General features: G+C 42.9%; 1 protein-coding gene across 1 annotated transcript; it reads left to right on the top strand.

The window, feature by feature from the left end:
* Positions 1–11,110: 11,110 nt before the first annotated feature.
* On the top strand, positions 11,111–58,291 carry NUAK1 (NUAK family kinase 1). Its single transcript, XM_032106198.1, has 7 exons — positions 11,111–11,425; positions 34,326–34,446; positions 44,704–44,855; positions 46,136–46,201; positions 52,544–52,663; positions 52,972–53,104; positions 54,215–58,291. The coding sequence occupies exons 1-7, from the start codon at positions 11,126–11,128 to the stop codon at positions 55,366–55,368; spliced, it is 2,046 nt and encodes a 681-aa protein (XP_031962089.1). The 5' UTR covers positions 11,111–11,125; the 3' UTR covers positions 55,369–58,291.
* Positions 58,292–70,379: the final 12,088 nt, after the last annotated feature.

Here is a 70,379-nt window from a genome sequence, read left to right as displayed (position 1 = left end):
GTCCTTCTGCTGCTTTTCCAAACAGCGGCACCTCAGACATCGCTGGCTGTGTTGCAAGTTTGCAGGCAGGCAAACAGAACGGCCACTAAGCACCTGCTTTTTTAATTACAGAAGCATTAGCTGGTACAGAAGAAGGTGGCCTTTTATTCCTACTGGGGCTCTTTTCACTTGGGCAGCCCCCATGAAGGGCAGAGATACCTTTGGTCCCTGCCATTCCTCGAGGTAGAAAGGAGCTAATGCTGCTGTGGCACTGCAAAAGGTCAGTGGTGAACACAAGCCTCAGTGTCCTGCTTTTTGGCCAGAAAATGAGTAGGGATCATTGGCTGAGACTTAATGATACCTACAACTGATGAACGCAGCAATTAAAGGAGGACATGATAGCTGAGAGGAGAATTACACATGTGCCTTTCTAAGGGCTAATCACAACAGACACAAAGGTTTTGCTCCTGCATTCAAACCTGCTTAAATCCATTTTACATGGATGTAGCCTGATGGTCTGGTTCCAGGAGCAGTACTTTTAGTCTTTCCACAAGTCGGATTTGTGGGTTCAAAAATAACCTGTGACCAGGACAATGCCAGTGGCTTGGGCTCCTAAGGCAGATGCTTCTTTGCTCCTGACAACCGTGTTGGGAACCAGGTTTTACAAGGGACATCCCAGGCAATCCCTTTGCCTGGAAGTCTCTTTGTAGTGAGGGTGAGCTTGAGCAACCAAGCTGTTACAGGCCTCTCTCCATCATAAGAAGACTCAAGGCAAAGGAACCCTCCTTGAGTAGCAGCCCTGAAGGTAGAGCAGCAACAACTTATGTCGTATGAAAGAGTTTTCACTGATCACTTATCACTGGCAAAGGGCAATTTTACACCAGGAGTCTTTCATGGCACCAGGAATCAGCCTCCATCTTTATTTGTGATCATACACCTTTCATAGCTGTTCGAATCCAATTTATAAATTCACACAATTTTTTTTTTTTTCAGAAGAAAAGTAAATTCTGCTAAAAAAGACATTACATGATCTTGCTTACCACTGATTCTTAATACCATTTCCCAGTGAAAAAAACTGTTGAAGAGAGACCTGTCTCTCACTCTGTTCCTGTAGCACTCCTAATACATCCCAGTCCTGGTTTTCACAGCTCAAGACATCTGCTCACCCACACAAACACCAGATAAGCATTAAGGTTTTGTCAGTCTTCTCCTGACAGCTTTGAGTGCAAGATATCTGATACTGTCTTCACCCACACTCTGGTCAGCTTCAGTGAGGACAATCTCAATTTACATCCAGGTTTACAGACCAAAAATCATATTTACCACTTACAAGACTGTAAAGGAGCTGGAAAATGTTGCTGTGAGGCACTGCTGAGGCTGGTTTTGCAGACAGGTTTTTCCCAGTGATGCTCAACCACTTGGTGGTGCTACAGAAAGGGTCTGATTCTCTTTCTAAAGCAAAGCAGGTTTCTTCTCTTTCATCAGCAGTAACCAGAGATCACATTAGATAAAGCTGTGGCAAGAAGCACCTTTCTTCCTTTCTCTTTTCTCATTTGAGTATCGTCATTGCAGTGGTCAGGTTGAAATCTTCGAAATCTAGCTATTGTATTTCTCTACAGAATGTGTGTGTAAAGTTACAACCTCAGCCAATTCATTTCCCTCCGTTGGACATTTGATCTACATATTTCCAATGGAGCTGAAAACTGGAGGAGAGGTGGTGCCCTGGGAGAATTCACCCATTTAAAAATGAATGTGCCCCACACTACGCTTGCTTTTCTTGATGATCCAGCTCTAATTTTTCTTTTTCTCTGTCACTACCACTGGCAGGAATCAAGCAGATTCAAGAACTCACACCTCAGTGACACAGAGCAGAGGATGTGTGCCACTTGGTGCAAAACCAATGAGATCTGGGCAATGACACCCCTTCGCTGGCATACTTTTAGGTGCCAGCTTGTACACAGGGATGAAAGGTGAAACCCTTCTATTTTATGAAGCCAGGGCAGAAAGGTGATGAAAACCCTAAGGGAGCAAAGTTATTGAGCTTCATGTCTAGGTCCTAAGGGAGGAGATGTCTTCAACAAGCCTGCTGCATCTGTCCCAACAAGTGAAAGTAGGCTGGGGACTGAGGGAAGGGAACAGAAGGATGAGACAGAAGACTTCAGACAGTATCATGATGAGGGGGCATGCATATGAAGGGAGAAAATTAGTAATTTCCAGCTGTTTTGCAGCAGCATCTGGTTTATTCTAGGCAGCGTAACTGGGGTCATCTTCATAAGCTTCGGTGCTGGCAAAGGCTCCTGTGTGTGGAGCCCTCATGGAGATTAGTACAAGCTAAGGTAAAGTGAGAAGGATTTGGTCTTTCTAAAGCAATGGTAAGTATGCAGAGGTCATGTTGCTCCTCTTATTAAATTTGAGTACTTTTTTCATCTCAGTAACAGACCTTCAAACATGGGCTTTGAAAATAACTGTCCTGTTCCATTAAAAATAAATCTCTTTCTTCCTTATAACACAATTAGTGTCAGCAAAGCATTCTGCAGATCCAGGAAGATTTATTTCTGCATAATTCTTGGGAGGCAAGAAAGAGTATTCTAGTTCTTTAGGAGAGATAAGGAGACACTAGTTTAAAAGTGTTTTTAGGCCCTGGGCCAGATTTTCTGATTGGCCACAGATCATGAACAAGATGGAGGCATCTCCTCAAACCTCTGTGGACTTGCTGGGGAGGGTGGCTTTTTCCTACAGCTAACATTGCCCAAAATGTTGTGTGCTCTGCATTGACACAGGCAAGCTGGTGGCATCAATGTGTTGTCTTGCTTCTCCCTGGGGGGTTGGGACTGTATCTTAAAGTCTGCGTTCTCTTTTTGGGGTTGTTGGACTGTGACTGTCTGTGGTTTCAGTGCAGGCTGGAGAAACCTGGGGGTGGCTGTCACGTGGCACTCAGCTCCAAAGAAAATGACCTGGCAACATAGCAAAAACACATTCTCCCACCCTTAAAGCCCTCCACCCCGGGCCTGACACTCACCCTGCTGTGGGCCCAGCAATGAGGACAGTGCTGGAGTCAGAGGGGCTGTCACTGTCCTCTTGGATGACAGTGCACGAGGAGATGGCATCCTCTGCTCCCCTATGCCCACTATGGGGATTTTAGAAATTTGCAATTCCCTTTATGCTGCGTGAGAAGCACAAAGGAAACACAGAGAGTCACAAAACCTTCCCTCTCATGATTCCCTAGCCAGCAAAATGAAATCTGCACGCATAATGAGGCTTTGATCAAATTTGTCACTTAGCCAATTTGCTATTGATTTAAAGAGTCCTCTCTGCTAGCAAACAGGCATAACGAATGGGATTTTAAAAAGATCTAATAGAAAATTATATTTGGTTCTTGGGCATCTATACACAAACAGATTCATTTTCCATTTAACTGCTCTTTGTAGTTTGCTGCCTGAGAATTCTGGGTATGTCTTTTTCCTGTGAAAGTCATGCTGGATTGTTGCTACACATCCTAAAGCCATAATACTCTGTTTACATCTTTCTAATCACTTGCCATAAAATTATTATATTGCCATTAACATTTTTTTTTTATTTGACCTAATTTTTTCACAAGTCATAGAAAACACTATTTTTTAAAGCCAGGAAATGGCTGCAGACAAATGAAAAGTAAGCAAAATAAAGCTAAAGGAAACTGGCAGTCTCTGTGCTGAATCTGTTTTCTAATTTTGTATTGTTTTGACTTTGACAAATTAATGATCAGTGAAGGAAAAATACAGCCAGTCTTACAGCTATGAATTCCAGTATTTCAGTGGGAATTTAAAGGGAGGCGGGGAGGAGGAGATGATTTCTCCATGTAAGGTTGTATCCCTACCATGGAGCCTGTGACAAGGGTGTGGAGTTGTCCACTATTCCCTAAAACACCTCCAAAAGGGGAAAGCACTGCCTTTTGCCTTTTTAATTCAGTCCTTGCTCCCCTTTGTCTGTGGAGGGCAAGGAGGTTACCACCCAGCCTGCAGCATCTGTGGGCAAAGAGGGAATAGAGAGCCATGTTGTCATCTATTCCCTACAGATTTGTCTCCCAACAGGAGTCAGGTGGCACACAGTCCCCATTTGTCCACTCGATTTGAACTGCATACACACACTGCCAAGGGAAGTGATGCATGTTATCAGTCAAATATAACAAATGCTGCTCTGTCTGATGGGGTACATTGTATATCTATCATAACATGGTAATGTCTTGGGGTCCATTTCTGGTAACTGGGCAGGATTTGCTGTCATTATCCCTGATATCTGCCAGTCAGTGACAGTCTCGGGGAAAGGCTTGTTCAGGTGTATTCAAAGGTATGAACATCTGGTAACTCACTGGTGTCACCTGCAACGTGACTTTTAGCAAAGCATCTTGCACTTAATCTTCTTCACTCTAAAAATTATCTATATTTAAGAAAAACAGAGATACTTATATCTATGTCTTTTTTACTTCCTATATTATTAGAACAGCTTTAACCTTATATTTCCAAGAAGACGGGTTACACATCAAATAGCGTCATGAAAAGAGCGATACAATCTAGACACAGATCCACAGACCTCCACATGAAAACAAAAATCTTGTGCAAAACATACTTTTGGTTTTCTTCATCACAGGCTTCAGTGCAATGAACGCCATACAAAAGCCACAACTAAGGCTAATACCTCTCTCCTTGTAGGATCTACCCAGTGGCTGTGATATCTCCATTCGATCGGACTGGGCAGGAAATCCCAGCGTCCTGGAGGGATGTATCTGCCCCATCTCATCCGTGAGTCATGCAGGATGAAGGGGTCACAATGGCAAAAGTTCATGCTTCCCCATTATGTTCCCACACGAACATCTCCGAGCGAAGGCCCTGAGGCGCGCAGCTCCCCGGCACAGCCCCCAGCAGGATGACGCCTGTTCCATCACCACCTCGGCTGCATTTCACTCCCCCCTCTCTGCCCCAGCTGCCTTCCAGTCCCAAACCAACCCATGGCTGCACAGCTCCACCCTTTTCCGCCACAACCCACAAGCACCACTGAACACCAGCTGTGTTTACAGGATAAGGGCCTGTGGTTTCACCCCAAAACCCAGCAAGAAGACACCTCGCTTGCCTGCACTGTTGCACTGGCGAGTTGGGGCTGGAGGAATTGAGAGATGGTGGCTGGGGCTGACCACTCGTGGTGATGGTTTGGAAGAGCTGGTGTGTATAAGCTATGCCGAGAGCAGTCATTCCTGGTGTGGGAGCTGGCAGTGGGCAAAACGGGCTGGGTGCAGATCTGGCTGCCTGCACACAGCCTAACAGGCTGATGGCGGAAAGCGATGCCCTCAGTCAGTCTCTCAAAATAAGGGCAAAAAACCAGAAATGACGGAAGGGACGGAACTGAAGGCAAAGAAGGGAAGCGATGACACGACGAGAGCACGCTGCTGAGTGACTCAGCTACATTTTAAATGTCTTTTTTTGCAGTTTGCATTGTTGGAATGCGCAACCCACTGACCGTGACCCAACACAATTCTCTCCTCACAGTGTTGCAACTTGTATGAGAGTTTTAATCCTGAAAGGATTAATGTGCAGGGATAGGGAGGGAGCTGGTAATTTGGATTGCATTGCTAATACATTTAATGAAATTAATATAAAGTAACACAGTAAACACACCATCACAGAGTTCTACTGAAAGAACGTCTAAACTGAAGGAGAAATAGGAAAGCAACAGAAGAAGGCATTATGTGTGCTCAATCCTTCTCGAAGCTGTGCAACAGAAAAGACGCTGAGCCTCAACTGCTACATTTCAGTTTTGTCTCCTCTGCAGTTCAGGTTGTTTCATCTCACTTCTCTGGTTTTGAGGGTCCCAGTGTAGCAATAACAGTGGGGAATTTTGAGGAAATGTTGACTGTAGAAAAGCAGATTTTCTATGGATAAAATCATGTGATATAAGCATACAGGTACACAAGTGCGCATGTAAATGAATTTTCAGATCTGGAGATGTAAATTGAGCAGGTGACTGCTATCCTCTGCGCTATGAATATCCCCATAAAACATATCAAGCAGAAGAAGAAATTAACAGTATTACAGGTAAAAATTATAACACATTAATTATCTAAATTCTTAGTGAAAGCCACAGAAGTAAAAGCTTCAGGCTTGGAAATGGAATTTTAAAGACATTTTACAGACATACAGTTCCTCTCCTATTCAAAGTCTTATAGTCTTATGAAGAACCCCAATTTCAATTCCAGAGTATTCTCCAAAAAGGTATTACAAGTATTCCTCAGTTTCTTCACTGCTCATAAAGCTCTATAATGGGTCTGGGATCCAGACCGAGAGGGCTTAATTTCACTTAAGTCTTTATTTTTCCTATTGCATGGACATCTCAAGATTCCTAGAAGCAATCAAAGAACAAGAGGAGACACGTGAATTTAGATGGAATTTTATAACCTCTGAATCTGGGCCTTGTCAGTGATCATTACTTGACTAAAGTATTGTTTTAATAGTGAACTGACATCTCTGGATGCAGACAAGAAACACCTCAAAAGACCACTACTTGTCAAGGCAAGGTTTTTTTATATGGCTCACTACAGAGAAAATCAGCATTACAGTCTTAATCCTGAACTTTCTTGACTCCTGCAATTTTCATAAAGCATGCAATTACAAGGATTGGATGTGATCTGCCAGGGCAGATAATATACAGATACCTGCCCCAGCAACCAGATGGATGCCAGCTGTCTCTGCCAGTACTGCTTTCTAAAGGATAATCTCTATCCTCGAGTGGAACACATTAACATGCTTTCACTTTATCAGACCAAAAAGCTGTCTCTCAGCAGGTACTTAACACAGAAGAGACAGTTCCATTGAGAGAATGTCCTCCAGTTTCGCCTGCCAGCATCTTTCAATGATTTGAAAGTCATGTCATCTTTAGATTTGCAGTCTGGACAGTGCTGAACATTTAAGCTTGGTCCAGCAAATGCATACACCTACACTTAGCTTGATCATCAATCATGAGCAGTCAAAGCAACTCAAATGACTTAAAGAACTATGGTTATGTTTTTCTCCACCTACAGACTATGGAACTCAGCAGAGAGGACTGCAACCTAAGGCAGCAGCATATTAGTATCCAATGGACACATGTCCATTGCATCCAGGAATCCCTTTAGTACTCATTTCTCCCCTTTCCTCTATCTTACACTGTAGGGAACAGTCAAGGAACATATTCCACCTCTTCAACAGCCCCCTGGAAGCCAATCTCTGTAAGGGTGGTAACAACACTGCTAAACAATTCACAAACACCGGAGAATGCTGAAGAGCAAAAAGTCTCAGTACAGATGACACCGTCTCACCAAGTCAAGTTGCAATATGCATAATCCTTGCACAGAGAGTACCTGGCCTCAGTTGGTAAATTAAGTATTTTAGCACGTATTTTTGAGATCTGGTTTTGTTTTGTTTTTATTTAGCTCAATACATGGAATGAATTAACATCAGCTCTATGAAACTCATGTCTCATTACAGAAGCCGTCAATTTTTTGAAGAGCCCTAAATATTTGACTGAGTTCTATTAAGTGAGTGGGCTTTTTTATCCTGGGTGTCTCAATGCCAGATAACAAATAAGTTAATAACTGTTTTGAAAGTTCATGGCAAAATTAATCCTAAAAATGCACTGCATTTTATAATAATTTTTTACTGCTCACATGTTACAATCTTTTAAGATTATTTTCCAACCCACACTGGCTTTAGGAAGGTAAGCCTACTGAAATCAATGGTTTTTTGTTGTTACAGTGATTATCTGTATAGTTTAGATTTGGTACAACATATCCTCCAATACTGTTTTGCAAATTAGAGCCTAATCCTATTTCCTTTGAAGCTGGCTAGCAGAAGTCTGATGGTTTCAATGGGAGGATAATTCCTTTTTGTGAATAAAGAAAAGCAGTTACGTAAAATAATACTGTCAGAAATGAAGAATTCCCGAGTGGTGCCTATAAACTCAAAGAACTGAAATTCTCACCAAATGTTTATCTCAGAAACAATGAAAACACTACATGTTTTACACGGACTTGCTAAAAATTGAAAGGAAATATCTATGTATGTTGGTGACACATTCAAACATATGTATACTTCTATACTTTTTTCAATTATCATTGCTATTCCATATGAGCACAGAAAGTTTCTTTTGTCCAGTTTTAAATTACATACTTGATTTGCTTAATGGCCACTGGCTTCACATTTAAGAGCATGGAAATTTAAAAGGAAAAGTGGTATTTCTAATGCTACATACTACCTGTGCTTATTCCATTACAAAATTGGCAGTTTTAATTTTGGAGTTTCTGGTATTTTCTTATGCTATCTCTCCAATCACAGTATATAGCAATGATTTATTACATATTTCCTTGGAACTGATGATTTCCATGAAAATGATGATGTATGCTTCCAAGCAGCTAAAAGGGAACACTCTTGGGGATATTAACAATACTCATGAGTACGACATAATGAAACCTGTTTTCATCACGGGCATTCATGCTTTTCTGCTATTCAAGGGGCATAAAGGACCTGAATACAGGCTATACTGAGTTTCAGCCTGAAGGGAGCTTCCAGACTGTCTGACAACCGTAGCTGGACACTTCCCTGCTGGCCTCTGGGGGGCCCGAGCCAGTCCTGAGCTGCTCCTGCAGCACGGTCAACTGGCACAGGTCAGAACAGGACCCGGGCTACTCTCCTTTTTGGTGGGACTACGGCTTGCACTGGACATGCAAAACCACCAGGCAGTTGTCACTGTCATCTTGACAGACTGCTGCACCCCTGGCACGCTGCAAGACTGAGACTCTGATTTAATCTATTTTAAGTGAAGCTGTGCAGAGGTGAACACATGCCAGGAAAATTTTTCACTTCTCCCGGCAGTCAAGGGCACCCTTCATGTTCCCTGTGTCACCAGCCCCTCTCCTAGGTCCCTCCTGCCTCTTGGTGCTGCTGCATTTCCATCCCTGTGCCAGTCCTCACTTGCAGCAGGTCTGTCCCGCATTCCTTCACATGGATGTCTCTTGAGGCATCCCCTCAAGTGTGAGAAGAGCTACATAAGTGGGTTTCAAACCAGGGGCATGGAAGGCAGCCAGGGCAGTAGCAGATGTCCCTCTGTCCCTCTCCTGCACGTTCAGGTAGCCCAGGCATTGCTTTATTCTGTGCCAGCTGGGGGGAATGCAGTAGCACTTCAGAGCATTAAAATAAAACAACAAAAACATCCAAGCTACAAATGTCATTTTACTTCTTACAAAGAGAAGGCCACAGAATTTTTGTCCTTTCCACATTTAAGATAAAGGAAGGGGCTACAGAGGGAAAAAGTGTGCTTTTTTTTTTTTTTTATAGTAACAGAGTGAAGCTTCCCTTACCTTTTCTGCTTTGGAATAGCCACTTTGTGGTGCACTTTGTGAAAGAGATGTTAAGTTTCAGGCTCCCAGGCTTACACCCAATATCAGGCTTCCAAAGATCAAGAAGCCAGCACAGGAGATGTTTCTTCTGACTGCTGCAGGATTCTTGCTGTCTTCTTCGACCCTTGTGGCATGGTGCTGGCTCCTGCTGGGAACAGGGTACTGCACTAGGCAGACTTGCCTTGGGCCAGCTGGACACTTTTGCTGATCCTAAAACTAAGGCATAGTAATGTAACTACAGAAAAGCTTCCGTTTTCAAGTTCAAGTCAGAGAAGCTAAGGCTGCAACCTCAGGACAGAGTGTTCACAGTCTCAGGAAAAAACCTTGCAGAAGTCCAGCTTTACACACAGGCCCAGTGAGTTAGAGGAACCAAACAAGAATCCTCACCGAAGCTGGTGCCTGGCTATCACCCCATCACCTTGACACTCCAGAGTTAGTTACCTTTGGCAGACCTGAGCCTTTGTAGGAGCCAGCCAGAGAAACTGTCTGACCACATGGATCAGCTATGCTAACACTCCCCCAGCGAACCGGAGGGATGGGGCTCTCGACTCCTGAAATTCTGTGCCTTGATATTGCTGTGACCACAAAGTGGAACCCAAGATTTCAAAAAGTCTGTGTGTTATCCTTGCAGAGCAGGCAATCCCAGCTGTAACCTGCCCCTTAAGGTCAGCAGGGAAGAGACGCTGAACCAGGGCTCTCACTTGAAAGTTGTTCTGTTGGTCCAAAAAACTGGCCATAGTGGAGCATGACAGAATGATTCCACCCCATGCACATTTCCCATTTCTGCTACAAGAGACCATCTGCCTTCTCTGGTCATGCATTTGGGGATGGCTTCTTTTCTAAAGAGAACATCCGATTCGTCTTAACCTTGGCAACAATTTGTATGTCTGTATTGGTTTAAGTTTTCAAGCTGTCTTTGTGAAAGAAATAACCCTCACTTTAAAATGAAGAAATCGTAAAACTGATGCATTCTTTGTATTTCAAAGATCCCGAAAGCAGACACGAGGTGTTCCTCAACTCTTGGCGCAGATTTGCAAGTCAACCACAACAGGCTGGGCCCAGGAAGGTTTCTCACCGGCAAAAACCTTCTGGAGCAGGCAAACAGCGCCTGCCCATGCCAAGGACAGGCGGCACCTGGGTGTGCCTGAGTTTTTTCTGCCAGTTCCACCAACATGGAAACCCTACAGGAAACCCTCGCCCGCTTGGTGAATGGGGAAAATTACATGTTTTCTGGAAAAAACTTTCCAGACCTAAATTTGGTGCAGGCTCACTCAAGCCCCTGCCCGCTCTCTCTGCAGGTGCACACTCCAGATCCAGGGGGCCGGGGCCGGTGCCGGTGCTCCGCCTCGCCTCAGCCCGGCCCCGCGGGGCGCAGGGGCTCAGTCCGGGGCCGCGGCGGCACGGGGCTCGGCCCCGCTGAGGCGCCTTCCCGCGGGCCGGGAGAGCCGCCGCGAAACCCCCACCTACCCGGCGCACAAAGCGGGGCCCGTACCAGCGCGCCCTGCAGCTGCCACCCCCGCCCGACCCGCGGCTTTCGGGGCGGGCCGGGCCGGGCGGAGGGGCCGCCCCACGCCGGTGCCGCCGCCGGGGCGGGCGGCGGGGAAGGGGCGGAGAGCGGGGGCGCCGCCGCCACCGCCCCCCGGCCCGCCCCGCCCGCCGCGCCCCGTGGTGCCGGCGCGGGCGCGGGGCCGAGGCAGAGGCGGCGAGGCCGGCGGGGCGCTCACACCGCGCCCGCCGCCGCCGGGTATGGAGGGCGCCGAGGCGGCCGCCCACGGCAGCAGCAGCAGCCCCAGCCCCGCGCAGCCCCGCTGCTCCTCCTGCGGCCCCGGCCCGCCCGGCGGCGAGGCGGCAGCGGCAGCGGCGGCCATGGAGGAGCCGGTCGGGGCGGCTCCGTCCCCGGAGGTAACGGCGGCGAGGAAGCAGCAGGGGGTGAAACGGCATCACCACAAGCACAACCTGAAGCATCGCTACGAGCTGCAGGAGACCTTGGGCAAAGGCACCTATGGCAAAGTCAAGCGGGCCATCGAGAGGTTCTCTGGCAGAGTGGTAAGGTTGGCGGAGCGGCTTCTCTCTGCCTCTTTATTTTATATATACAGGTATATATAAGGTCAGATTCCAACGCCGATTTCGTATCGGAGGCGGCCGGGTGCATCCCCTCAGGAGCCCCGTCCTGTGCGAGGCTGGCGGGTTGTGGAGAGGCGGGTGGCTGGCGTGGCTGGCAGCCCCCGGGGACCCGCTCAGCATCCCACCCGTGCCTGCGGTCCGGGGCTTTGTTCAGAGTGCCAGCCCTGCAGAGAGACTTTCATCTGGGAGGAGTGGTGGAGGTACTCTAGTAGCACATTGCTACATTTTGAAGGGTTGTGCTATTATTGGAAAAATAGGGTGGCTTATTGTTTTTGTTCTTTTTTTTTACATGCGGGTCTACTGTGAATAGTTTTTTTTTCCCCAGTGGAAATACACGTTTTGGAGAAACCTGTCACATCCCCTGGCTAACCAACGCTGCTTACAAAGTACTGTCAGAAGGGAAAACATTTGCTTCTCTGGTTAAAAATGCCGTGGTTCGGTCATACTTTTGTGACCTGAACTTTGCTGACACCTAAAAAAATTGCAGGGACTGCAACCCACCCCATTGGTTTTTACGATCCGTTTCACTGCTCAGTGGTGCCGGCTAGCTCGAGACTTGAAGCAGCCCGGGGGTTGTCCAGCAATAACTCAGCTTCAGCATTTCCTCACTGGTGCAGCGCTCCAGCCGGGCGCAGAAATGCAATTGAAGCAGTGTACACGTTAGTCAGAATTATTGTCATTTTTCCTTCCCAGAAATATGTAACTATCCACAGAGGGCAGGCAAATGAGAGGCAGGCGTTGTTGTGTTAGAGATTGCTCAGAGAAATAGGTGGTTTTCAACAGAGGTCTTTGCCCTGAAGTAGACTAATTGAGTTTTCACTAGACTTCATCTAAAAGCAAAGCATTTCCCTAGTGGTGTACATTTATCTTTCCCTTTCGGTTGCTGAGGAGCTCAACACACACCCAGAGGCTGAAGGATCTGTAAAACAGAAAATGAAATTTCAGATGCTATGACTTTAATAAGGAACACTTAACTTTGCAACTGAATATTTTTGTGTCGACAGTGAAAATGAGAGTTTCAGCCAAGTTGTAGAGTCATATCATATATGCTTTCAGTTTATTAGCTCATTTGGAGGCTGGCTAAAGAGAAACCAGAGATGGACATCTCTGCATATGCTCACTCTAAGTCCGTGATTTTTAAAGTTTGCTGTCTTGGCTGTTTTACAACTTCAGGCTAACAAAAGCTTCAGGGCTGTATTATATGCTAACTATTATTTTTTAAGTAGATTAGTTTTGAGTTGCATTATAAAATGTAGTAAATAAGCAAATAAATTGAAAACATCTTTTTTCAAGGAGTTGAGAAATTAAAAAAAAAAAGGTGACAGTAATGTACCATGAGATTTGGCTTTGGAAGGAGTCCTCACAGAGGAAAGGATGCACAGTAGATGTGTGTCTCGTCTAACTTAACAACACACTAGGTCTTTCCATATTTTGCTAAGTGTCAAGCTATTCAGCTGCACAGCTAAAGGATACTTTGATGATATGGTCTGAACTGAATTTATATGGCTAATGCCATCTAGAAATGGAGAGAGCGAAAATCAGAATACCTATGCAATTTTAAATGCAGTAAAAATGTAACATTCGCTGTATCAGCTGGTATGTAGAAGCTGAACAAGTCCTTACCAGGGTGTGAGTTTTTTACTGGAGTAATGCAAGCCTTGGCATGTGGCACTTCATAATTATTAACTAGTCTGCAGGCAAGTTCTGGTGTAACGTGTCTATTTGAACTGTAACATCTGTGAGTGTATGTAAAATATCCACAGTTTGTCTGCTTGCAGAATAAAAGCTAGTTGTCAGGAATCCAGCCAGATCTCGGTGAATGGCGAACACTTTTTGTTTTCTGACAGTTCCCTCGTCTGGCTGTTACAGTGAACACTGATTGCTTTCTGTGGGCGAGATAAGAGAACCGACAGGATGACTGATCAGAGAGGGGCAGTTTTCCTTTGTTTTTTCCACCTCTCTTTCTCTTCCCTTTCCTCTTCTCAGTTCTTATTAGTGGGCAGTGTTTGCATCATCCGTGAGCAGGTTGGACCAGATGCTGCCGTGTCCAGCAGGGGATGCACAGAGCAGGGAATGTGGCCGGCACTGTCTGTTGCACCACGTCCAGTGCCAATCCTATTGCAGCCAGCAGCGAGAGTCCCAAGGTTGCTCTAGTCCAGGCTGTTTTCTTCCTATTCTGCTACTGGTTTAGCTGATCATCTCTTTCTTTACTCAGTGGTAAGCAGGTATTTGAAGCTGTATGGTAACAGATTGCAAAGCTGGACTATGTGTTCAAGCAATTCTCCTGTTTGGCCTTTTCACTTATCTTGTCTGTCAAGAATTTCTTTAGCTGTATGGCATTTAATAAAGAGATTTGCGTGATTAGCCAGGCTTTTAATGTGAAGCACAAACTTTGGATTTGTCATCATCTGTATAAATAGAGCTCAGAAATGAAATAAACTGGCAGGTTTGGGTAAATAAAGTAAAACCAAGGTGAGAGGACAGTTCAACGCAAAGTACAGATATGCTTTAATCCTGTGCCATTGGAAATCAATAGCAGGATTTCTGTTGACTTGAATGAAAGCAGTATTTGGCACATGTTAGCAGGTTACAGGTTTATTCAAATTGTTATTCCTCTTAACTTTAAATTTATTGTCTTTCCTTATAATGCAGTGGAACGTGATCATAAAGTTTCCTGCCATAAAGCTCCAGGGTAGATTGTATGATACATTTGGTTTGTTACTGGAAACAACTTATGTGAATTTGTGCAGTAGTTACCACAGTGACTACGGACAGTATTGCATGCTGCATGGAGCAGTTAAAATGTTGCCCAGTATATGATGTGTGAGGTGCCTAATTTTGCCAGCAAGGTTTCTTCATTAGTACTGTCTCAGTATACACAGTTGTAACTTACGACATTTTAAATTAAAACACCTGTTAGCAAGTGTAAGGATGAAGAGATGATATCTCAAGCGTGTGAAGTAACACTCATGTTGATGTTTCTGTGGGTGTTTTTTCCACTTGTCATCTTGCACATGTTAAAGCAAAGAACAGAACTTTTGTTCGTGTTATGTATTCAGTGTTTGTTAGCCAAGAAATCCACAGTTACACTTATTTCAGCCGTATTTAAGGTGTGTATTGACCACCTCTGGCTGATTCTGTGCATGGTGAATGAAGATGGTAAATGCTGCTGGATTCTTCTTTGAGTAAATGATTCCACTGGAGTAAATATTCACTAGAATGCAAATTTAAATTACAGATAGGCGTTTTCTGTTTGTCGTTTGCAAAAGCCAGGAAGTTTGTCTTCCTTTCTCTCCTTAGGCTGCACTTGGGAGGTGATGGGGAGTAGTTGCAGGAGCCTGCCTCTCTTCCACCTTCATCTCCCTCTTTCTGCCTGAGCCACGACATCGTTTCTTCCTCCTCACCAGCAGGTGGAGGAAGCACTATTCTCCTCCAGCCGTTCCTTCAGAAAGTTAATTATTTTGGGAATTGATGACAAGCAGCAGCCCGACATGAAGAACAGGCACGTGGTGCATATTTGGACAGGCATGTTATGTGTGGTGGCTGCTGTGTGTTATTCATCTCTCGCATAATAAGTGCACGTAGAAGGTTGTTGCCAAATGAAATTGGTTTCTGAATCAAAATCTAGTGAAAAACCCTCAAATTTTAAAGCAATCAATCTTTTTATTTACAACTGCAGTGCACATCTTTGCTTTGAAACAGGTCTGCTTCTTGATGAGTTTGAAGGGCTGCACAGGGTCTTTGAAACCTGGACCAGCAACAGATTACACGAAAGGAGGACCTTTACTTCGCTGATTGTATTTCTCCATATCATGACAAAACCAAAACATGAATACCAACAATGACAGCTCTGTCATGTCAGTAATTAAGGCCTTGTTGGCCACACAACCATTTGTTTGCGGTGTGGTTTTTAAGGGTTCCTTTTAACAGAATAAAAGTGTGCTCCTGGGTCACTGAGGGCAGTGAAAACCAGGTGGAATTTTTGTTCCGGTTCTCTCACCTGTGCTGCTGATATCACAGAATATGCCAGTATCCCTCTGATGCATGTGAATTCTTTTATCTTTATTGCTATATTTCCATTTTTTCCCCTGAGAACTTCTTCAGTTAGCACTTGGGTCACTGCTTCATATTGATTTTTATCTTGATTGCTCAGTGTGCATCTTCTGCAGGGTAATGTCCAAATCTGACACAGAACTGTTTATTTCTTTTGAGGTTCTTTGTTACTGTTACTAAGATATCTTCCTTTGTTGCAGACACAGGTATAAGTATCTACACAGCGCTGCTGTGATGTGAAGTGTCTGTACAGTACTTTGCACAGCAAGTTCCTGATTCGTGAATGTGGCTTCCACAGTTCTGATAATACAGTTGAATTATAGTAACAATAGCTTGTATTGCTACCCCTTTTTTTTACATGGGAAAGGGAAAACTTGCCAATTAAATCCAAAATCATCAGAAGTTTCAGCTGGTTTTGAGTGCACAACCTAATGCCTGATTCGTCCACGTAGAGTACGTAACATCAGGGTCCTATGGATGACACCCTCTTCCTGCAGAGCTCAGTCTGTCCTGCCTCCTGGCCTCTCTCTTTACCCAGGGCTTTTGTCCCTGTGTGACATCCAGCTTTGGTCTCCATTCCTGGCCCTTTTGTACTCTGCTGCCTCCCGCTTTGTTGTGTGTGCCAGCGCGGTGACCCGCGCAGGGCGGGCAGCTTTGCTCCCTGCTTCCAGGCTGGCAGCTGCCAGCAGGATCTGTGCAGCCTGTGGTGGCTGCTGCGGGCACCTCTCCTGCCATGCTACGCTTACCTGGGGCCAGAGGCTCCTCAGGGCAAAAGGGATTCTTGCAAAATGTATCACCTAAATCTTATGCATGTATGTATGTGTGTATGTATTTATTTATTTATTTAAGGTGTTCAAACTGAGTTCCTTTAGGGACTCGTAGTGTGACTAAATCTGGACAGTGTTTTCATGGTGCTGAAGGCATGTCAGTGAAACTTGGGTCATCCTCTGCATGCATGGAAATTCTAGGTCTGGAATGAATAGAAGTTGGAAAGAGTATATGGACTTGAAAATAGTTTTGCTGTTAATTTGTTGTGTTCCACCTTTAACTATTAGATGTGTTCTGAGATTGTGGTTTTAAGAAAAGAAAAAAAAAGTAACAAATGGAGAAAAACCCACTGGAATTATTCTAATGTAATTCACAGTGAATATTGGGGGCTTATTACCATAGGAGTTACTACCTGGTTGTATCAAATTGCTACAGTCTTCATATAAACACTTGGATAATTGAAATGCCAAAGAAGACCTTAACATTAAGGGATGCAGACTGAAATAACTGATTACAGCATGAAGGTCATCAAGAGAAAGGCACTAGAACAGTTTTCTGCACTGAGAATTTTTGTTGGAGAAGCGGATTTGCTCAGGGGAGTATGGGTCAGTGGTATGAAAGTCTGGATTAATGACTAGCCAGTAAGGGGTTATCTGAATACGTTAGTTTGTCAAATCTTTTACCAAATTGAACAACAGCATGTTCTTTGAGCTTTGAGTGAACATCGTGATATTCTTTCAATGATGTTGCACTTTTTTATAGGTGAAGAAATAAAAAATTTCCAAGAGACTGTTGCCTTTCCCGCCCCCCCCCCGCATTGGATTGAAGAATTTTGGGCAGATAATTAACTTCCCTGTGTCTCAATGTATTCCTTTCTGAAGGGTTAATATAGGAAAGTTACTAATGAACCCGGCACATTTTGGCTTGATACATACCTAGTGTGATTCCCTCTACATGTGAAATTTCACAACAGAATTCGAGCCAATGCTTTTAATGCTTCTTTCAGCTAAAAGCACTATAAAATGCCTAAGTGTTTTTACAAATGGTTTCACAGCACCATGTGCTAGAGAACACAAGAGAATGGAAATTGCTTGTACAAAATCTTTCATTAGATATTGCTAAAATGTACTGCATTTTTTAGTGGCATGTGTTCTAAAAATTATTATTATTTTTTTAGGAACCACAATGTGGATTTGCCATGTGGAGACAATTATTGTATATATTGTGGTTCGGGGTCATACATGTTGAATAAAACCGTGTGGAATGTGCAGTTCTTTTGAACAATTGTTTATTCTTTACAGAACTGTGACTGTAGTTAGTCTGTGTTTTGTCTGGTAAATAAGTAACTAGAGAGTCTTTGCTGGAGTGAGGAATTGGGAGGAGGCACACGGTGGCCACAACAGTGCCAAGGAAGGATTATGAATGCTCTACATATATCAGCCTTGAACACCAGCAGGTGAAGGAGTGTACAGCCATGGTTATCCAAATGTAGAGCATGTGGGACACGTTTCCAAAACCTGCATACCAGGCGTTTGGAAATTAGTTGATGACCTTTGATTTGACATGGGCATCTTCCTGGTTCTAGTCTCTGCCTCCTGTACCATGCTTAGGTGCTCTCTATCTACATGAGCTGGGATGCTGACACCAAAGCACCTCCTCTTGCTGTGCAGCCATACTCCTCTCAATAGGACACTGTTCCCCTTACTGTTGTCTTGTATGTTTTCCTGTAGAAAGCGGGACGAAACAATGTTTTCTGCCACAGCTCTGAATGATCTGCTGAAGCCAGAGGTGCAGGTCTGCCTCCAGGCTTGGGGTGGGATAGGAGCTCACAGCATGGATAACTAAACCCAGTGGTGGCTCCTCTGTGTGCTGGCCAGAGCCTCAGCAACTCCTGACCTGGGTAAGGCTGGAGGCTTCAGCCAGGGCCCAGCTCGGGTGTTCTGTGTTGATGGTTTGCATGCCACCAGTGATGGGCACATTGGCATGGGCATCTCTGACCTACAGAGAATGTTCATTTTGCCTCCTCCATAAGTCAGGATTTGTCCCTAAATTGCTCAGGTGTGCACCAGACACTTTATAGAAAAACCTCTTGTCATTAGCACTGATGGGTCGATGTACTTAGGATAGTTGATATGTCAGAGGAAATGTCTCAGATGAAAAGGTCTCCAACTAAATATGTAAATGATATTTGTCAGCGTTTCCCTCAAATATCTTCCAGCAGATGTGAGTACCATGTGTGTCCATTTAATAAACTAAACTCAAAATAATTTCCACTTTGCTAGATATATGGGGAATAGCTGGGGAGGGCGGGGAGCGAACTACAAAGCAAGGTAAAAACTGCATATGTGTGTTGTTATATTTGATGACCAATTCATTAAAGCCATAAGTGTATCCAGGCTTTCAATAGTGTTCTCCTGCTGTTGCTTCCTGTACTCCCTGGCTACAAAATCAGTCTCTGTGGCTCTCATTTGTCTTACCCACATGAAAGACTTCAAGCATCTGCAAGTTATGATTTGAGAAGTATCTGCTTTTAAACAGAATATATTTATCACCGTGTCTTCACAGGCAGCATAGTATGTTGTATAAATTAGGGGATCCTAGACCTTTGAACACTCGGAGGCTGGGTGAGGTACTCTGTGTGCATACTGTGTCTGGCCATACCCATCAAACATCCTGGACCCACACCAAAAATGCCAGATGTTCAGTTGACGTGGAGGCCCTCCTGTAACCTTTGCTGTGTGCTGCAAAGCATGGAGGGGGCAAGCTTGTAGCCATCCCTTGCTCTTCCATTGTTCTTTACTCTTATTCGAGCTCAGTAATTTCTATATTTTGAACTATAGACCATGGGCCAATCCTCAATTCAGTCTGTTAAACTATTGCATGGTATAAGCTCATTATGTCCCTCAGCTCTCCGAAGATGGATGGGACTTGCTTAGCTCTGATGGTTTGTGAGCCATTCGTCCTTAAAGCTGCCACTGATTCATGACGTGATGGAAGTCCTGGGTCTTGCTCAAGTATGGATTTTTCCAGGCTCTGTGGTTCCTTTCACTTGAAAAAAAACCCAGTCAGAGAGCAGCTGTGGGACAAGGGATTGGCATGGCTGGCATGTGTGAAACCATCCCAACCAGTTGTAGATGAATGCAAAAATCACAAAATAAATGCAGATCTTGTTTTTATGTGTTAAGAAGACAGCTGAGGTTGCTGAGTTTAACATGCACCTAATGTAACTTAATTTCTGGATTCCTTCTCAGCCTTCCCTTCTCACTGTCAGCATGTTCCACTTCACCTCACCATGCCTTCAGCATGGTGCCCAAGAGCCCTTGCTGTTGGGTCCCTGGGATGCCAGCCTGGTGAATGGGAAGGTCTGCTGCACCTTGTATGGGGCTGGCTGCCTCTGTGACAAAGCATCAGTGCCTGGCAGCCTATGCTTCTCCTGTTGCCTTGCCTTCCTGGGGAACGTTGTCCTGTGGTGATCCCAGAGCCCCTCGGCTACTCTGATGCAGCAGCCGCATGTGGGACAACTTAAGGCTGGAGCAGTGTCTTTGTTCTGAGGTCTGGCGGCTTGAGGGACTTGCAATTATCCTAATGTCTGGCTGGGCCATGGAGCTGAGTCAGCGTGTTTGGCCTTGTGCAGCACTGCCTCAGAATAATGGCACTAGTTAAGGGACATTAGGCTTAAGAAAAAAAAATATTGTTCCTGTGAAAAAATACCGAGTTCAGGGACTAAATTTAGCTATTCCTGGGTAGATCAGAAGAATTGGGGTCCTGCTGTTGATGGAGATCTCAAAGCCTTCATATCATGTTTCCTGTACACAATAAGGCATTTGATCTCTGCTGATATTTCTAATCTCTATTAAATGCCTGATGGTAAAAGATATCTCCCTTTATTTGAGGTACAAGTGTTATTTTAAAAATGAGTGTGAATATTTTTTTAATCACAAAAGATAGCAATGAGGGTTGGGTAGAAATACCTTTTTGAGCTGTGTGGTAACTAAATAAATGTTCCTTTTTGTTAAACGGTGCTTTGCTGTTGACACAGAAAGGTTAAATCCTTTGCACACAAGTCTGACAGGGGAAGACAGCAAAGCATTTGTTAAAGAAACAGTTCCAAGGCACGTGTTCAGAGCTGTCACTTATTTGCATATTTTTGCCACTCTGCACAAATCAAGCATTATGGCTTCCCCAGCAGAGTGCAGCTCAGGCAGGAGGAGCGAAGGCGCCTGGAGATACCTGGGGACACCTGGCGTAGAGGATTCAGCAGGGCAGAGCTGCAGGCTGTTGTTTTGCTGTGAGGAAATAAAATAGCCTTTGGGAGGAGAAGAGGGGAGAGTGCAGCCTTCCCTTCTGGTGCACGCTCTAATGCCATGTGGCCTGGAACCTGGAAAATTCCTGTAAATACCTGCTGGAGGCAATGCAGGCTTAGCTGACCTATGTAGGGATGTAACTGAGAGACATTCACAGTGCCCTCTTGGGAAGATACATTTTTAATCAGGACTATGCATGAGGAATAGCATCCTTCATGCTACTTCCTTTGTCATGTTTTTATTCTCTTCAGGGTGCCAAAATGAGGTGAAATAATTAAATGGTGATCTGTGGGTTTAAGCTCCAACTCCTATAGGAGCCAGTTGTTACAGCTATGCTTTGGACATCCAGGAGGTGAGTGGTTTCCCTGAGGTTCGTCCAGAAAGTCTGTGGTGGAGCCACGGGGAGAACCAAGGTCGACCACAGCTCTAGCACTGTGCTGAGCTATTCCTTGTGTGGGTATAACCATCTTAGGAAAATTGCTCTTAAAATGAATGTCCTCTTCCATGGCTATAGTCATACTTTGCAGGGATGGTGCCAATTTTTCAAAAGCCCACCATCTTTTGTGCCTTGGAGACAGCTCACCACTATTGAGGACCACTTGATACAACTTGGTCACTGTTGTGTCAGCACAGCCTGGGAGGAATGAGGGCCTTTACCTGGACTGTGCAGTGCATTTGCATCCAGGCCAGAGACTAGCCATCCTTTTCAATTACAGGTTTTTTTTCTGTGTACAGTTGGAGAGTTTTCTACTGGGCTCTCTGTTTCAGTAAAACAAAGTATTCTCGCATTCTGTCTGGCATTTTATTATGTAAACGCAGTCTAAGGGAACCTGGGATAGGCCTTGTTGTGGGTTTTGCATTGCTCACAAGGAATTCATCAGGGAGAAGGATTTCATGCTGTACTTCAACCTCCTTCAAGCCTTTCTTGGATGAAAGGAAAACTCTGCAACCGTGAATGTAACTGGTTATCATTATTGGATGTCATTACTCACTCACTCTGAGCATAAAGCAAAAAAATTGCATCCCCTGTTATACATGTGGGTAAAATGCTGCTCTCAGTTGCATTAACACTTGTAAGCTGAAGAGTCGAGTTCGGCCCTTTGTTTCCATTGAAATATTTGTTTAACACAGGCAAGGACTAAACAATACACTTGAAAGCGATTCGTGTTATTGTCTGTAGAGCAGAGCTTGTATTTTATGAACTGGCTGATCATAAAGACAGCATAAATCATGTAAAGCATTCTCATTTGCTTTTTCTTTCTTTTTTTTTTTCTTTTTGCAGATGGGGCTTGTAGAGTAGAGTTGCAGTCAAATGTCTGCTCCAGGATATTTTAGTTGAACTGTGCAAGTCCATTAAACAAATGTAATGGATTTTTGGAAAGAAGTGCTGCGTGTTTCAAACCAAATGTTTTACATAGAGAACATCTGGTTAGTTCTGGGTGTTTGTATGTAGAGCACATCAGACAGCAGCCGTAGTGAGTTCAGCTGGGAGGTTGCCTGGGATGTAGTTGTAGGATATGACAGTTCAGTTGTTATGGGGAATAATTCCTATGAAGTATTGCCATAAACTGAATGTTTGGCACAAACAGCTATATCTTTGTTTTACTGCACACCCAAGTTATTCTTCTTATCTGCCCAGCAAAACTCTAAATGCTGTTTAAATAACCCAGTAAAAGCTGGCATCTCAGAGCTGTATTAAAGCATGCCTGAGGAAGGGAAATGAAGCTTGCTCTGTTTTCAAGGAAGCGCTATGGATTTCTGCCATGGGCAATGCAGTGCGAGTGAGTGATGAATGCAACATGCGCGAATGGTTTGTGGGGTTGAGTTGGAAATGATCAATGTTCCACTGGTGTTGTGTGGTGTTGCTTTGAGCAATGTGAAAATGCAAAACCGGTGAAATGCATGTAATTACCCTGACATTAGAGTTTATTGGGGCTACTGGAAGAACTTCAACCTGGGTTAATTAGTAAGTCTGCTTTGGCTTCACAGCATTGGAAATAATATACTTCCAAGAAATGTGGGAAATACAGAAAAATGTCTTATTTGGGAGTTGGTTCTTAAATTATTTCTGCAGTTAACCTGAGGAATGCGTGGTTCAAATAAGATTAAAGTTGTAATTTCCAGAGTAGCAATGCAGCTTCCCCTTTCAGGATTGTTTAACTAAATGTTAAACAAAGTGGGTTAGGCAGTCTCTTGGTCTGGTCCCTTGTGGACAGCAATGCACATTATGCAGCACTGCTTTAATAGTCCTGCTCGGTCTGACATGATTTGTGGTATTTGCTGAGATGAGTTTCTGGACTGAGCAGCATGAGAGGGAATTGCTCCTCGCTCTGAGGAAGGGGGTATGTCCAAGTCTGTGCGAAGGTCATTGGCAGGGTGAAGTGGGAAGCCTGGGCTGCTGTTGTTACACTACCCAACAGCTTAGCTTCTGGCAAGGGGATCCCAGAAACATGAGTTCTAACTCTCGCTTGTTCAACTGACTCCAGCCAAAACACGTGCCAAAAAAGGTGTTTGTGCGTGTTGAAGAAGGGGGCAACAGTCCTGGAGCTTGCAGGGTCTGGGGGAGTTCTTAGGCAAAAGCTTTCCATCCTGAAAAATAATTGCTTTGCGCTTTCTCCCCTCCAAAGCTAAGTCTCCTAACTACTTAGAACAACTGCCTGCAGTTGTGAACTCCTCTTCTAGCAGGGGAAGCTGAAATTATGCATTTAAGGCTGCAGAATTGCTGGATCACCAGCCACTTAATTGTAGGAAAGCGTAATTTATTCCTCACCCTCTCACATCCATTCTAAGCCCAACTGGCTGCAGGGAGCAAGAGTGTTCCTGTTCCTGTGTTACTCTCTCCACTGAGCCATTAGGGTGGCCCTGGTGATTTACTTTCAATAAACAGAAGGGAACAACAGGAGGTTCCTCTACCTTCAGGGGTATAAATATGTCTCAGAAATCAGAGACGGATGGGGAAGAAATCTTAGCAAACTCCTTTCCTCCCGCTGTAGTAATTCCACCACACTTGGTCATAAATTGTAAGACGGTCCCTTCCCAGAAGGGACCATTAAATAGGTAATGTCCAGGCAGAACAATGTAATACTGAAGCAGTGCATTAACAAAAACAAATTTAATATTGCAAAGCGATCTGTAAGCCCTGGAGCAAAATAATCTGGGTGAGGCTTTGATACATGATTGCCAATCTTTTTGTTTTCCGAGAGTATTTTTCCAGATAGGATGTGGGTTTATGGTTTGCTAGATTCCCACCAGGATGTGATGTTTATATTTTGATCCACCTTAGATCAGTTTAGAAAAGTATACTAGATACAGGTGCTTCTGATAGTTCTGCATCATTAACCCTTCCATCTGTGCTGTTTAAACACATCTGTGCACCTTCATATAATTCCTGTGGCCCACCATCTTTGCACAATGAATCCTTGCTCATCAATGTTATCCAAAAGACTAAAGTCTGTAAGTTCAGCTTTAAAAGTCTCTCCAGACTTCAAAATTCCGTTCTGTTAATTAGGAATTTGAGGTAGTCAAACAGTATGGTGTTGGGTTTTAATGAGCATTGTGGTGCATGAAAGTACAGACATTTCTTTTTAAAAAGACTCTTCCCAAGTTTTCCTTGTGCTATTGTAATTCTCATGGTGAAATAGCACTTCGTTTTTTTCTCTGAAGGACTGCAGAACCAGAGAGCAAAATCAAAAGATCCACACAATACCAGCTGACTTCACATTTGTGGTGGAAGAGGCATTGTAAAGATGTGCAAAGGTCTCAGTGGTTCTGAGGTTTCTCTGAACTCACAGAAGCTTCAGTGAAAAAAAGAGAATAAGCCGAGTTACATTTATTTATCCACAGCTTTCTCAGGCAGAACGTACCAATGAATGAAAATGTGCTGCGAGGTGGCTTCTTGGGAAAATACTGGTTCTAAGAGTTCAAACAGTGTCTAACCCTCTTCCTTGTTTAATGTGAATTACAGCCTTGCACTGATGTAGTACCTTTCGCCTAAACCTGTAAAATCACTTTAGAGACTCTGGTAACTGCTGAGGTTACCATTATTTAGCAGCACATTGTAACAGTTTGCAGCAGTTGCTTAGAGGGTGTGAATAACCCCATTTCCAATTTAAATTATTGGAGGAATTACAGGAGGCTGTTTAGTTTTCAAGTTGGAGCTAGATCCAGGTAACAGGGCTTTATACCTGTCTTCTTGAGAAAGTCATAAAGGGTTTTTTATAACAACATAGCCAAGATCTTGGTTTTGTGTTCCATCCCCAAATTGATGCCTTGAACAGTGTGTGCTCCTACTTTGGAGGATTACTTCAGTGTGGTTCACTGCTTATTCACAATGAAAAAACAACATTGAATTAAAGTCCCTCTCTGCTGCCTCAGGTTAGCATTTTGCATTACATCAGCAGCTGTGGTAGCTGTGAGATCAAGCCTCAAAATTACTGTGAAATCTATCTTCCAGTTTTTGGAGAGTGGATCTGTAATACCCATGTAACATTGAGAACGGTAAGCTTGGGGCTTGTGAATTCTTTCACTCCTCTTTATCCTGACTTGCCAGTAATTTAGTTAGTGCTAAACAGTCTGCACACAGACTTGCAGAAGTTAAAAGACTGACTGACACAGGATTTGCTTTCAGTGACTTTTCCTCTTTTGCACATGTGCTGGATGGAGCTATGCTGTGTTTGGAAGTTGATCAATAATGATTGCACAATTCTAACCTCATTTAAACTATGATATAAACAGACATGATAGAAACGGATGCTACCAGTTTTTTTCCTACTTTAAAGTGAAGTCAGCGCTTTTTTCCCTGCTTTTTTCCCCCCTCCTTTTTTTTCCCCTTTTTGGTTCCAACAAAATTGTAACCTGGAAGAAAAGCAATTAGACTTTGTGAAATCCCAACTCAGTGTAGCATTTGGCTTTAGTAAATGTGGAAGCCAAAAATAAACATCTGCTTGGCAACTTCACTAGAAGTTAACTGTAAATGCAGTTTTCATCTTTTCAGTGAATGTGGCATTCAGTGCTGGTTAACATCTATTAAGGAGAATGATCCATAGTTGAGGCTGTAAAGCATTTTTTTCTTCTTAATTACAGTTATGAACATCCATTGCCTCGGGGAAATCCCTTACCCCGGTTTCTTTCCAGATACAATTTCTTATGTGCCAAAGCATGAACTTTTCTTGAAAGTTTGAAGGTAGTTGGATGGGATATTTGTGAGTTATTAGACGTTGGAAAGCAGATGGTCTTCCATCGATCTGTGCATGATATGGAGGATATGGAGTTACATTTAGAAGTGTATTAGAAAAAATTTAAACAGAACTCTTTTCTCCAGGAAGGTGAAGTCTGCAGATGATAGGGTCTCTTCCAGGATGCCAGACTAGCCTTGGGCTTCAGTACTGACAGGCCACAGCTGCAAACATCTTTAATAACCTGGTCACGTCAGATCTCTGCTTTTCGACAAATCCTCTGCAACCTCTGCTCCTACCACAGCAAATTTGTTTTACTGTGGATCAGGGAGAGTTGAAGTGGATGCAGATTTGTGGTAGCATGCTATTGGAACAGTGGCGAGGGGTAAGAAGGGGCAACTTGAAGCAGCACTATGGGAAACACATCATTATTGCTAGGGATGGTGGTTATTTGTAGGATCTTTCTTCTAGAATTGAACAGTGCTATAACTTGGGACTTCAGTAATGTGGTGTAAAAAACTTTCGGGAAGGGAGAAGTTTTTTAGTATATTTTTGACATACATGGCTTGAGGCAAGGATTCTCAGTATTGAATGAAGAAAGGTCTGCCAGGGAAATTTGTCAGAGAATGCATGGTGTAAATATGCCAGGCTTTTTATACATAGATGAGGGTAGCAGGTACCAGACAATGAAGGGATGCAAGTTTCCCAGTGAGGCAGTAGTTACTCAGGAAATGTGCTCACAGATCTTGATAACAAACACCGTATCCGGGGGTGAGGAAAGAAGTGGAGGAAGGGTGTTGATGTTCCTCCTGGCACCCACTTTATATATGTACAGTATAAATGTGTTCATCTGGTAGCTTCTACTGCTCATTAAAACTTGATTCCACAGACATCTTTCTCTGTGAATAAAAGGGAACTAGAGAGGATATATAATTCTCTTGCTGAGTGTTCGTGAATAGTTAATTCCTCTTCCCCACTTGGTGAATCATCATTTATGATATGATAGCAGCAACTATGTCCAGCAGAACTAGAAAAGGAAAATTAAACCTGAGGTAATCGTACCTTCATTCTCCCAGAGACAGTGGCACATTGTGCCTCAGCTTATGCATATAGAATTTTGATTTAACATTTATCACACCGACTTGGGACTTCTAGTGCCTTGGCACAAGAGTGAGTTTCTCTACAAGTAGTGATATCAGCTTTGGTTTTTATAAATATAATCTGTCTGGTACATTGTGAAGAGGGGAATGAAACAGGGAGATGCAGATGTTTGCTATATGCTGTTGCCATGCAGAGTGGAGCAGCTATAAAAAATACCTTTACCTCATACAAGCACATGAACCTGAGAGGTGCATCAAAGCACGTGTATCCTTGCCCTTTAAGTGTGCAGCTGCTGGCTTTGCAACAACAATAACAGTGTTTTGTCCTTGGTAACATCCATGACATGAACAAACATGTGATGAAACAAAGTAATGAGCAGAAGCTGAGATTTAAATCAGCAAAGGCTCACTTGGGTGCAGATGGCACTGGTTATTGCTTTGAGCAACTCCCTCGATTACTGCATAGTTTGCCCACGTATCAAACAACAGAGCTGGGCTCCTGATAAATAATTAATAAGGATTTTGTTGAATGCTTGTCTCCCAGGCAGTATCACCATGGAGATGATCTGGCTTTTAGGATGTGAAAACGAACAATCTCCGAAACAATGGCACTGTGTCAACCTTACTCTTTCCCTGAAAGGGAGAGCTCTCAGAGATGTGTTAGCAGATTGCACGACGCCAGGCACTAATTTTGCTTACACTCACAGTGGCCTTTTGTCCCAACTTTTCAGTGACTGCATGAAATGTTTTCTGTGACTGTGCAGAAGCTTGTTCCTAGAATTACACATCCTGCATGATGCTCTTTAGTACTGCATCTGGCCCAGGGTTGGAGTCTCAAGGTAGCTTTTTTTCAGCAAATGGACACAGCAAAGATATAATCATGTGGGAGGAGGCTTACAAAAAGAAGTCTTCATAAGAATACTCTTGGAGAGCGCTTTGGATGCTTTACTTCCCTGTAGGAATATCTGTCCATGGCTCCTTCTTCCCACCTGGAAGGTCCAGAGGCCAGATAGACAGTTATTCAGCCCATCCCCTGCCTTTCCTTTTTCTCCTTTGTGCAACTTCTGGAAGTGCCATTTCAATGCAACTGCATTATCAGCATCCCCCTCCTTATCATTTGATTGCAGCCACCTCAGGGACCACACAATTTCATAGCTTTGTTTCTTTTCCTCTTGGGTTGGTGATGTCTGGGCCAAGAGCCATATGCAGAGACTCCCCTGGAAAAAACATTATATGGTGCCAGACTTTATTCTTTCTTGCTTGGCTCTGTGGAGCTGGAGAAAGAACAATGTACCTTTTCCCTCCCCACCCCCAAACATCCTCCGCTTTCTCTTTCTCTTCCTCCCCTGGTTGATCAACCTATTCTTTACCTCCACACCCCATTGGCCCTTGGCACGTTGCACTTCCCACCTTCGAGTCTCAAAGAAAGGAAGCAGAGCTGTGAAACCGGCTGGGCTCACCCACTTCCCATTGCTGGGTGGGGATGAATTTAGTTCACAGCTTTCAGAAAGGAGAGGTTTATGTGTATTTAACCTTCCCCTCCCTCTTCACCCCCCAAAAAAAATTTAATAATTTTCTTTAAACTTCTTTTCTGACACATTGCTCAGTGGCAACAAGCTGGTTTCCCTTTCTCAGGGAACTTCACTCTCTGTCCTGATGCTGGTTTTTTGACTCTCGACAATACTATTGCAAGAGCCCATTGGAATTTGTTCGAGCATGGGTGGTATGTACCAGTGCTGGAATCAGCTTAAAAGTCACAGCCTCTCTTGGTGGAAAAAAGCAGTTCATATCTCACTATGGTCCTAAAAATAGCCTTGGTAGATAATAGAGAGTGGAAGATTGTTTTCAATGGGTCTGAATGTACTGCATGCAGGAGTTGCTGGGGAAGGGTCAGTGGTTTGTGGCATTTAAGTAGTCAGGCTCAGCTACAGCACTCACCAACTTAAAAATCTGTGACTGCACTGTGGCTAGTTCTACCTTTGTTTATATTCACACAACTCAGCTGGAAATGAGGCAAACTTAGGTTCATTAGATTAAAACAAATACATGAACCAACTTCCTGAAATCAAGTGAAACAGATTTTCCCTTTGATGAAAATACAGCTTTTTTTTGGCTCATGCCATAAATGATGATGCCAGCAGTGACTCAGCAGACATGGAGATTTAATATGGAAATGGGCACCTACTGCCTACCATGCCCTTTGCAAGATGTTTAGACTTGGAGATGCTTTTCTGCACGCAGTGGTCTTGATCAGGCTCTGCAAAAATAGATTCCACCCATTTAACTCTGCTAAGAGGCCAAGAGCTTGAGAAGGAAGAAAGACATTCTCTCACAGATAGGACTGAATGTACAGAAACCTTTGCAACTGTCATACTTTTGAAGTATTTATAGTTGAATTCCAGTTATTTGTATGAAACAAAAGCAAAGAAGCACGAAGTGTGTTGGAAAATACTTTATAATCTCCCTACACCAGTTCAGAGAGTGAGTATAAATCCTCTTTCCAGCAAATGGAAACCAGTAATTTATTGCAGCCTTGAAGAAAGCAATTTATTTCTCTACGCTTCCTGCCCAGCACACTCTGCAAGCTGACTCACGAAGGGATGGGAAGCCAAAAGCTGTGCTCCCTCTTTCCTATCTGCTTCTGGAAGGCAGAGCAGCTATGAAGCTGGGGCTGTGCTTGTGCAGAGCAGTTTGGAAGCGCCTTGCAATATTACAGGCTCACAACCCCTGCTTTCTCTCCCTTGTGCCATAGATTTTGGAGAGGGTGTTCTCTTTACCTGCTTCTGAGCAGAAACTGGTACCAGAACTGGCAGTTCAGGTGGAGGTGGTTTCATCCCTCTGACCCCACATGTGGGACCATGCAGCCATCAGAGCTGCAGAAGATACTGGGGATGGTTTTGGTGCACACAGCCAGTAATGAGCCTCAGAGGGAAACATCACATGGCCGAGTTTTGAGCTGTGACCTTGGTGCTTATGCATGTACTTAACTTTGCATGTGTGAGCTGTCCCACAAAAGTCAAAGGCCTGCTCACATGTGTGAAGTTAGGCATGTGCTAAAGTGTTTTGCCAGATTGGATACTGTGTCTATAGGGGCTTTGGGTGAACTTGAACCTGTTTTGTTGGGGTGAGAGGCTTTAGATTTCATTATTAGGAATCTGATATGTTACTCTCTCTGAGTGCAAGGTCTTGGAGTTATCTGACATTCTCATTAAGACAAGAAGCTAGGAAAAATACAAATTCCTCCACTAGTAATGTTACTAAAAATACTATAATTAAATTATCTAAGTCTTAAACCCAGTAAAATATATTGAGAAAGCATGGTGGAGGTAAAAGTACAGTGTTTTGAGAGTACCACAGGGACTAACAGCGCTTTCTCTGCAGATATTGAGATGGAATATTTGGAGTAGTTAATGTAGCTGATGTAAAAAAGCATGTTGCTTTTTTTGTACTCTTGATTCATAGGCTGTGACCCTTAATAAATTTTGATGTTGCACACAGTGAAGCCACTGCTTTCAGAGAAAGCAAGAAAGCAGGCTAGAAAAAAAAGAAAGAAAAGGACCTTAAGAATGAACAAACAAGTTCTTTCATAATGTATTTCTCCACTGACATTATTTCCTATTATGCTGAAGTTATTCAGGTTCATCATGCAGCAGTCCTGTAAGCGGGGTTTAGAAAAATTGAGCCAGCTCTGTCTGGTGTTAAAAGCATAAGTGCACTTTGAAAATGTATTTTCTGGAATATATTTCTGAAAGAAATACATTTCATGGAAGAAGTTACATTATTGATACTTTAGAATACCGGGAAGAGAGGCTTGTTTTACAGTCCGACACCGTAACATACAGCTAGGGGTCTTATTTTGCTCAGAGATATGAAAACAATGGAACATGTAATAAATGCCTAGAATGCAATTGTGATTTGTAATGTTTCTGTGAAATACTGAATAAAGCCCAACTGGGCTGCTTTCTTGTTTGTGTTGGTTTTTTCACGTCTGTAGACTTGAGCCCAAGTATTCTTGCTGACATGGTCTGAGCAGACTGGCGCAGGTAAAAGACACCTGACTGGCAGAAATCCCCTTCTTAGAAGGGAAGAGCTAGAATGAATGCTGTCCTGCTCCACTAATCCTGCTTTGGGATGCCACCTCTGACTGTGACAATCTGCTGACACCGATCACTCTCTGTTTGGCCTTTCGGACCAGGTCACCAGCAAGACTGTGCAATCCTGGTAGCCTTTGAAATGTGGAATTTATCCACTTGGGGATTGTACAGGCCATCAGGCAGATGGCATGGGGTGAAAAGTGTTTGTTGAGATGCCTTTGAACCTTTCACTTTCCTGATGCCCTTTTTGAGGAGAAAAATAGCAATTGAACATGAGGAAAGGTATCAGAAATTATCCTTTAGTAGCCAGATGGTTTGTTGAACAAGGCACTTCTGTGGTGTATTGCACAGTTTGGGAGGGAGAGGCAGGCAGCAATTTCTGAGATGCTATTGTCCTTGTTTCCTTTAGGAGTCATGTTGGCTTTCTGTTTCGATTTCCTCATCTTCTGAAGGCAGATAAATTGTGCTGTTCCACCACTTGCCTGTCAAGCCTTAACTAATAAATGGCTACAGCTTATGTGCTGTGCAAATAGACAGTGATAATACTTTGTTAGTGCATGTGAGTAAACCTTACTTACGTATGAGTGCTTGTACTGGTGACGTACCAGGGGCACTGCCTCCTGCACAGCGCTCTTACTGTTTGTCAGGATTGCAGGGGATAGTCTGACCGTGGGCAGGTGGGTGCTTGGAGCTGCCCTGGCTTCACTGACACCACTGGAGTAAAGATATTTCACACCTGCCAATTGTCTTTCCTTGTTTCCAAGTGCTGGTCACCATGATCTGAAGGAACTGAGTGAGGGAAGAGAAAGTCTTGAATGTTAAAACCCAAGAGATGTGTTCAGCATGTATACTTTCCTTACATTGGGATGAGATGTTGCAGCCTGGATGTCACTGACAAAATCCCAAGTACTTTGGCTGGGTTCTTGAATTCTACCCCTGCAACTGGCAAGTGATGCTTTCAGGAGAGCTTAAGTACCATCTTTGAAATTTGGGTAAATTTCTAGGAACAGCCTCTATAAATTAAAGTGCCTTAACCACTTTCCAGCATGGGCTGTGAGACTGTAAACTCTCTGGTCCTGTTACAAAATATGTTCCCAGGCAACACATCTGTTTGCATTAGAATATTAATACAAACATATATTCATAAAGTGCCACGACACTTTTCAATCACATTTGCATTTTTATACCTAAAAATATGTTTTCTTATATACAATTATTCCACAGAGGCAAGTTGCAGTAGTTATGGGTAGATGTGCAAAAGTCCTGTATGTGGAGCACGCAGTCAAGTTAGCAGGAGATTGGCATGTCCTCTGGGCTGCCGTTATTACTTTACCAGTCGTGAATGGCAAAGAATTTGCTCCCCGTTGTATATTTGACAATGAAACCCTTCTTAAATTCTTCCTCAGAGCCAAGTACAAGGCTGTCTTTTAATAAAAAATGTGTTTTTACCCATGTCTATATTTATTTCTTGCAGGAATGCACGTACTGCTCCAAGAGCCACCCACATCCTTCTGTATACAGAGTGTATTTGCATTTGCAGTCAGTCCCAGTGCAAATGTGGGAAGGGGAAAAATCCAGTGTCATCTTTAGAGCTGGTTGCCTTTTCCATCTCTAGAATTACTTGGAGACTATCTTGGTCACTCATTCAATTAAGATCTGTTGTATTACCTTTTCTAGAAATATGTGCCATGTAAATAAGACTGTAGCTATGCTGTTACTTTTAAAATCTCTATTCCAAATATTTGGGTCAAGAGGAAAAAAAGAATGGTTTTGGTTAACATGCAAATCGTTTTGTCCCTTGTCTTCTTTTTGTTCTGCTGTACCAAGGTAGGGAAGCACTTGACAAGAGCTTAATTTTAAGCATGTGCAGCAATCTTTGGGAATTCAAGGGTATGGGGCATGTGCTTAATGCTTTTTTGAACAATGTTGCTTTTCAGAGTTGAAGGCTTTGTAGGAAACCTGATCCTTTAAACTGGCTCCTGTTTATGTACATTTCAATTTTATAATGTTGTAAGTTTTTCTCTTCTTTCTTCAATATCCTCAATGTTACATCATATAATGAAAACAGTACTGGTCATGCCACTTGCAATTACTGAAGTAGGCAGTGAATTGTTTTTTTTCTAGAGTAACTAGGGAAATAACATAAATCATAGATTTACAAAGGTTTTCCCAGCAGAAGTCCACAGTAGTTGGCTGCAAAGAATGACACAAGTTTGGTTTACCCATAAAAGGATGGTCATCTCAGCAGGTCAGTGAAGTTCTTCAAAGAGGTATTGTTGATTTTAAGCTAGCTGATAATTTATTCCCTGAACTCTAGCTTAAAAAAACAATGCAGGGTAAATATTGAGTATAATAAAGGCCATGCTGCCATTCAGTATGCACAATGCCCTCACCTTCCCTCTCCCACCAGCTTCTCTACATTGTTGCCTTCTGCGTTTCTCATAGGGCATGAGATGACCTCCACGATTATTTATGGGGGTGTTCAGATAAGCCCTTTTTTCACAGGCAACATACATACACACAGTCACAAGGACTGTTATAATTTGAATTTATATTGCAAGTTCAGCTATCACTTCCTCTGTTCCCACCCTGCCTTTTGGAAAGCTATCCAGTTACATGATATGCTTGTAAAAAAGCTTGCTGATTGAGGAAGGATGCAGGAAGGATATGGTTTTGCAGTGATTGCGTAAGCGTTGTGTAGGACCTGAAGCCTTGGGTTTATATGAGGACGAGTTTAGATGTGAATTTCAAAGATTTATTTCTTCTGATTTTTGAATAAGTCATAACTCCTGAAGAGTTTGCCTTCTTTAGAGAACCATGGACTAACCTGTGTTAATGGGATCCTTTATGTATTAACATGGATATCACTACGTAATCGGCACCCTGGATTCCCTGCCCCTGTTCTGTCAGAGATCTCAAAGTTTTTTCAGAGAAATTGTCGCCAGAGTTTCTGTTCAAAATTGTCAGATGCAATCATGTCTTAGCAAATGTACTTCCCATCAAAATCTCTTGGGGAGTTTTACCATTTGCATAAGGAGACTGCTTAGGCTAGCCCAGAGATCATTCCAAAAGATGCTGTGTTCCCCCTCAGTGAAGTCCTAAGACCTGAAGAGCCCAAAACTTCATGTCACTCATTACTGTAATGAGAGTGTATTTATTGCTATATGGTGAGGGAGCTGGAGCATGGAGGTTTGTATTTTAAAGGTTTGTTTTGGTCATTCCATGTTCTGCCAGCATCTAACATCTGTATTTATTTTTTGAACTCTTCTTAGTGGATTAGATGCATCTGTTCAGTTCCAAAAATAATGCTTCATTTCCTGAATTTATAGGTTGCAATAAAATCCATCCGTAAGGACAAAATTAAGGATGAACAAGATATGGTTCACATCAGACGGGAGATTGAGATCATGTCATCCCTCAGCCACCCTCATATCATCACCATATATGAAGGTTAGTGAATGTGATTTTCCTCTCTGACTGCTGTGTTACGTTCTTGCAGACCTGATGTTCATGTTTCTTGAGATCGTGCACCAAACCAACCCCTACTCCTTGTGTAACTCATCCCTTACCAACGAGACTGCCTTGAGCCCTGCCTTCCCTCTGAGCTACCAGTGTTTCACAGATGCATAACCCTTTGCTTGGAAGAGCTTCTTCTTGTGTGAGTTCGCTGTGTTGATGGCAGGTGGGAGATGGTTGCGTGTATCACCTCACGTCCTTGCTCCCTCTGGACAGCTCAGTTTCATTTCACCCTCACCCATGAACCAGCCTGATGTCTGTTTCTGTTCCCAACCCCTGAACCAGTCCTCGTTTGCTTTATTTTCCCTGGACTGCACAGGACTACTCTTATCTGCTCTTTGGAACAGTGGCGAGGGGTAAGAATTGGTAGGGTCCCTTCCCTACCAATTAGAGTTGCTAGTTCTGTCATTGCAGCTTTTCCCCCTGAATCCCAGCATGCGCTTCCTGTCCACCTCTGCACAGTTTCCTGTCAGTCTGCTGGCTGGCTTATCATTCCTGTTTCCTTATCCTGTCTTCTCCCTCTACCTCCTTTCTTCCTGGGACACAGCTAGGAAGATTTGCCAGTTTGTTTATGTCCCAGCACTAGCTGGGCGGGTCAGGCCATGTATGTGCTAAAAGATGCCAGCCAAAAGGTCTGTGCTGCAAGGAGGGAGGCTGCGTGGTGGACCTGGAACATGGATTCCAGAGGTTCAGAGGGACCTGGGTCAGGCAGCCTTGTCCCTGGGGATCACCCCTTTTCCTCCATGCAGAATGGGAAGCCTGAATGTAGCCCTACACATTTCCATAGCCGTGAGGTAAATGCAGAAGATGTTTATGGCAGCTCTGCTCTGAGAGTTGATATGACTGATTAAAACAAGGGCTGTCTTGGCGTACTGTTACACTATCGCATATTGAGTTATTCAAAAGCGTGTTCTTGTACTTGAAGAGAGATGAGTATCTGTCTTTTTATTGAATAAACTCATAAAAGGATCTGGAAACAGAAAAGGGGAGGGATGCTGTGTCAGCATGTGGGTTGCAAATGGAACAAAAGTTACTTCAAATGTGGACGGGAACTCAGGAAGAAAGAATATTAAGCATGCTGTGGTCCTTTGACCAATTGCCCTTCTCATCCTTACTTTAAATGGTTTTTACTGAGTTAAAACATTTTGTAAAAGTGAAAAAGGTTACAGCATTTTTAGGAAGCAGAGACTAAAGTCCTGTGGGAGCAAAACTTCCCTCTCTGGCCCTGTGGAGGGAGGAGCAGTGCTTCTGCAGCAGAGCCAGTTGAGCTCCATGATGGAGAGTTCATCTTGTCAGAGGAGAATGAGCACCTCTGTCAGGTGCTGGTGTGTTTTCCAAGCAGTCAAGAGTCAGTATTTGGCCTGTAGCAGCCAATGCTGTAACTTAGGTATGGTAGCACTGGGAAGATGTGTGGTTGTGCAGCTGAACCTACAGGAGCTGCCCAGTGGTGAGGGTGTGAGCTCAGGGACCCTTGAGCATGTGCTTCACTTGAAGCTGAAGAGTACTTGTAGTGAAGTTAAGGGACTACATGAAAGACTGAAGTATTTGTATCCTCTTGAAGTTGGATTTTAAACACATAGCTGTTCCTCTTGAGTGATGCATAAAGAGTGATAATATTGCTATCCCCTGACACAAAATGTTGAAGTCAGTAAATCCTAAGAGATGGGCCAAATCTCACCAAAATTAAGCAATCCAACATTTCTGCAGTTGGTGTATGCTACAAGTCTAGTGTCCCTTTCTAGTCAAGAGGGATCAGCATCTTCACAGGGTGGTTGGCTCCCTCCTGGGAGACGTTTTTTTCAGATAAGTGGGATAAATGACATATTGGAGGCTCCTGTTGGAATCTAGCTGACTAACTTAGATCAGATCCTTAACTTTTAAACTGAAGACACTCTAGAGATATTTTACTGCTCTCTCACAAATTTTTACTGTAGGTTTTCAGACTGCCACTGCACGTCTGACAGCTCTCTCAGTAGGTGCCAGGTTGCACAGATACCTAGCATGGACAATGCTGGCTCCCTGTAATATCTTCGAAAGCTCTTTGTATTGCATTTACAAACATGTGTTTTCCTTAAGTAGGATCCTTGTTTAGGTATCCTTTTGACCTTCCTGCTAATAGCAATTAACCTCTGAATTTGTCTACTTGATGTAAACACAAGCTTATCTTTTTTATTGATACCAAGCAAATTCGGATGTGTGGAAACAAAGCTTTCCAGTTTAGAGGTACTTTTTTGTAACCTAATCAAAAGGCATGTACCTTGCCCATTACTGCCAGGGCAGATGTACAGTTGTGACTAAAGAAATTCCATCCTCTCAGCAGGGCTGTAATTGGCAATCTGTCGAGTGTGGCTGTGAGGGAAGTGCTCTTTAAGTGACTTTAAACTCCTTGAAGGGGACTGGATAAACAAAGTTGGCTTTGCTGGCAGTGTTCTGATTTCAGCACATAAATTTTAGTTTATAGAATAATGCCTCTGTCCATTCATCTATCTGTCTCTCCCCTGCCCCTCGCCCTTCCTCTGCCCTATTGCTTTTTTCCCTTGAAAACTCCAGGATTTTATAATAAAGCCTTTAAGAGCTAACATATTTTTCCAGGGGTAGCTTGAGTGCAAAATCTACCTCATCTGGCAATACTTTATAAAAGTTAAACCAGGGAAAGAACATTCTGCAAACATTTGAACACATGTTGGGCCAATCATGAGGGTGAAGTTACACTTGGTACATTTAGGAGTGAGCTCTTGAGTCTTTGTAGTGTGAAGTACAGTTGTCTATGTGACTGTTTCTGTGCTGAAAGAGTTGTCTTTGGTCAGCATAACCATACAGAAAAGTCTGCCCGCTTGCAAAATGCACTTAAAAATGAATACACTGTTAGCTAACAGATATAGTTTACTGAAGATCTTCCCTGAAGAATGAATAAATATTAGGATCAAAATTTGGTGCCAGTGGAACATGATGGCATTAACGTAAACTAATAACTTCAGGAAAGTGAGGGCTCGAGTGCTCTGCTGAATTGGGGCCAGGATGCTTATAAGAGTGCTGGACCCTTTGCATTAACAAGGCACAAAATATGGATCTCCAAAGTCAGATGCACTTCTTACTTTTGTTTTCTACGTTGCCATTTTGGTACTCTTAAGAAAAAGCAGAGAGATTCTCCATCATGTGTCTCCCAGTCCACAATGGCTTGAGCTAGGTTGCATGCTTAATCAGGAGACTGGTTCAGCTCTGCTTTCAGACCCCAAAGACAATGGGAGATAATCTGACAGTGTGTAACAGCAGTGGCATAATATTCCAGGATACTCACCGCACTTGCCAAATATGTGTTCAATCTCGCATTTTGTGCCAGACTTCGTGCAACACAACATAAACACACTTGGTGTTTCACACACACACAGGCCTGTCTCCAGTGTGGGGAGCTGTGTCAGTCAAGTCACCACATCATCAGCAAAACCAGCTGCACTGTCAGAAATCTGCCTGTGTGGCAGCTGTTAAGGTGTGTGGCCATGAGCCATTGCTAGGGAACTGCATCCCTGCAGCAACACCAGCTCAGACAAGTGCCCCCCGCCGTCAGCTGCGTGTGCACCTCGGGGTGGGGCAGGCAGCCAGGGGCCAGGGTGGCAAAACAGTCACCTATCTCAGGCTGTGACAGTTCAGAGCAGTCCCAGCCTCTGTCCCAGCCTCTGCTATCTCCTGGTTTTCAGACATAATCAAAACAAACTTTGGTGCCTAATGACCCCACCCCTTCTGTGTGCAAAGTACCTGAAAAAGCCACAAGTCCATTAAAACATCACGTGGGTGACTGGGCTTTAATCAAGAATGTTGGAAGTTGGAAAGCTGGAATGATTCTTTTTTTTTTTTGCCAAGAGAAAGTACTTCAGCAGTGATACTGTTTAACCACATTTCTAATTGATTTCCTCTAATTATGTAGGCTTTTGACCTTCGAGTGCTTTATTCTCATTGTTTTCAGTTGATAACATCCAAGAACATCAAGTAATATTTCAAGTGTCTGGAGATACTAATGAAACAAGAATAAACAAACTTAACTCTTCAGTTACCATACCCCAGCTTTATGAATTTCCTGTCTTTCAGGGTGATCACCTAAACAGCACTTCATTGGACATGACATAAACTCAAACATGTGAGATCACTGGCAGGTCCAGTTTAAATGTCAAACTGATTGCCAGCAGCGATGAAATTTACTTCCATCTTCCCATTTACACAGTCCTACTGTAGCAATGTAAATATTTGCTTATCTGAAGTTCCTTGACAGTTTTAATCATAATTTAAATAAAGGGGAGTTAGCTCTTGTATTCTTTGCTGAAACAAAGACAATTAGTGTAACGTTATTGTGGCCAAATTAGCAGCTGTCATTTTTCCTTCCTTTTAAAGAGCAAACCATCACAATCTGCATATCCTCAGTCTTGCTCTTTGAGAAACAACCTCACCAAGGATAATGGTTCTCATTCTGATTTAATCTCCTCTCTGGGGAGTAAATTATAGCATGCTGTCTGATTTAAAAAGATTATTGCAGGATCTTAACTACGTTCCTTTAATTTAAAAGGAGATACAATTTGGCTGAATAAGGCCATAATTTAGGAAAACAATTTAACACAAGCATAGCATTAAAACACATACTTTATATCTTGGTATCTTCAATTATAATTAAGCATATGCATAAATTCATGTGTATGCATATAAGTGGTTTTCTCATTGGACCTGGGATATTTTCATGTCTGCTGTATGCTCTCTTAAAAAGAGTAAAAAAATACTACCACTACTAAAAAAACCAACTAAACAAAAATTATGCCAAGGGGCTGTAAAGCAGTCAAGAACACAAAAGCTGAATCAGGCTGAATTTCTAAGGTAAAAGACATTTTTCAGTACTTGCATGTCTTTTTGAAGAATAATTGAAGCCTTATTACAAAAGTGAGGTAATTGGGTCATACATGAATTTTCTGAATGAAAAGGTTATTCTAGTCTGCATCTCCAAAATTAAAAACAAACTAGCTTGTTCTTTTGATTTGGCTGACCTTTAATAAAAGAGCATTTTGTAGCAGTGGAAAGGTACTTCTGTCTGCGGCTGTTAGGAGAGTAATAAAAATACCGCTGAATGGAAAGACACCAGATGGAAGGAATGTCAACATACTGGAACTAATTTAGGAGATTGCTCTGATAGAGAGCAAAGGCATGAGGAGAATTCAAATGGTTCCAGTGCGAAGAGATTGGCCGCCCCTCTTAAACTAACAAACTAAAATCCTTACCCCAGGGTTACATGTAAACCAAACGGAATCAGCCCACAAGGAGGTAGACCTTTAGGGGGGGAAAAAATCCACCCCCCTCAGCACTCACTCTGACTTTAGTATTCTACAAGCTTGAAGGAAGGGCAAAACTGCCTGCTTTTTTTTTTATTTTGGTAGTAATTAAGTCCAAAGTGAACTAATAGAGAGGCGTACAATGTACCATTAAATCTTTCTGACTGATGTTTGCAAACCATGCCCATCTGGGCTTCCAACAATTTTAGGGTGAAGCACATCTTAGCAATGAAGAAATGTGAGTATGCTCATTTGGTGTCAGACTTGTCCCATGAGTTTCAGAGGAGGTGACTTTGGTGTAGCTAAAGGGAAGAATTTGGCAGTAGGGTTAAAAAAAAAGAGTGCTGATGAGCAAGAGGTCAACCAGCACTATTTGGAAAATGGAAGGCTGTAGATATGATTTCACAGCCTCTAAATGGAAATAAGTGGAGAGATTATATGCAAGAACTATTACTGTAGTAGAAAAACCTGTAAAAGAGGGACAGATTATTCATGTTACAAAACGTACTTTGTCTCAGATGTGTCTTTGATAGTGAGGAGTGAAATTCTTTCCCAGTTCCACATTTATGTTCTTTAAGGAACTTTGAAGTCAGCAGATTTGGGTTCAATTACCAGTCTGGAAGTATAGAATTTTTTTCTGTCACTTTTAAAAAAGAAACAAACACATTAGAGTTAAGGGTGGAGTTTAAAGAAAAGTTGTAAGAAATCTTTGACCACTGTATCTTAAGCACCCCTTGCTGCTTGGGTTCCCAAGGCTTTTGGAGTGACCAGACCAAGCCCAGGCAAGCTTGTAGCCCCTTGGAAAATGCTGTTTCTCCACGTTGCTGTGGCCAATGTCCTAGTACTTTGCTCATCTCCTGGGGTTACAATCACGTTGTTCCTCACACCTTGAGGTTCATGCTGTTCCTGCTCTTGGTTCCTGATGTGCTCTCACACCGCTGTCCCTGCTTCCTCCCCTGTGGCCACATAAAGTGTAGTCATCTCCGAAGTCAGTCCCTCAAACAGCAGGCTCTGTCTGCTAAGGAGTAGTAGTGATTTGCAAGCACTACTCTGCAGCAGCACTTGACCACTATGACTGAGGCAGTGCAGCAGCCCTCCTGCCACATCAAGGTCTTGCTGCAGCTCTCCATGTAACTCAGGTTGCAGAGTGGTGAAGATAAACACAGTGGCTCAGAGATAAATGGTACACAGCGCATAGCAAGCATTTCTCCTGCTGCCATCCCCTCTAACACGTGAAGCTCATGGCTTGTATCTAAGCAACCCCCCATCTTGATTTTTGATTGATAGGCCATCTCCCCTGCTATCTATATCTGGATGTTGATACTGACAGTTCTCCACTTACCTAATTTGGCCAGCCAATTACAGAGTATTGATGGTTTGAAAGAAGCTAAAGCAGCCCCACCTCACTTGTACATGGCCTCCTTCCCTTTACCTTGCTCAGGGTTGAGGAGCAGGCTTGTATGACATGGCCATCCCAGAAGCAGCAAGCTTTGGGAGGCTCCTGGGGTTCAGCATCCTGCCAAAGCCATGCTTCTCTATTGGCAGTAGGTGCAGCCAGGGTTCAAGCACACTTCTAGGTGGGAGTGAGCTTCAGAATGAATATGCAGTAGGATGGAAGGTAATAAATCATCTGCAGCAAAAACAAGGAGTGAACCAAGCAGTCCCAGAAGCTATATGGAGGCAACCCGTCCATCATCAGCCCACAGGTTACAGCCCAGGTGCTAACAGGGCAGTATATTTATTACCTCATTATTCTTTGCAGTAAGTCAATCCAGCCTTTAATTAATGCCCTCCTCTCTTCCCCCAGCCATTGGCCACAAGGCTTTCTTGAGCATATGTTTATAAAACTACACGCTGTGCTCAGAAGGGAAATTCAGAAGTGCCTGTGTGAAACCTGCCTGACATCCTAAATACTACTGTGAAAATTCATGGTGCACTTGGCTGATAGTTTGAGATTTGCCAGAATACCACCTTGTCATTTGCCTGATAGTCTTGACCACTGAATTCCTCTTCAAGGTTGTGTGTGTGTATAGACATAAATCCCACTGCCTTTCAACCTCCTCTTCTTTCAGCAGCACCTCTCATTTTAGATTTTTTGTCTGCTGTTCAGTTCCCTCTTTGCAGGAAGTAGCTGTGTGCCCACTCATGAGGTTCAGCTGATACGGTGGAGGTGCTCTGAAGTGAAATGATGCAGTTATAAAAAAATACCTCCCTACTCACCTCTGCTCCTGGGTGGAGAAACAAATTGCTGTTTAATTCTGTAATCGTTCAGCTGTGGTGATGGTGAGGAGGCCTCTGCAATGTCATCTAAGTTCAAGGATAGTTTCCCTCTCAAAATTCTCCCTTATGAAGAAGAATGTGCTGGTAAACTGAAAGCCAGATATGAGCTACTGGAACGATTATGTTCTCACTGATTTGAGTGTGGCTTTATGACAAAAATTTGAAATTTGGAACAGGGATTTATACTTTCCTAAATTCAGCTTGATGGTGTTATCTCAGTTTCCTAGTGGGTATAAGAGAAAATTTGAAATGGAAAGTGCCTTTGAATGCACATTTCTCCAAACCAAATGCTTTCTGCCTCATTTCTATAGAAATGTTGTAAAATACATCTGGATCAGGACTTCTTTTACTATGGCAAATTTGAGTAAAAAAAAATTAGATTTTAGAATTTAAAACTTTGGAACATCAAGGATGATTTGAGAAAACTCTTAGGACTGAGTAATGAAGGCAAAACTTTAATAAAAACACAGCCTGGAAGAATACTCTTATCATGTCAGGGCTGTTATTGCTGTTACTGTCATCAGCAGAACTGAACACCTGGTAGGGCATCAGCTTTTGGGGGAGTGGGGCAAGAAGAGCCAAGGGCACATGTGCCTCTGAGCTGAAGGTGGTCCTCAGCTGGAACTGCTTGGGATGTGCATTCCCATGAAAGTGCACTGAGATCGTTTGTGCCATGTGGCATCTTCACTATATGTGCATGATACATGCATGTATTTCATGATAACTCATGGAATCAGCTGGGGTTTTGGGGGGATGTTGTTGTTGTTGTGTGGTTTATCTGTTTGTTTTGAGTCAGATCTCTTATATAAGAGCATTTTCAGTGATTTGTTTCAGCTTACTAAAACTATTTCTTTTTGCCTTCTTAAACAAGCCTGTACCTAACAAGCCTTTCTGAGCTTAGAGAAAAGAATATGTGCATTACTGTTTTATTGGTAACACATCACAGCACTTCCCTCTATGACATGGGGCATGTTCAGTTTTTCCCAGACAGTATCAGTCTGTCATTCTTGGAGAGGATACTGTATGTATAATCCATCCAGAGACGGCTTTTCCAGTTTCCGAAGTTTATTGCTAATGAGGATGCACATAGGATGTAATCGCTGGCAGGAGCCTCTGCTTTGGGGTACAGTGAGGCCAGCAGACAAGTAAGCAGCCAGTTTTATCTGGCTGTTTGCTCTCCCTTTTATGAGAGTTGTTTGGCTGGGGTTCAGGGGTGTTAGAGTGAACTGCAGAGGCTTTGGCTTGTAGATTTGAGTGACAAGGTGTGAGAGGACATGAGACAAAGCCTAAGAGAAGCAAATATCTGTGTGTTGAGAAAGGCAGCTTCACATTTCACTGCAAAAACTGAAGCTTAATTCTGTTTTTTTAAATCACCAAAGACCACTGGCTGAGCTTTGATGAAGAGATATAGGAAGGCATCATTACAGTAGGGCTGATCAAAACTATGTGTAATAAATCCTTTTACCTCATTAATTTGCATATGCCTTGCTGCCAGTGTGACCAGTGCTGCCACAGACAAAAAGAAAAGGAAAATCACCATGTTTTCATATAGCAGAGGTTATTTATGGCAGGTGCAGGAAGTTTCCAGTGAGTTGCAGTGGATTTTCAGTGACAAAAGAGAACTATCCAGGACATTTCAGCAATTCCAGACTATTAACAGCCTGCTTTACTAGATTAAATATTAGTTATCTGCCATTCATAGTGAAGTCCTTGACAGCATGTGACACAGCATACTCTGGGCCCCAGAGAAGAGTCGGGCTGTGATGTGTATTAGATGCATTTTCCTTGCTCTGCTTACGCTGGAGTTGTGCATTGCTGCCGGCTCTGCGCAAGCGACAGAGGATTACAGCACGCAGTCTGTGCATGTGGTGGGACATATGGTAGGGGCAGGAGATAAGGAAGCTTGAGGATGAGCTGGGTGCATGAGATGGGGTATAGAGCAACACTGACAGGAGCTGTACAGTTCTGGAGACGTTGCAGCCAGGTGCTCATGCCCGCCATGCTGTCGCACGGAGTTGGGATGGAGGAGGACACATCTATCAGTTCACTTGTTGGATTTTGGTGGTAGGTGAAAGCCAACCAACAGTCATTGTAAGCCAAACGGCAATCCTGTATCAGTCACTGAAGACAAGAATTCATTTTGCCTTCTATTAACCCTTTCCAAATGATACGAGGGCTCCAGTTTGCTTCTGTTCTCTGGCCTCAAGCGGGCTACTGGTACAAGGAAGTCCCTGCTGGAGCAGGAGCTAGTATTCATGTGTTACTGACACAAGTGTCCACCTCACCTCACCTCACCTCACTAAGATAAGTTGACTTTGCCACTCTGTGACCCCATACTATTTGAGACAAAGAGTTTCATGTAGCCATGTGAAAGAGAGGATAACCTCAGCTTCCTTCTCTTGGTCTGAGATGTTGTAATCTTCCTCTGGTAAAAAGTAGCTTTGAAACTTGATTTTTGCAGTGGGATTGTGAGTACATCTTCCAGGCTGCAGTGGTGATCAAGCATGCGTTCAGACATCCTGAGTCTTCTTCACTCTTCAAAGTGTCAGTTTTCAAATGTGTTGAATCAGCTGTGACGTTTTTTCTTTTCTTTTATTCTGTGCAGTGTTTGAAAATAAAGATAAGATTGTGATCATCATGGAGTATGCAAGTAAAGGAGAGTTGTATGATTACATCAGTGAGAGGCGGCGATTAAGCGAAAGAGAGACAAGACACTTCTTCCGACAAATAGTCTCTGCTGTGCATTACTGCCACAAGGTGAGCAAAGGATTTCATAGTAAAAAATGCTGTTTCAAGGCTGATTTCTGGCATATATTTCAAAGCATGTCTGAGGCAACAGCCTTCATTATTAAGTATCAGAGCACGTGATTTTATCAGTACAAAAGGAGATCTTCATTAAAAGTACTACACTGAACTAGGGCCTTTTTTTAATCATGTTTTCCTGTGTTATGGCAGATACCAGACACACCCTTACTTTAGCCCTATGTTGCATTTTTGCCTTTGAAATAATTCTCCTGACATTACAAACTCAAAAATTACAGCATCAACTAGAGAAAGCATCCCATATAACCTCTACAACATTAATATTAATGCATTCAAACAAATGCCAGTTTGCAATTTGAATATGCTGGTAAACAACTTTAGAACAGGAGATATATGAGAGAAAAATCCAAGAGAAAGCTATGAGGTTCACGTATGAGCTTTAGTGCATACTCATTCTGGATAGGTAAAAGTAACTTTACCAGATGTAGTGGGAAAGATACCATTTGCTAATGACCTTATCCATCATGGTACCCACTTGGAATGACAAGCAATTAAACCCAAGGTAGCTGACTGGCTGTCATTACGGACATTTTATCCTGTTTATGAAACAGCTGCATAGACCCAAAACTTTTATGAGGCTAAAAGCAATGAGCAGCTAACACAGTTTTTATTGGAATTCTTAAAACACTTAAATCTCTACTTGAATTCTGATAAACAAGGGTGTTTCTCAAAGTCCTCACTGCGGAGTGCTGAAAAGCTGCAGTGCCATTCCTGATGCAGTTAATTTTCCCAAGTTTCTGTAAAGAAGGCTCTGACCTAGACCCAGTCTGTTTGCTTCCATCCCTAATATTTACAATCCTTTGGGATTATAACTCCCCCGATCCACGTGGCTGCTCATTGGAGGAACGGGGGCTTTTGTAGGGGCTAACGTCATTGACAGATACTGGTTTCTGGTGCCTGGGAAGAATATACTGCTTTCACGCAGTGGGGGCAGGATCCAGGATGGAATTAAGCTCCGAAAAGACACCCTCCAGCCCTCCACCCCCCACCCCCTGCTGTTTTAGAGTCTTTGTGGGAGGATGGATTCCAGTCATTCTTCCCTTAACCACACACCAAGTGACTAATACAGTGCCTGTCACTAGTCACTGGGCCATGAGTGTTATGACAGTGAAACCAGCCCTGAAATGTAGAAGCAAAGACCACCCTGCCAGCTCACCTTTAATTTTCCCAATATTTTCTCATGTTCTTCCTCATTTTTTTCTTCCTTGTTTCAGAACGGTGTTGTCCACAGGGACCTAAAATTGGAAAACATTCTTCTCGATGACAATTTTAATATTAAGGTAGGATTCTTTTTCTCAGCTTCTCAGAATGGATTTGCATGTTTTATAACATTTTTACCCAAGGTATTAGAAGAGCCATTGTTATGGTAACAGCTACTAAGCAACAGCATCTGGCAAGAGGCTCAGAGGTTGGGGGAAGAGACCACCGATTCCCAGTAATACACACTAAATGAAGCTTTGCAGACTGTGGGGGAGAAAGCCCTGTCCTGCCACGCAAAGGCCGTGATTCCCAATGCAGTATCTATCCACTAGCAGGAAACAGCAGAGCATTTCGTGCCGTTGGGCTTATTGTACAAATGATATTATTGCTGGCTGCTTCTGGGGCTAGGAAAAAACTGTTCTGGTCTACAGGGTTCAAGTGCCTCCTACAGAACACTCTGAATGTTCTTTTGATCATGGCTGGAAAATAAGCAAATAGAGTTTCAAAATAAACCTAGTAAAGCACATGTGCTTCATTAGGAAATGGCCTTGGAACTTCAGACTCAAACGTATACTTTGGATGGTGATGTCAGTGATGTCATTTCCATGCCATTTCTCCCCAGTGAAAGCATGGGAATGACCTTTTTTCCTCTCTTTTTCTTCTATTGTTTATAGCTGTAGCACAAAGTTAAATAATGCAGAGATTTAATTTCCAGTGTAATTTCCTATATATATCCTATATATATTCCCTGTAAAATAAGTGTAATTTCCAGGTGGCTGAACCTGTTTCACTTTCAACTTTGTTCCTCCTTGGGTAGCTGGATGTAAGCGTGGCTGGATGTACTCATCCATGGGCAAACAAGCAGAGCGAGGAACACCAAAGAATTTCTGCTGACGCTTTAGCATCCTTATTTAATTAAAAAAGTAATCAAGGAGCTACTTGCGTAGCCCAGTATCTAAATAGCCTGGGTCTTCCTTTTGTCTCCTCTGAAAGCCCTGGGGCTGCAGGCACTGCCTTCTGTGCTTCACACTGGAGAGATTGTCTTCATTTCAAGCTGATGTGCAATGGAAATGGAAAGTAACATGTGGTAGCTGCCATCTGTGTAACGCTGATGACAGAAGCTAACTTGGATCAACTAGTGGATTAAAGGCACATAAATATGTGGTTTCCAAAAATAGTCTTTTACAGAAGGCCCATCTAATGCAATATTTGGATGTTTTGCTGTTAGCATCCAGCGTTGGAGCAGACCTCCCTTCTCCTGTTCCTACAGGGACACGGTCTGCAGCAGCCAGAGCTGTTCTCAGCAGCACTGAAAACAAAAAGTAACCTTTCTAGGACATTGTATACAAATCAGGCTTCCTCAGGCAGGATGACCTTTCTTTCCACATTACATGCCAAACTATCTTCCCAGCTAATCAGAGAATTCTTGAGAGAAAAGAGGAATTTGTGGAATTTGCTAGCTGTGGTGGGCTGGATCTCTGCACTGTGGTCCTCATATGCAAAACCAATCACTTCCTCAAGCCTCTGGGGAGCTGAGCTTTGTCAGAAGGCTCTGTTCCCGCCCCTCTCTCCTTTATGGGAGTCGATCTCCTGCGGGTAGAGCAGAAGGATGGGGCAAGGACAGGTAGCTTTGTGTTTGGTCCGCACTTGGAGCTGACCCGGGGGCTTCAGAACCACAGATGCATTTCAGCTGCCATAGCGAGTGGCACTGCTGTGGAAGAAATTCAGGTAGCTGTACCTCCCCACATACCTTCCAGTCATTTGGACATCTTTTTCTTGAGCGTTTCCCTTTCCTGACTTGCGTTGTGTTTAAGCTGCTGTAGGTATTTTTCATATTTCCAGCCTTTCCTCAGCTACATCTCTTCAATCTTAAGGCCTCTGAGCAGGCAAGGCTGCCTTGGCATGGGCAAGTGGCTGCTTTGCTGTCCCCTGGTAACTACTTCTGCAAAGGGTCTCATGAAACTGAAAAACAGACTGAACTCAGGAAGGTGTTGGTATTTCATACATCTTACAGTCAATAGTGATTGAATTTGGATTGCTTCAAGAGGTGACTTTTGGTATGGTTTTCCTTTTCCTCTGTCTTCTCTTTTTTTAAACCTTGTGACTAAGGTCAGCTTTGAATACTTGATGTTAAGCAGACAGCCACTATTTCCCTGATGCTGAAGCTTTGAATATGTTGCTGTGGTTTCTGTGTTACTTGCAAGGAATTTTACTTCCCACTTTTTCTTTGTTTCACTAAACAGTAACTGTTGGCAAGGAAACACATATGGAACTGTAAATTATTTATTAGGAGTACATTTATCAGGTCCTCATTCTGAGAGTATTTACATGTGGTTAATTCAGGCAGAAAAAAAATGCAGTTTGGGGTTTGGTATTGACTGATGGCTTCACATATCCAGGGGAAGGCATTTTCTAGAAATGGATTGATAGTCTTATCTGTACTTTCCCAGTATTCATATTTAATTCAGTGGATTACAAACACAAAATTGGCGGTTTGATTTTAAGAATGAGAAAATTAAAGGAATCTCTTTGTTCTTGGGTGCAATGTGCAATTAAATACATATTTCTGATGAAGCCAGTGATCTATGCATTATGATTTACAATAACATGTCATAATAATGTGAAGAAAAAATAATGTTGTAAAAATAGATCCCTGCATAGCAGCTTAAGCAATACTTTTAAAACAGGAAATAAAAAGGACAAGTAATCCATTAGAAATTATTATCTGACCTAAAAGGGCCCCAGGCCATTTTACTTGCTACTACAGTAACTTGGAAACCTTTCTTAAGCTTTAGATAATTAAGTGAAGGTCATGGAGGAGTGTATGAAGACATAAGAAGGGCTTTTTGTTGTTTTTAAGAGCTGTGATGGTGAGTAAAAGTCTCTGGAAGCAGAGTCGTGTTAGAATACAGCAACAAGGAAACACCAGTGTCTGGAAGCAACACAAAATTACACATTTTGAAGAGTTCTGCATATCCACATGCCAGAGGTGGTGGGCAATGAGGGGAAGAAAGTGATCCAATCTGTGGTGTATTTTTAGGTTTTTCATGGACTTGTTGTATGCAGTACTATTTCCTGCAGACTTTTACCGAAAACCACTAAATGCAGCAAACATAAATGAATCAAATGAGCTTTAAACACTTGTGAGATCCAACATGCACACATATCTACCATGCACAGCTGGAGGTGGGCAGGGTCAGACAGGCAGGAAGGCTAAGGCAGCTCCAAAGCATTGAAAAAGCTGCCCTGAGTTGGGGAGTTAGGAAGCCCTTTGTGGGAAGAGATTCACAATGGCTTTAGGCATTTGCCTTTGGTGGTCTTCAAAAAAGCCTTTTGGTGGTGCCTGCTTCTCTTCATCCGTTTTGCAAGGACCGAGCATGCTAGTGTTTGGTTCATTGTAGGCATGAATTTACTGGAAGAAACAGCAGCGGGGCAAATAAGTAGCTGCCTCCATCTGCCCATAGCTCCTGCAGTTTGGTCTGATGAGGACCACATGTCCTCAAGCACTGCAGTTCTCCCCAGTGCCTAAATCTTCAAAACTGCATGCAGGGACATGGGGAGCAACTGCAGCCTTGTGTGGTGGCCAGGAAATTAATGCCTCTTGCTGAACTATCCAAATACTGTGTTCCTGCCCCGTGCCACAAGCTACCCCCCAGGGACACCTGTGTCACACAGCCTGGCACGATGGAGGGGCCTCCTTGTTCACAGTAGGGATGAGAAATGGTTCCTGGGCTAGAAGAGATGTCTGGCAGAGGTTGATGTAAACCGTATGATCAACCCCAAAGTGATAGAAGAGTAGAACAATGCAAGTGTAACAGTAACACAGTCCTGCTCACTGCACGTTCTCTTGGGCTGGTAAGGGGTCACCAATCAGCCTAACCACTGAAAACCCACGAGGGTTTCGTATATACAGAGTAAGTGTGTGGAGTTGGGCTTCACTTCACTGGAAGGCTCACCAACTGCACATACACTTCATTTGCTTTAAGAGACCTAATTATTTCTCTAGCTGCAGTGCAGAGAGACAGATTCTTAAGTTGGATAAAACTGACAATTTCTATGAGTGTGAACTTTGTGGAGTTTATATTCCACGCTTCAACAATAATAGCTATATTATATTTACTGTTATCAGAGCTAACAGTAGGTATGAACATACACTCTTGAAGCAAGGAGAATAAAAGTCTACTTTTCTGCTCCTCCCAATTTAGGAAGTTTTTTTGACTTGATGCCTTAGTTCCATTTAAGTGCCAAGAACATGAAGTAATTCTGGCTTCTATTAATCTTGTTTCGGGGGGCATGACAGTTTTAATGGGAAAACCTGATAAACATCAGTCTGTGAGCATGGGAGTGGACTGTAACATAAATACTCTTTTCCTGAATGGTCAAAATGAAAACATGAATGCCCAAGTCTGAGAGTTTCTTAGAGTGAACAATGGTATGTGTATCCCTATATATATATTCATGCACATCCACATGCATTTTATACATTCCATGGTGGTAAGGGAATGTATTTGCATAAGGAATCACACTGTGCAGTGTTTGTTCTTGTCTTAGCTGCATCCTGAACTAAAATAAAAATCAATGACCAGCACGAATTTATAACACTGAAATGATCCCATTCTTCCCCTGATTGACAGGGCACACTTCATAAGGCTTAAAACCAACTTCCTGCAAGCCAGGCAGGGTGACTTGATAAGAAAGTGGAATTTAAGGCAATTAAGTGCAATCTGAGCCATGAGAATATGTTTGCAGACTGCAATTGTACACCAGCTGTTTTCAATGACATTCCAGCCATACAATGAAGATTTTACAAACCGCATTTATTTAAGGGTTGACTTTTCTGCTGTGGGTTGATAATACACTGTCTGAGGGACCGAGTGAATTCAATCTATGAATGGATGAAGTGAGATGAATTAAAATTAATGAGCAGAAATCAGCTGCTCTTTGAGCGGGATGAGTTCAGATTGTCAGTGAAACACCTGCACAAGCAAAGCATCAAATAGGGAAGGGTGAAGCATGAAATCTCATCTCTGACTTATGACTTTAAAAAGTGTATAAAAATGATATATTAAAAAAGTTTATATTTCTAATGTGAAAGTATCTAACAACTATATGTATCTATTTATATCTGTTTATAGAGTGTATCTATGTTCCTGTTTCGGTCTCAACTGTGTCATTTTTCAGTGTAGCTGTAGAAGTTGAGATTGTAGAGACAAAGACTTTACCTCTCCCAAGAGTTCACTAAACATTGCAATTCAACAGGTATTACAGGCATTGATGATATACACTTCAAAAAGCCAAGAGTGAATGATGGTGCTGGCAAATCCTTTTCTTTCCCACTCACTTTGTGTTTTCTTGAATTTTCTCTTGTGAAAATTCCTGGGATTTCATTTCTTTCTGGTAGAAAAGACATGAATAAGGTGAAGAAAACCCTGAGAAAACTCCTGTCTTAATAGCTATAATACCTTTTTTATGCTTGTGCTTTATGTCTTTTATGTAGGCATTATGTTGATTGTGGGCAGTAATACAAGTATCTCTGGGAAGCAGAAGCAAGATAAAAATGAGATGTGTTGCCTTGTGCTAGAGAACCAAAAAATGCAGAGGTTGTGGGAGTATTTGGTGTTGCTATCCTCAGCCTTTGTTTTGTAAGAACAAGAACAGAGAATTGAAGTAAACAAAATATTTGGACCTGATCCTGCAATTCCTACATGGGCAAAATTCCCAACAGTCCCAAGGGAAGTTTTGTTTGTGTTGGGAAAGCCAGATTTGGGCCCATTGTTTCTAATTAGGAACCAGACTTGTGTTTATTATCTCGTGATAGACATCTCATGGGCTTAACAGCTCAGATTCCTCAGCCCCATGTCCCTGAGTCTGGAGGAGAGGGCGACTGCCTCACTTTGCCCCTAGTTCAAGCGTAGCTACATTCCAGATGATTTCAAAAATCTCTTTCTTCAGTAATGCTTAGCTTCCTGCAGCACTCCTGCCTGCCTCCTCCTGTTGAATGTAAAGGTCTTGGCTTTTGGCTTGCATGTGTGTGATAAGAAGGGTGGTACTTTCTGCTTGCTTCCCTCTGGTGTTAATGACTATACAAAATTAAGAGCAGTCAGTGGACAGCGGGCTTCCCAGTATGAGATTATCTTTGCCAGCATATGAAATTCATCCAGGATAAAATTACCAACTGATGGTTTGCAGTCAGTTGGTGGTCTGTCTGTGAATGGAACCAAAGCATCCTTGTTCCTAATCAGGAGGATTTAACCTGGGAAGCCTTCTTCTCTGAGGGATCTTGAGAGAGAAAAGTAAAATCCACATCGAATTCCTCGCCCTACGGCAGAGACAAATATAGCTAAGTCTTTCCTGATAAAGGATATTCTGTTACTTTAAGAAATCATTAATATTACAAATGCCTTGTACAATTCTATTTGCAGATTGCTGATTTTGGACTCTCCAACCTCTATCATAAAGACAAGTTTCTGCAGACCTTCTGTGGAAGCCCACTGTATGCTTCCCCTGAAATAGTTAATGGACGGCCTTACAGAGGCCCAGAGGTAAGAAGGGTCAGTTTTTCTGTGGTGGTATGGGGATGCTTTTGATGATAATGTTCTTGAGGGCTAGTCCTAATGCAAATGTTGCTGTACATGTGAGTTCACTTGGGTCTGTCCCGTATTTGAAGTTCTTAATCTGCCTTCACTTGCTTTTGTTTACATTGCCTGTGGGTGGTTAGTGACATGTTAGACACCAGTTTGCCCAGCAGTAGGTGCAGCTGGACATGATGCTGCTCTTGTGGTGCTGATGGAAGGGAGAAGGGCAGGGATCAGCTTTCCTGGGCTTCACATGTGTTGTGTCTGTATTTCAGGTTGACAGCTGGGCCCTCGGTGTATTGCTTTACACTCTGGTTTATGGAACGATGCCCTTTGATGGCTTCGATCACAAAAATCTCATCAGGCAGATCAGCAGTGGAGAATATCGTGAGCCAACACAGACCTCAGGTATGAAAAAGGAGGGAGAGCCATGTACTGAGCTGACAGCAGTTCAGAATGGAGCATTTTGTTTGGCCCCTTCCAACATCTTACAGTGTCGTATTAGAATGATGTACACCAAAAAAAAAAATCTGATTCTCCTACTGAGTTCATGTGCTATAAATTGCCATCTGGGTACAGCACTTTCCAAAAGCCCATTTGAAATTAAAGGTTGGTAGCAGATAGATTTTGTTGCCTTGGGGAAGCTGTAATGGTCTCTTTTAAGTACAGTGGAAGGTCTGTTAGCTATTGCAAGTGGAATTGTTCAGACAGTGGAAGGTCTGTTAGCTATTGCAAGTGAAATTGTTCAGACAAGCTGTAAACTGATACAACATACATGTACAGATCAGTCCACTCACTACACTGTGGTCTATCACAAGCAGAGAGAAGGAGAATGGTCAGAGCAACACAGTCTCTGATTAAAGAAGGCAGGCCAAAATCTGAATTAATGCCACTGTGTTCACATCGGCTTCTAGGATAGCACATTAAGCTGTCACCTGACTGAAAAGTATCAGCTAAGTCTGGCTCACTGATTATGACTTCTTCCAGCCTTAAATATCTATGCATATATTATATTTAAATGAATATTTATCTTGTATCAGTTGTTTGCCATCCTTTTCAGCTTCCTGCCTTCTCGCTCTCTGTATGAAAATAAACCTTCACAATACACAGAAGACTGCGTTGTTTATGGAAAAAGTAAATACAGAAGCGATAATGTGTAGATCATTTAAAATATCCCAATTCCATTTTATTTTCTTCTAAGTTTTGTGATTTGAGTCAATAGATTGGTGACTTCCTTCAGTAATATGGAACTATTCACTGTCTAATACAGTACAAACATTAATTTATTGGATGGCCCAGTGTACATTTTCCAGAGTGAATCATATTCTTCTGATAAAAAGTAGTGCTCAGAGGCATTTTCCCTCATTGACTGGTAGTCAAAGCCTTGTTCCCTTTCACTTCTCCTGTTGGATGGAGCATTATTTTTGCTTGTTTGATTGGCTTCACACTTCCAATTTAAACTGACAGACTTAAGAATGCTATGTTCTAAAAATGTTATATGCCATTCTTCATCTATAGATGCTCGTGGTCTTATCAGGTGGATGCTGATGGTGAACCCTGAACGACGAGCAACCATTGAAGACATTGCCAACCACTGGTGGGTTAACTGGGGCTACAAGAGCAGTGTCTGTGACTGTGATGCCATGAGGGACTCTGAGTCGCCACTGCTGGCAAGGTTCATTGATTGGCATCACCGTTCTACTGGCCTCCAACCAGAGACTGATACCAAAATCAAGTGCCTTTCTAAGCCCAAAGGTCCTGAAGTCACACTAGAGAGACAGAGGTCTCTGAAAAAATCAAAAAAGGAAAATGATATTGCACAGTCCATCCAGGAAGGAGGAGCTGAAAATGCAACCAAACCGACCTCCAAGAGACCCAAAGGCATCCTGAAGAAAAGGAGCAACAGCGAACATCGCTCTCACAGTGCAGGTTTCATTGAAGGAGTTGTCAGCCCAGTGTTACCCTCTGCTTTTAAGCTGGAGCAAGAGTTGTGTAGGACTGGTGCGGCCATTAAAAGTGTTGTAGAGGGAGAGGTAGCTGGCAAATATGGCACTAAGCAGTCTTCACTAATGCCAAAAAAAGGAATCTTAAAGAAGACTCAGCAGAGGGAGTCTGGCTATTACTCCTCTCCAGAAAGAAGCGAATCTTCTGAACTGTTGGACAATAATGATGAGACAGTAAACAGTGACACTTCTCCAGGGGTCACAGAGCCATCCAGAAATGGGTCTTACAGCCATTCCTGCAGGCGTAAGGGCATCTTGAAACATAACAGCAAGTATTCTACCAACAGCACTGAACCTCCTTTGATTAGCCCTGATACACCAACGCTGGAGGCCATGGAAGAAATGGTCTTGCCTGGGGACGTATTACCTCGAAGTTACAGTCGCCCTTCCAGCGTGATTAGTGACGACAGTATTTTGTCCAGTGACTCATTTGATTTGCTGGATTTGCAAGAGAACAGGCCAAACAGGCAGAGAATACGGAGCTGTGTCTCTGCTGAAAATTTCCTCCAGATCCAAGACTTCGAAGGACTTCAGAACCGCCCACGGCCACAGTATCTAAAGCGTTACCGCAACCGTCTGGGGGACAGCAGTTTTTCTCTTCTCACAGACATGGATGATGTGACTCAGGTCTACAAGAAAGCCCTAGAGATCTGCAACAAGCTCAACTAGCAGAGGGAAGATGGAAAAGGGAGGGAAGGGAGTTATTCTGTGTACCTTTATGATGGAGTAAGCCAGGTCACTGATTTGCTGACAATGGTAGGTTTTGATTCAGAGGAGCTGACTGTACCTACTTAGCTGAACTCTGAGTAAAGTTGCCCCAAAGTCATCTCACACTTCTCTAATTTTGTGTCCTCAGAATATTACCTACCTGACCAGAGAAAAACCTTTGGTGTTTGTATCTGTGATGAAAGCACATCAGGAGCTAGCAGACAAAAGCATCAAGATTTGATGGCTCAAAGTCAAAGCTAGACAGAATTAAAACTGGAAGTGAGGGACACATGTTTTGAGAGGTTTGTAGTTAATATGAGATAAGCTTTATCAAGAGATGAACTGAATTCTTCAAGTTAAATTTGGATGCCTTTTAGACAAGAGGCTTTATTTCCCTCTGAAGTTATTTGTCTGGGTACAAATGATTGCACAGTGGGAATCTTTGGCTTGCGTTATGCAGGATGGCAGGCTAGGTGGTCACCATGGTCCCTTCCACCAGGATGACCTGAGAGGTTCTGAACATGTTCTAAGATAATTTGAGAGACTTGCCCCAGAAAAACCTCATGAGGTGTTTGTGGACAAGCGATGGAGCAGGCATTCATATCTGGACCCTCCCACAGTGTCCAGAGCCATTGCTCTTCACTGAGCAGAAAGTTCTAAAATTGTTTCCAACTCCTGCTCCTACCAGCAAAAACAGAGCCACAGAAATGATAATGGGAACTGGAAGGAATGGGTGTTATCAGCAGCTAAATGACCTTTTAAGGCATTTCAACCCATATGTTCAATCTGTGACTCTTGCAAAATGGCCAGCCAGATGAATGCCCAGACAAAGATGGGTCTCAAGGGTTAGCTGACTCTCTAATCTAGAGTTCGGTCACTGTCAGCAAACGGTGCCACCTTGCTGCTAGCTTGTAGTATTTGGGGTGACAGTAGTTTGCAACCAGAATGTTAGGTAAGGAAAAGGTTGTAGAATGTAGGAAATGGGTAGAGGTCAGAAAGTTAGTGGGAAGATGCCTTTCTCCAGATGAAAATGTTCCTAGGTTGGTGATAATGGAGCAGAAAGAATTGAGTGATGAAATGATAATGGTAGATTTAATAACGGAGTTTGCATAAAATTGTGGGCCTGCCTCTATCTAGTGTAGCTGGTACTGAGTGTGCAATGTTACCAGTTTGAAAAAAAAAAGGATATGTGTTTGTGTTCTCAGACATGTCCAGCTATCCAGACTGAAGGCTTCAACTCCCATAAAGGTACCACATGGGTCTACTGGATTACCTGAATGTAAGTCTATGTCAGAAAGGCACTGTGTGTTTGACAGGCCTGGGCAAACTGGAATCTTCAGGCCCATTTCAGTCTCATTTCCATGAGCACATAGCCCCTGGCTTTCTTGGAGGTGCACTGGTGCGATTAAATCACAGGTTTCAGCCGATGATGTCAAATGATCCACAGCTGCAAAACTTGTGTTGACACTCATACCCAGAGCAGAGGGGCATGGGGGCAAGTTCTGGTCTCACTCCTGCCCTGTAACTGGAACTGAAAGCAGAGTTTGACCCACTGTGTCCCAAATCCTAGAGATGGTGCAGAAACTAAATAGAGTTCCTCTGGGGATTCCTTGGGAATCGGGGATAAGTGCATATATCGTTGGCATCTGGGACAGGGAGCTATTTCACTTGCAGATTTCTCTTATTCAGTGTATCATGGTACTTAAATCTGCCAGTTCCTCCTAAAAATCAAGTGGGCTGCCTAGCATAAAGATGAACCAGCTTGAGTTTCCTAAATCAGTTAATCTGCCTCTGTGGAGAACCTTTACCTGTTACTTATTTACTTACACTGGACCGAATTTGGCTCTGAAATAAATGGCATCAATACCATGAAATCTCTGAGAGACGTGCTCTCAGGCGGTCAAGTGAAATCTGGCTCACTGTCATTTGCTCAGGAAGGGCAACTGCAGGTCACTTCTCTACAGATGTGTACCTCTCTGTATGATACTCAGACGTCTCATCTTCTCTCACAAGCCCTGCATGTGCTCTTTTACCCCATCCCAAACCAGCACCCCATTTTGCAGTGTGTTGAATTAACAGGTTTGCTGTGGTGCATTTTAAAACAACTCAGCTTAGTCTCCATGGCCTTTCTGAAACAAGGGTGGATGTGCCTTGCAGCCACGGCTTTCAACTCATGCCTTGGGGTGTAAGAGCTGCATCCTCAACTGGTGTGAGTCAGTGCTGTCCCGTTGAGGCTGGAGCATCACACCTTCCCTGCACATCTGGCACTAAACCTTGAGTGGATTTATAGAGGTTTCAGGATGAAGGGAAGGGAACTCAGCCGGCTGTGGCAGGGAAGTCAGGAGCACCCTGAAGGCTCCTATCTCTGAGGCTTTTGCCCAGGCCTGCTTCCTTGTGTACAAATGTGAATGAGTGAGTGACTGCTTGCTGCCAAACTGGAAACGTTATGTAGGGATTTACTGGCATGTTACTGGCATGTTACATGTTTACTGGCATGTTATCATTCCTAGAAGAGAAGAAAAAAAAAAACTTGACTGCACATTGTTACTATTAGTGTTGTGATTCTTATTTAATTTTTTTTGTAATACAAAGTCAACTTTTTTATTTGAATTTGTCTTTTTTTTAATTTATTGGTCTGAAAGCCATTTCAAAGTTATAATAATATATTTGGTGTAATTTAATTGGTGCAACATTATTTTACAGCTCCGGCCAAAATTGTTTTGGTGTTACTTTTTGGGTTTTTTTGTTTTTTTCTCCCAATCCTTGGTTGGTTTGAGCTCTACGAGGCACACAGGGAAAAACGCTGGATAATCACCCAAAGTGTTTGTATTTTTAATCTGACACTGTTTTTTATTAAATAAAATGAAATTAATGTAACTGTGAAGAGTCTCTCTCTCCCCCTTTTCTTTTTCACTGTACATCAGCATGAGCCAATGCCAAGTGGTAATGAACTTGTCATGCAGAAATACGGCGGCATCTCAGCACTTTGTACCAAGTTGTTTATGCAAACCTTCTTGGCTCATTTCTGCATTTGAATATGATGTGGGTGGCCACAGAGACTCCCTTGCTGTGAAGCATTTGGCACTGCAAAGCACGCAGAGCTTTCAGCTCTAGAAAAGTTTGGTGGAGAACAGCTGACTGGCGGTTTTCTGTTGAAGATAAATGAGGTTTGTGTGCCCAGTGTGCTGCAGGTGAGACAGAGCTGGCTGAGCAGACACAGCACAGCTTATTTGTAGCTCAGAGACAGATGGTCATGGTCCTTTCTCCTCCCCATCTGGAAAAGGGACAGTTTATTGACAATGCTCTTGTTGGTAAAATTTACGGGGTTTGAGCAGTAATTTGATCAAAAAAGACTGATGGCCATTCACTGCTGTCGAGTGTGAGTTGACTTCAGTCAGATGGCTTTGAACAGAGTAATCAGCTGGTGAGAGGGGAAAAAGGGGAGTCAGTTTTCATTTTTTTGGAATCCCCCTGATCACCAGAAGGCTTTAGATTGTTTTTCTTGGAAAACAAATGGGCATCATAAGGGCAGCTGGGTGTGCTGGGGACTTGTTACAATAAAGGAAGTGGTTGGCAATGTCTTCGTATTGGCTCTGAGCAAGACACCATTAAGCTTCACCCTTGATGCAGCCAACCAAGATACCTGTGGTGTATATTCTGCTTTTTTAAATTACAGGCAGTTTGGATTAGGATGCAAGGTTTGGATATTATGGGGGGGAAAAAGGCTGTAACAGTTCTAATTCATTTTCTCTCTCTTGAGCTTTTTAAAACAAGAAGCCATGGCTGTAGGTGCTAGATTACGACCACGTAGAAACCAGTGGGAATAAAGGGAAGAAGCCAATGATGCAGAAGGGTAAGCAGGCATAAATATATTGCAGAAGGAATGATTATCTGCTGTGTGCTAATTGAGTCAGGAATTATGAGGTGTATATTCAAAGTCAGCACGCCTGTTCTTGCACCTGAGGTGAATAAGGTCTAATTGTGCTGGTGGTGGAAATTATACTGCAAGTCTCTTCTGTAATAACAATTATGAAACAACTTTTTTCTTTTTTTCTTTTTTTTTAAACACACTAGTTAAAAAGTGAAGCTGAGGGCAAACTATTTGCTTCATTTTAAAAATAATGACTTTTAGAATGTTCTGGAGGGCTGGGCATGCTGCACATTTGTGGCAAGCTGTGAGGAGTAATTATGTACATGTTTGTACAGCTCTGAGAGTGCACAGCTCTGGGGTGGGGTGGGAGCTCAGAGTCTTAATTTTCCTATTTATTACAGAAGATAAGTGAAGAGTGATATGTCTTAGCAGAAGTCACACAGTAAATCTGTAGACAGACCTGGTTTTCTTTTATGTTTCCTGCATAGGCATTCCAGTGGTTCTCAGAAATTGTTGAGTTTTTATGGTTTGAGCAAGACAGGAGCAAGGAGGCAAAACAGGAGCATTTTTAGTTATTGCAGGCAAATGAGTTTGCAGATAAATTTGTTATTGACTCCATAATCATGTGCAGTAAAACTTTGCAACACCAGAGCCTCAGTTATAGCTACAGGGTAAGTCATAACCAGCCTAATGAAGGGAGACGTCTGATACTCATGTAAATTCAGTATATATAAGGAGCTTATTGGTTTAATTCAACATTCATCTCAGGGATTCACAGCTCATTTTAATGAGCTGCTTCTGGAGATGAATCTGCAGGAATGCTTTTGTTGAGCCAATAGAAATTCTGATGTTTGCTAGCATCAGCCCAAGGTCTCTAGTACCTGTCCCAGGGTGACTGATTCCAGGGTTTTAGAATTCAACTGGAGCTTTTTTTTATTATCTGGTGGAGCTGTCTTCTCCTCCTTGCCAAACCAAGACATCGTTCTCATAAAAGACTGAGTAATTTGGCTGGAGAAGCAACTTTTTTGGATAGATGATCTGAGCGTTTTGTTTCTGGCTATCTCTCTCTATTCCTTACTCCCCGCCCTGTATTTCCTGGAATTTCATCAGTGCAGAAAACCCTTTGTTTTGCACTTCATCTGACCATACAGAGCCCTGAACTTTTAAGGAAATTAGATTTATTTGCACTGATGCTTAATTGTTCCTTGAAAAAGCATTTTGTAAGACAATTTTATGAATCTCCAGAAGACTCTTTCCAACTCAAGTGCTGGGCTTAGAGTTCACACTGAGTATTGCACCAGGCCCAGGGCCACGAAGGAATTACGTAGGTGACTGCTATCAAAATAAAGAAATCAGCTGTGGGTGCTGGCTATAAGAGCACTTCTGGGTCAGGACATCACCCTACTTTTTCATTCAGCAAAGCACCTCGACTACCAGTGTGAACTCAGGTTTTTTAACACTGAGCACCTCTGAAAATCCATGCCCGATCTTTCTCACAGTGAGCACCCTGCACTGAAGCCTTTGCTGTCAGAGACCATGTGGGAATGTTGGCGTTCACCCGCCTTGACATTTTCTTTTTTGCCCTTTCCCCTTTCACTTTATCCTATTTACTTAACACAAATAAAGCGTGTCTCTCTCTCACGTAGTCCAAACCCTGCTTGCTGTCCTGTTTAGCTTTGCTCCATAGACTGCATAAATAGCCTGTCAGGACGGTGGGTTGAACTTTGCTCACAAGGTCCTTTCGCAGCTCTAACGCTGGCGGTGGCATCGCTCAGCCTCGGAGGCTGCTGGGATCCATCTCTGCAGTGGTGGCTCTGGTGCTGGTCCTTTGCAGCAGGAAGCTTTTCTTCCAGGATGCAGAAACTGTGGATGGGACTCTGAGCTGACAGCAGGAAGCTCTCTGAAAGAGGCACCAAGCTGTGGGACAATTACAAAGCTGGGCTGGCAGGACAAATGGGTTAGACTAACCCAGTATAAATCCCTGGAAGTTGGTGGTGAGATTATACCCTTCCCAGCAGGAATCCACTTAGAAAACTGTGCTCCTTTCATAGGCTGGGCAGATGGCATTTAGAAATACAAGGAAGGAATAACTGTAGAAGAACTGTCTGAAAAGCTGTGGAGGAGGGAGAATTTTCCTTTGTGGCTCTGTAGTACATAGAGTTTATTAAGAAACCCTTCCAAATTTCAGCCTCAGAGATAATAGGACAAGACATACTTTAAATAGAACCAAAGGGAAAACAAATTCATAACAGATGTAGAAAATATGTAAATATATATTTGTATTTACATATAAAGCCCCAGCCCTTGCCTGCCAGGCAAGATTGTTAGGACCAGAGCGTGTGTCATCATCCCAGCTGCACTGGGAATTGTCAAAAATATTTCTTTAAATGTTCCTTCAAACTCTGTTGCTCTCTTTAGCTGCACGTCCCACAGCTTGACGGTTTAATCAGAAGATGTCTTGAGACAAGGGATCTGCTGCCTGAGAAGAGACCTTTGCTAAATTCCCATACAACTCAGTACCACAAGGAATGTTCAGTTAGCTCCAGCCGTTAGAAACCCCAAGGTAGTTAAGACCCTTGCACTCCCAGGAAAAAATTGTGTCAGAGTGGAAAGAGGCAATGGGTAACAGTCAAGTATTACATCCCCAGATGGTGCAAACTGATGTTGACCCAACCTGGACAAGCTTCCAGCCTTAAAAAACAAATTCCTATCATTGTGAAACTGTGGTTGAGTTGAGTGGGAATGGCTTCCGGCCCCACATGCTCACCATTTGATTTCTCATATGGGGAATTCTGTATTTTCAAAAGTTGTGTTAGAAATACCTGTTTCTGAGAAGCCAATTTCAGCTGCCTACACCTGAATTTTTGAAAGTGATGGCCACCATCTACTCTCTGTGACCTCAGCCTGAGCTGTGGTCCTTTGGTGCTTACAAGGATGAGTCTTACTGGACCTCAGGCTGGACATTTCAAAATAGAGATACTCCAAGCCAGTAACTGAAATCTTGAGCCTTTCCTTAGCTGGCTGGGGTCTCTCAAAACATGACACAGCCAGGGCATTGTAAAATTTTGGGGAAACAGAACCATTTTTATGCTGAACAGGAATTTTATTGTTAGTGGTGAATTTTTCGGAAATCAAAATGTTCTTAATTTCTCAGGAGTGTATGACTGCGAGTACTGCATAGAAGGCAGGAAGCTTCAGCCCCTTAAAAAGACACAAGACACTGGCAAAGCTTTCAACAGCCCAGAGCTTGAGTGTTACAGTTTAATATATCTGTCCTTTCCTAAGGGAAATGATGCTTTAGTCAAGTTTCTAATGTGGTCTTATCCCAGTGAATCCCACCAGACTAGTCTGGACGGGCATGGAAATTGTCCTCTTTTGCTGTTAATAGAGAAGAGACAAAAAGCCCAGATAAGCAGCACGTGAACAACATCACCTGCTCTATGAAGAAATAACTGCAGTTGCTTTTTACTAGAGCCAAAATGCTGTTTTCTGCGAAGTTCCAAATTATTATCCTGATCTAGCAATGACTTAGGTAGGTGACTCTGGAGGAAACAGAACTATTGGTGATTACAGAAAATGAGGCAGAGTAGGGGCAACATTTCGTCTTGGTGAGAGAATAGAGGGACAATCTCCTCTTGCACTGGATATAAGTGAATAAATGAATTTCCTCCTGGTGTTCCATTCTGAAATTGGAGCAGGTTTACTGGACCCTCCCTCATTCCTTTTCCCATGGCAAGTACAAGTAGTTAGGTTTGCTCTCAAGAGCTGCAGATTTGTCCCTTGCCACTGTTTGCAGCAGGCCTGCAGTTGCTCAGAGAATGGGACCCTGCTGGCTGACATGCTGAGGGAGAGCCCTTAGAGCCCCTCCAGGGAGCCCTGCTACAAAGACAGCTTTAGCGTGAGAGAGGGATCAGAGCCCTCCATGCCCTTTAATGGGGCTGCCAGGGACAGCTTTTGTTAAAGTTCTGCCACGCAAACAAGGGAAGATTTGCGTATTTTCCCCTCTGACATCAGCATGCTCCCCAACACCTGCAAAAGCCCCCCTGCCACAGAGGGTATCTCTAAAAATACTTCAGAAAATACACATGTTGTGAGTGGACCTGATTGCTTCAAATAGCAGAAAAGCCTTTTTTGTCAACACCCTCACTAAACCTTAATTAAAACTGCACTGTTCCACCACAAAGTTATCTGGCTTTTCTTCTGGCAAAGCTGGTGCTACTGAGCCAGGAATTCCTGCATTAGTTTATCTGCCTTCCCCCTTAGACCTTTTCTTCTGAAGAAGCCTTGGTCAAAAACTGAAGCAAGGTCCTCCAGTTATAGAAACTATGCTCAAGTCAGTTGGAGGAATGGAACAAAAGCGACATCACTTTTGACCAGTCAAAGCTTGTCCACACTGCCTGCGTGAACATTCCGTGTCTATGGCAAATTCCCAGAAATACTGTGAGGCCATACCAACTAACTGCCTGCTAGAAGGAAGTGTGTTGGAAGCATCAGAAGGCTCTAGATTAATAGAGCCCCCTGTCCTGGTAGATACACTCCTCACCACAAATGAACACTTGGTTGACTGGTTTTTGAGAGGACAGTAGAAAGCCTGCAAAGCTCGAAGGAGAGATTTGGGTTTTCACCACTAAGGCATCCACACTCTCCTTTGCATGCATGGGAATAGAAAGCCTTTGTTCAGATCAAGCCAAGAAGAAATAAACTGTTGTTGGAAGGTCATTTCAGCTTGCTTCGAGGGGTGAGGAAGAACTAGAAAAAATAACCAAACGTGGTCTTCTTGCCGGTGATTATAAATACCGTCTTTCATCAGAATAGGCAAGGTTTTGTTAGAAATACCTATTTTTGTGTTGGACTAATTCATTGTAGATTCAGGCTAGAGGTTTTATAAAACTTTTAGCTACCACTGTTCCTGAGTGTCCCACTCAAGGCACCCTGGGGAGGTTTGATTTTTAAAGAATGAGTGGTTCCTACAAGGACACAGCGAATGTAGGTGCTCAATCTGCCTTGCAGGTCTTGGTGGTTGCTTCTTTGACTGGTGCCTGTCAGCATTCAGGAAATTATGAGTCCAGCTAGCTGTTAGCATAGGAAAGATCTCCATTAATCTGTTCTCTGTTGATATCTGGAGGCTTTGCTTGGATTTCATACTCCACCATAATGTAAGTCTACTACTAGGTTGGTAAGCAACCATATTAAGCACCACCAAAACCAGCAAAGCACCGCCACTTTTATTAAGAAGAGTTTTGCTACAACTGATGAATTCATTTTAAAGGGAGGGTAGGGAGAGGGCCCATGTGGCATTTCACATATAACTCTGCCAGGATTTCCTGTAGTTTAGTCTTTTTTATGAAATCTTCCCCCTTATCTCTCTCATATGAACCCTGATTCACTACATTACTCCTATAAATAACTTTCACATGTTTAAAGGTAGGCCTGCCTATTCCTTGCTGACTCAGAGCCATGCCTTTCTATCTGACAGTGAAATGCTACCCAGGAAAATCCCCAAAGGTCAGTTTTCAGTATTATTTTTTGATGTGAACTCAAAGAGGTTGGCAAAAATGCTTCAGTAGTGGTTTTCCTGAAAAAACTGAGCAATATTATATATCTGTCTTTCAGCAAATACGAAGCTTTGGTACAAACCACAGCTTGCCTGGCCATGTCCTTTTTTCTTCTTCTATTTCGAGTATTTATTTCTGCAGATAAATGGCTTGCAGTAGTCTGTCATACAAATGGTCATTAAGAAATCAAAGCTGGGATTTTCAAAAACATTCAGCATAAGCCTAGCTCTACTCTTGTTTAAGTTACTGGCAAAACCCCTAGAGATATTATTTTTCTTTTTCTACAGAGAGCCTCTCATAAGCCTATCCTATGCCCAGAAGAGTATTTCCCCATTTCTGGTAGGATCATTACAGGAGTTATTGCATAAGGAATGAACACTTTCGCAACATAATAATGATAACCCTGATCTTCTTTTATATAATTATGGATTCAGAAGGAATTAAATCAGCAAGCTTAGTGACGGAGAGGAAAACTGAAGAGGTTGTTCTAGTACATCCAGGGTCACTGTCATATTTAATTTTGTAGCCCATAAAATCTTCTCTGCTGTAGTGGACAGGTCATCCTTGGCCACAACTAAAATGGCTGGCTTCATGTGCTGATTTTTCTTTCCCAAATGGCATAGGTAGGCTCCTTAGGCTGTGGCTTAAACTTCTTTAAAAACCCAACAAAAATAATAAAACTGACCTTTAACCTACTTCATTTCTTTTTAAGTGCCAGAGTAAAGTAAATAGTCTTTGAAGGAAAGAAGATGCAAAGTCAGAGCTCAAAGCAAATGGATATTGTAAGGAGTCTCTCCTCACCTCTTTCCGTACTGGGTTTCCCTAACACCCCGTGGGCTATGCAGCACTTCCTAGCACAGGCACAAGCTGGGCACATCAGCAGCAGCCTCCACTACAAGCCCACACCTTGCTCCGAAAGTGCCATCACACCCAGGAAACCTCCAGGATCCCTGTCGTGTTGTCCCTCACAAATATCCTCTGCACCACACACACCTTGAGCTGAATGACTTCAGGGATCCTCCTGGCATGTTGTGGTACCCCACTTCGGCCACTGTTTTGTTTTTTCCCCTTGGAGCATGGCCGGCCTGCTGCTCATTGCTACTCAAGGGCCAGGGTGCCTGGAGCATATGTTTTCCTCCAGTCTGTTCAAGGTAATTTGATCTGTGGATTTGCACAAACAGCAGCAGAGACTGATTCTTAACTGGACATCCCACCCCATGGTTCGTTCTCACTGGCTCCCCTAAGCCAAGGGATTCACACCTTCTGCTGTGTCTGGCAGTTTGCTTTAAAAGTAGATAACCAAACTGAGGAAGGAAGGAGCAGCTGGGGGAATTGGAGCAGTTGGTTTCCGTGCTGGGAATCCCCATTTGGCTGAACAAAATCTCTCTTGCTTGCTGAGCAAGAAGGGAGAGTCACTTCAGGTGCCTCAGACCTGCACTAACCTGTGGAGCTTGCAGGCACTGCCCCGCCTGCTGCAGCAGATGGGGACGTCAGCTCGCCTGCATCCAGGTGGACTTCACTCAGTCGAGCATCTGCTCCTGGCTGCTCACCCAGCTTTTTCCTGTACATAAAAACAAGTAATGATATAGTATTACTTTTATTTTAAAAATATGAACTGAGGAATCAAACTGCAGGCTGCATGTTCCATGCTGTTCGATGGCTGCTGTTTGTGTGGGGCACGCTGCAGGTTGCGAACTCCTTGTGGGAGTACAACACGTACACAGCTATGCAATTTTTATGTGCATTTATACCACAGTCCTTAGCTGAGCACAACTCTGATTGCTGATGTCATCATTACTCATGTCAGACATCTCATGGTGGCTTTCAGGCCTTTTGTTCCACTTTTATGATGACTATGGGGAGTGGTACTGGGCAGATCTTGCAAAAGAAGTACCATCGTCAGCAAAAGAAATGAATATCAGCCAGGATTTTGGCTTTTGTCAGTGAGCAAAATCTGCAGTTCAGGACACTTTGAGCTATTGTTATAACAAAAGCAGCTCCCTCTCTTTTAATTTTCATTTCCTAGGACTTGGATCTTTCTCTCAGCTTTTCCACACTTGAATTCCTTATGAACTTACTGTGGGCTAAACCAGAGAAACTGGAGACCTACCGAATACAATCACTGTCTCACTGATTTTGGGTACAGACATATTCTCATAGGAAAAGTTGGGAAAACACTATAAGACAATGCAAAAAAAAGAGAATTTTTTTCCAGCTTCCCTTAAATGTATAAATTTAAATTTCAAAATATCAAAAACTTCAAGCAGCACACTGATCAGTCATTCTGCAGCTGTATTTAGAGGAGACTTGAGAATTTGTACGTAAGAGGCCTGAAGAACAAAGAGGTCTGCCCTCAGGAAGGATATTAATATTGAAGGAGGCCTACACTTGAGCATGCTTCTATCCCTGCTCCAGGGGATTTTCTTCCAGCAGGGATTTTCCTGCTTCGGTTGCTAATTTCCCTGAAGACATTATGACAAGTAGGATGCCTCTTTACACTTTTTGTCATAGCTATGGTATTTGAGGGAGACGAAGTGAAAATCTACAAATCTGTGCACATACAACGAAGGAAGCAGCTTTTAGTATGTGCTTCAGGGCAAACAGAGGATTATCTTCTAATCTGCTCATTTTGCTAAACAGAAGTTGTACAGATTTACCAGATATTACTTGCATCTGTTTAAATTACAGCTTATCTTTTAAAAAATAACCAGCCTTGGTACAAGCATTCCAGTGGATGAAGAATCAATTGCATTCCTTGGGAAATTGTCTCAGTCATTTCTTACTAATACATGAAGCTGAGATTTTCAGAGTCACCTTGAGAAGTGAGCAACCAAAACCTGGTGGCAATTCATCTTTAAAATTTCCATACGGAGGAATTTCTTCAGCATTCTGATAGTGTTCCTCTGGAGCCTATCTGAAATTAAAGTGCTATTAAGTCCCTGAAGTCTTTTGATCTCAAGGAGAAATTTAAAAATGGCTGGAAAATACGAATACTCAATTCATGTTTTCTTTGTGCCCTTAATCCCCTGTCTCTTTCTTCCCAGATGACACAACACACACACACACACATATATAATACATATAAATATATAAAAATAATGTCTGAATGAGCAAACAGATACTGCCTGTGTCCAGAATCAGTGAGTACAAAACAATGCTCTGGTTAAGCTTCCATCCAGTCCTGTGGGATGCATATGATGGGAAATGCTTCCCTGTCATCTACATAGATCTGAAAAATGGGGGTTTGGCATCCTGTAGCAAATGCTCAGGGAGTGAGTGCTGGGACATTGGAACACTTGTTTCACTAGTGCCAAACAAACAAAAAAAAACCCCAAAACAGTCCTGGATAATATTTTCTAATTGTTTTTTTTTTTTTTTTTTGGGGGGGGGAGAAGTAATTTTTTCCACATCAGCTAGCACATTGTCAAGACAGGTAAATTAATTTTCCAGCAGTGTTCTACTGTTCCAAGTCTACTCATAGAATGTGCACAAAATTCCTAATTAATCTCTTACAGCAATTAGTTTTGAAAGTACTCTACAGGGTTTGAATTCTGTGAATAGTAACTGATATAAAAATTCAAAGGAAACCCTAAATTATTTGACAGTGAAGCTAAGCCTGTGTTACAAAAAGCAAAGAAAATTGACCTAGACAAGAAACCATCCCTGATCTGCTGTCTGATCTTCTGATGCCTCTTCCTACTGGTATCAGTGATGGCGTGTGAAAAGTAACCACAAAATATGTAGCTTCATCATACCAAAAAGACACATAAGTAGGAGAAGGGGACTGGATTTCAAGAAAGCAAGCTGGATTTATGGAGGAAGATTAAAAAAGCTAATTATGTTTAACTTGGCTGACAGACAGCTAAAAAAGGGGATATGATAACTGCCTACAAATATTTGAAAGATGCATAATACACCAAGGAAAGAGGGAAATAGTTTGAGACAAAGTCTGGTAAAGCAAAATTTAGGCTGGGTAGAATGCTAACAATGAGACCTGTCAGACTGCACAAAAATTTCCCGAGGGAATTAGTCAACACCTCATTAAAAAAATACCTTGGACAACATGCACTGAGGGGGATTGCAGGGAATAATCCTTCAGTGAGAAAGTCAAGGACCAGGGACCTTCACAGACCACATTCTGCTCCATTATTGCTGCTGTTGTCAATAGCATATGATTTTAAAGGTTTTCCCAACAAATTTTTTGAGGCACAAGACTTTTATTTCCTCCCTGACAAACAGTAGATAGAGGGAAATTCTCTTTGAGGGAAATTACTCTTTTTATGGAAAATCTGAAACATCAAGGGAAAGTCACTGGATTTGGAGCGGGAGCTGTGGAACACATCAAAATGGTGTCGTGCCAACCTTTCCTGTCCTCAGGAAAGTTTCAGTGCAGCTGACAGGAGTGCTCTCATTGAAGTGCCAGGGAATTGGAGACAATCTGGGGTTTGGATCATGTATGTAGCTCCTGTTCAACATAAGCTCCGTGGTGGACTTGCACTTGAGCAGCTATCCTGTGTCAAAAGCCAACCTGCCTTTCCTAAATCAGCTAATTTGATTTTGTCAACCCAGCTCCAGAGCACATTATTTTTTTGCAATCTAGACCTGCCTTCACTATTAGGGGTTGCATTTCTATGCCAGAAATACCAGCCTATATTTTTCCCCAGGACTGGCTCCCCTGCATGATCTACCACAACTGAGACTTAACATAGCTGGAGTGGAGCAACTGTGAATCTACTTAGCATCAGTCTTAGAAAGTCAGTGGAAACAGCTGATCCCTTAAAATGAGAAGGGAACCAGTGTTTCACTCCACATTTATGCCGATGTAACTCCTCTGCCTCATACTAGGATAAACTGAAGCTAGGCAGCAGTGAATCAGACCTAATATGTTTAGTACTTGTATGCTAAATTTATGAGGCATCCAGTGACATTTGCCTTATGTATAATGGTAGCACTCCCAGCAGGATGATCTAATCATTCATGAGGAATTATGGTACAATGCTGGAGTTTATTTAATGCTTTATGTTCACAACAACCTCCAGCATTGATTTTAATCTGGTTACTGCTCACATTGTGAAACAGATCTCCACGGAGCAGCAGCAGCAGCAGCAGAGGAGATCAACCACATCCCGTGCAGCGTGGCATATATCAGCAGTACAAGGTTGCACTGTTTTTCTGACAGGCAGAGGAAGCAGAGTTGATTCACACACCAGAACAATTCCTCTCACCAAGACACTTAGGAATGCATCAAAGGAAACCGGTCTCTTTCTGCAGGCTTCCTCTGAGCAATGGGCTTACTGTAAATCAAAGACTAAAAAAATAGCACGTTTTAAAAATGGTGCCCTTGACAAATGGAGCAGGAAAACCTGTGAAAATTTGGATGCAGCAGAATGAATTTTCAAGGAGTGCATGCCAAGGTGTTAACTTTGCAGTACATATTAGGAGTGGTACATTTTTCTGCCTCTAACATTGTATTCCCTCCAGGAGGGAAACTGAGGCCAAAAAAGGTTCGCCACCTCCAGGAGACAGACTGTCCCTTAAAAAGAACC

Source organism: Corvus moneduloides, chromosome 4, assembly GCF_009650955.1.
Source record: "Corvus moneduloides isolate bCorMon1 chromosome 4, bCorMon1.pri, whole genome shotgun sequence".
NCBI classification, from domain to species: Eukaryota; Metazoa; Chordata; class Aves; order Passeriformes; family Corvidae; genus Corvus; species Corvus moneduloides.
This window is presented reverse-complemented; position numbering and strand designations above follow the sequence as displayed.

What these genes read in the sequence shown, in the direction of transcription:
- NUAK1 (XM_032106198.1), top strand. Translation starts at nt 11,126, where the DNA reads ATGGAGGGCGCCGAGGCGGCCGCCCACGGCAGCAGCAGCAGCCCCAGC. An exon ending in AGAGGTTCTCTGGCAGAGTG is followed by an intron (nt 11,426 to 34,325) that starts GTAAGGTTGGCG and finishes CTGAATTTATAG; the next exon opens with GTTGCAATAAAATCCATCCG. An exon ending in TGAGCCAACACAGACCTCAG is followed by an intron (nt 53,105 to 54,214) that starts GTATGAAAAAGG and finishes CTTCATCTATAG; the next exon opens with ATGCTCGTGGTCTTATCAGG.